This window comes from Fistularia commersonii, chromosome 16, assembly GCF_037954325.1.
Source record: "Fistularia commersonii isolate RoL2024-O1a breed Wild chromosome 16, RoL_Fcom_v1.0, whole genome shotgun sequence".
Lineage (NCBI taxonomy): Eukaryota > Metazoa > Chordata > Actinopteri > Syngnathiformes > Fistulariidae > Fistularia > Fistularia commersonii.
The window spans coordinates 12,518,139-12,585,541 of record NC_141299.1 but is presented as its reverse complement, the minus strand read 5'-3'; the positions used below and the strand labels follow the sequence as shown (position 1 = coordinate 12,585,541).

The following is a 67,403-nucleotide window of genomic DNA, read 5'->3' as shown; positions in this document are numbered from 1 at the left end:
TATTTTTAGATTTCATCAGACTGCATTTCTTTTTAGTTTTTCATTACCGTGATTCTTATGCATTGTCAGACTTTGGGGGAACACAGTTAAATTGAAGGACAATCCGCTGCTCAAGAGATTAAACAGTCTGTTTTCTCTGAAAAAAAGAAACCTGTTGTTTAATGTGATTCCTGGTGATTCAGGTTCAGACACTGATATGATGACCAGATAAGTAAATGCAAAGTATTAAAATCAAAGTATTCAGTCATCAGATGTCTGCATGCAGGTGTTGAACTCTGTTCACTTAAGCAGCATGTCACATTCAAGTTGTGGGATGATCCTTTTCATGCATATATAAAAGTATTTTATCAATTAAAAAAATGCCTGCTCTGGTATTTTATTGTAAAGAGTAATACAAATCTTTGATTTCTTTTTTTTTTTTTTTAGAATCGAATTATTTCCAATCTTAGACCAGGTGAATGGCCAGACACAAAAACACTCTCCAAAAAATATATTGCCAGTCTCTACTTAGGAAGGACACACAATATAGTTCTGATCTGTGGTAAGAAATAAACTGAATAATTACATTAACTGTGTTGAGATAGCACATCTCCCTCCCTCTTCATAATGTCACAAAAAACAAAAAAATGTACACATGTATCTATAACACACACATTCACTTTCACTATTTCAGCATTGGACACTGTTTCAAGTTCCACTTTCCATTCAACGTTGTGATGTCAAAATAACACAGTTGAGATCATAGCAATGCATCATCTTTCCAGACACACGATCATCTCAATATTTTTTTACATTTTGTTATGTTCAATTTAGGTGAATCTCAATGAATTGGTCCAAAATTCTCAGCATATGATGCAGAATCAGATTATATACGTAGACATATTTTTACACTAAGACATAGAGAGCTTAATTTAACTGCTTTGACGATACAATCATACTTGAAGGGCTGGCCACTTCATATTGATTGTGGTAAATTATGGATAATAAAATACAAGTGTCATTTGTTTTGAGTAGCAACAAATGCAAGGAGTCGCAGGAGAAGCCCTTTTGGCAAAATATTATTCTAGTAGTTTTGAAATATTGCAATTCCGTTATTGTGTAACAGTGGTTATAGTTTATGGAAATATAATGCTTTTTCATATTATAGAAAGTTCATGCAAACCACCACTCAAAACAAATATTGGAATATATCATCTCCTAGCCTTTATGTGAATGCATTAATCCCTGAATATTAATTGTTATTTCTGAATTATTATGAAGACCTAAATAGAATTAAATGACATATTTGGTACAGCCACTATAACGGGACTTGGACCAAATACCCACATGACAAATAGTATGAATAAAAAATTAAGATCTTTCTGTCATCAAGCATTTATCAGATTTTAACAAATTAAGCAAAGACGTTTCATTCTGTCTGTCCATCCACATAGAGAATGCACGGCTGTAGCACACAATTCTATGCAAGTGTTCATCAAACAACGTAGAGCGTTCATGTTTACCACATTCACTTTGCTTAAAATAAAACAACAATATCCAATGTATAGAATTCTGCTGAAAATTAAGAATAAGAATAAGAATAAGAACAACTTTATTAATCCTGAAGGAAATTGCAGTGCCAGAGTTACAGAAAATATAACAGTAATAAATAATAAAAGAAAGGCAGAATTAGAAATAAAAATAAACTATAAACTATAAAGTGTCTCAGTGAAACTATAAAGTGTCTTAGTAAGCAGTGATAAAACTATAAGTGTCTTAGTAACAAGTGAGGTAAGGAGTGCACAATAGTATGATAGAAGTGAACATTGTAGTGTAGCTGTTATGAGATGAGATGAAATATTGCACAGTGTAGCTGTTATGAGATGAAATATTGCACAGTTTCTGAATATTGCACAGAAATGAGATATTGCACATTTTTGTTTGTTTTTAGGTTAAAGATAGGTTTTTATGGTTGCTTAAAATTAAATGCATTGCATATTTCTCTTTATGATGCAAACTTCTGCCCTGTTTCTTACAGCTCGAGTCAGTTTTTGTTGAAGCCGAAGTTAGGGGTCAGAGAAAGTGTCAGCGTCTCTTTGCCTCAATTCACGATTGAATGGAAATTGCTGTATAATGTTGAATGCTATTTTTATGGCTGGGCATTGTGTGTTTGCTTTCCTGGTGCAGAGAAAACAAAGACGTTGCTATCAGGCATTGTTTGCTTGAGAGGAGTATGGCCATCACGAAAATCTCCTCTCCACAGTTTGTTTGTAAAAATAATCTGAGTGCTGATGTGGATGTACATATACAGTTAGGCCCAGAAATATTTGGACAGTGACACAAGTTTTGTTATTTTAGCTGTTTACAAAAACATATTCTGGATACAATAATATAATCAATATGGGCTTAAAGTGCAGACTCTCAGCTGTAATTTGAGAGTATTCACATCCAAATTGGAGCAAGGGTTTAGGAATGGCAGCTCTTTAATAAGCAGCCGCCTCTTTTTCAAGGGACCAAAAGTAATTGGACAATTGACTCAGAAGGCTGCACAAAAAAAAAAGAAAACAAGGCTGCATGGGCTCTTCCCTCGGTAACCTGTCATTAATTAAGCAGTTAAAAGGTCTGGAGTTGATTCCAGGTGTGGCGTTTGCATTTGGAAGCTGTTGCTGTGAACGCAACATGCAGTCAAGAGAGCTTTCAATGGAGATGAAACAGACGACCCTGAGGCTGGAAAAAAGAAGAAATCCATCAGAGAGATAGCAGAAATGTTAGCGGTGGCCAAATAAACAGTTTGGTAAATTCTGAGAGAAAGAAAGTGCACTAGTGAGTTTGGGAACTCCAAGGGCCTGGACGTCCACGGAAGACACCAGTGGTGGATGATCGCAGAATCCTTTCAATGGTGAAGAAAAACCCCTTCACAACATCCAATCACGTGAAGAACACTCTCTAGAGAGTAGGCTTATCAGTATCTAAGTCTACCATGAAGAGAAAACTTAATGAGAGTAAATACAAAGGATTCACCACAAGGTGCAAACCATATAATCAGCCTCAAAAATAGAAAGGCCAGAAGTGACTTCTCCAAAAACACCTGAGGCCAATGGTAGGCTGTGTAGAGGCGTGCAGAGGTGTGTCAGCCAGGATAGCCCTGCAATATCCAGAGCCTTGAGGGATCCAGGGCGAACCTCATCCACCCCCTACTGAAGAGCTTTTTGACTGCTTCAGCAACTTCAGCCCCGGAAATAGGTGTTTGCTCCAGAGTCCCCCGGCTCTGCTTCCTCATTGGAAGGCATTTCAATAGAATTGAGGAGGTCCCGGTGGTATTCCTACCATATATCTACAACATCTCTAGTTAGGTTCAGCAGCGCTCCGCTCTCCCTGTATGTTACGTGTCCATCTGCCAGGTCTGACCGGACTCCTCCCACTATCGGAGCCAGGTCACCTGGAGGTGGTGATCAGTTGACAGCTCCGCTCCTCTCTACCCAAGTGTCCAGGACATGCAAGTTAAACTACACAATCACAAGGTCAATCAAAGAACTGCGGCCTAAAGTGCATTGGTGCCAAGTGCATATATGGACACATTTATGCCTGAACATGATAGGCATACATGCTTGTTACATGACCGTAACAAGCACAGAAGTCCAATAACAAAAAAAAAAAGCATTCGGGTTCAGATATGGGGGGGGCATTCCTCCTAATCATGCCCTTTCAAGTCACACTGTCTGGTAGAAACCCCTATTCGATGATCTGGAATGTTAAAAACAAAACAAAAAAATTGTAACAACATTGCTCTATATTTTTGATTCTCAGAGAAAATTAGGAGAATTAGGAGTTTGTGAACATGAATTGTGATGAGCTGATACAAAACTACAAACACAAATGCTTGATGAAATCTCTCAAAATTTTTCCAGACACAATCACGGACGTTTCTACAAAAAAAAAAAAAAAAAAACTTTGACTCTTTCCTCCTTACTGTAAAAGAAATGTCTCCCATTTCTTGCAGAAGAAAACGTATCGATGGAAATACAAATGAGTGGAAATGAGGATCTTCTTCTTCTCCTCCTTACAACTGCTCCCTATTCTCGGCATCCTCTGCTCTCACATCAACTAACCTCATGTTCTCCTTCATTCTTTAAATCTCCTCTTCGGTTTTACTCTTCCTCCCCACATCATCATTCTAACCATATATTCATTATCCCTCCTCTGTACATGTCCAAACCATCTCAGTCTGACTTTGTCTCCGGAACATCCAACATGTGCCACCTCTCTGATGGATTCATTCCTGATCCTATCCATCCTCCTCACTCTTTTCATCCTCCTCAACATCTTCATCTCTGCCACCTCCAGTTCTGCCCCCTGTCTTTTCCTCAATGCCACTGTCTCGAAACCATGAAGAGGAAGAAGCTGGTGATTTAAGTACCGTCCACCTTTACTGCTTGCTGTTTGGAACATTGCTTTTTTTAATTTGTTATTTTAGTTTTTCGGAGCTTACTGCTGACAAAACTGGGCACCATGTTGCCAGATTTGTATAATATAATATAATATAATATAATATAATGTAATGTGAAGTAATGTGATATAATATAATATAATGTAATGTGAAGTCATGTAATGTAATATAATAGAATATGATAGAACATTCCTTTAATCATTCTACAGAGGGGAAATTTCAATTCACACGCAGCAGAAAGTGGATAATGCAGAGGAGGTTGTCAATAATGTGCAACAGTAAGATATATACGCAGAATAAAAGTAAAAATATACAATAATTATTTCCACAATTGTTAGGTTGTAAATGAATAATTTAATTTTTCCTCATATTTTACTATGGACTAAAATTTTCCAGAAAATTGGAAGCACTGTAATTAGATTTAATCCAAAGGCCTCTGTTGAGTATGGAATTTTGCTTTTTTTTCATAAAGTTATGGTCATCTCTGTGCTTTATTTTACTTTTTTTCTGTTCAGAAAATATTTTGCGATTCTCCCTTTTTCTATAGAAAATGCTACAGTCACCATACAAACTCCTTATCTCCTGATTTATAGGGCGGTTCATTAGCAATGAGCTGACAGAATACAAAGAATGACAGAGAAAAAGTTGAAAGAGCGAACAAATTATGTGAAATCACTTGGTATCACTTTGCAGCCCAGCGAACAGACTGACTCCCTCTTGGCTCAGGGGACTCACTGATTAACAGCAAGCCTGATTCTTAGATATGTGGAGTTAATAAGGAGGTATGTTTTCTTTTCTTCACTGAGAATATTTAGAGAAGTGCAGGGTGATTCACCACGGCCTCAGATTTATATTCAGATGAAGGACTACCTATGAGATCACCTGAACAAGACCTAACATGATCCTTCAATGGTTAATTTCCAGTTAGCCATTGTCAACGGTACAGTTAAACATTGATTAGTCGATTAACCCTGAATCACGAGCCGTAAAAAAACAGGATTGAAATTTGCAGCCTGAAATCAGCAACGCGTTTGGTCGAGGCAAATTTTGCTCAGAGGGTTTGGAAAAATAAAAATGGATTAGATTAAATAAGAATGGTGTTCATCAGAAGATACGAGCCAATTCGGTTTATTATTAGCTCCATTAAAACATGCTGTAGAAAAAAGAAAGAAAGCACACACACAGCCCAATGGCCAGTGCTGGATTATCTTAAAAATTCTGCACATCGATTTTTTTTTTTTGTTTGTTTGTTTTTTTTCTTTTTTTTCCAGACTTACCTGGACAATGGATTTTGTTAATCCTGTTTGTAGGGTGAATGAAAGTCCCTCACTCTTTTGTTTTGATTTTCAGAAAACTTAGTGGCCAGTAATTTAAAGATGACGCTGTCTTTGTGATATATATAGATGGAAAACTTTTTAGCATTTCTGATCATGACTATATTACGATCTTCTCAAAATTTAGCAAAAATGAAAGGCAGTAAGCGGTGCTTATTTTTTTCTTGACAAACACTTGAGCTTTGACAGTGCTTGACGCAATATGCAGACGACACATCCACACAGAAAGTGTTCTTTTTAAATATCTGGCCTCTTTTGTTGTTCTTCGATCTTCATTTCAACAGTTTTCTCTGCATAGCATTGGATTCATAATTTATAGTTTTCACATATTCCCTCAGATGTGTGGAGACACAGACATCCAAATCATTTCCAGTGCAAACACTAAATTGTATTTCAGCTCAGCTCCAGACCAACTAAACTAGCAGTATTCATATGCAGAAATATTTATATTTGTTAGTAAATGCTCAATTTTCCCCGTGAATAAAGTAGATCAAGGGGTCTGTAGTGCTTTGATATCACACCCCACTGATTATTATAGTGTTTAGAATGCAAATACAGCTGCCTGGTTTTGCCGCATTCTGTTGTTTGGTTGTCGATAAAAGCAGGTTGTGTTCACAAGCCTGCTCAGCAGAAAGCACCTTCAAACAGTTTTGACCCCTCTGTGTCTCTCCTTTTATCTGTGCTCTTTCCTATTTGTGGCAAGGTCAATTACTGCACCGATAGAGATTATACATACTTTATTAAAAAAATTGCGCGAATGAAGAATTTAAGCTTCCTTCCTCCATGAAAAATTCATCAATCCCTTCTACACAAACAGAATGCGCTACTGAACAACACAGATATGTAGTCTGAAATATTTTCTGTGATTGAAAGCAACGTTTTCATATAATTGATTTAGCCAATAATCTATGCATTTCTATAGGTAAATATTGACTGAAGTAAGACTGAAGGCCCACCTCTGTGTTGTGGCATTTGGGAGGCAGCATCATTAACTCTCATATAAGTGGGAGTCAAGTGTCTAGTGTCCAAATGAAAGATTACTGTTTTGAGCCCTCGCCTGCACTACAAACTTGGCAAAACCCCTTTGAGAATGAAACAAAACCCTAAATTGGCTGCTGTCCATGCTAGTCAAAGACAAGGCCGCATATAGAGACACGTTCACTCTCTCATTCACACATAAATACAATTCAGAATTTTCAATAAAACTACTTTTTGGAGTGTGGGGGGGAAACTGAAACCCGGAAACTTCTTATAGACCGTTTGAGTTGAGGCAGGTGCCTTGATACTACTCCTTGCACATCATATAGACATCATGACCAGTTGCACAAATATCCAACATCATTAGCTTCCTTCTCTTACTATATGTCTCTTCATGGTACATACACAAGATGGGATACAGAGGTGAATATAACCAGAGGAAAGTGAAAACTAGAGTGAAGTCACCTAAAATATCGCTAATAGAGAACTCAAGTATATCAGTTTAGTCTTAGTGCTGGTGTACCTGAGACCGGTATGTGGAAAAATCTAATTCTGGAAAACAACTTGACTTCTTCGTTGCGACTTGTTTTTGCTAATGGACAAAGAAACCAGTCAAGATCGCATTTGTGTTGTCATCACCTCTCATGCGAAATGTCTTAATTAAATGCATCCGATGACTTGACTCATTGGTTACGGTACAACTGTAGCCCCCCTTCTCCCTCCTCAGATATGACAATGGAAAGTTATTACAGGAGAAAGGTGTAACCAGTTTGTCTTAAAGACGGTTTACTATTGTAAGATACTAATCATTAGAAAACATAGATTTCATAGATGCTGAACTCAGTTTATAATTGTAGATTGCAAAATGGTATCTGATTGAAGATGATTCATGTGTAAATAATGTTGATCCATGTAATACTTGAAATTTTACCAACACATTATGATTGGATAATATGTTGTATTCTTGTGGGCAGGCTCATAAGTGACCACAAACGATCAGTGAATGATCTGGTTGATGAAATTGACAGTTGTAAGATGAAATCAAGGCTATGACATGAATCTTCTTTGCTCCGTCATGCTATTTGACTGGCGTATCATAAATCTCTTACAAGAACAAAAGGACTGTCATGATTGCATCCATGATAAGTTGACGTGCTTGAGTGGTGCTGCAGTTTCAGGGATTATTGAACAGGTTGTTGTCTGCACAGATGAGTGTGGACAAGGATGAGTCACCCCTGCATCTGCTCTATTCCTGTCTCTCTCCCCTATATCATTCATTTGCTCCTACTTCCTCAATCAATGACCAAAGTTTCACATAGATTGTAATTGAACATGAATACTTATAATATGTACTGTTACTTGAATTCATAAATCTAATTTGGTAACATCACAAACTGCAGGGTTTCTTGCTAGGCTATGTTATAAAGTAATGTCATTGGTATATCAGATGCAAATGCCAGTCTCTCTGCAGCATTCAAGTTCTCAATCAATCTTTTTTGTAACAGTCTTGTAGAGACGAGTGAGAGTGAATTTGGAAGACTCCAGATAAAAAAAGAAAAACAGGTCACTTGCTAAGGTAAGCACGCAACTGATGCAGCGATGTAATCTGTTTGCGCAGCTACCCGTCACAGCCATTGAGACACTGCTGCTGTGTTTCAGCTCAGCAGTTGTCACCAGGATGGTTGCAACAAAACATTATGATTATTTTAGTTGGAGAACATCATAGTTGAGAAGTGGCAGACAGAAACCATCTTGATTCACAGTCATCGGCTGTTCAACAACAACTTGCCAGGCTGCATCTATCACTCTCCGCTGGACTCCAGAAAACACCTTTAGCACAAACTGCACACACTTATAGACCCAACTAGACCTCCTAATACAGATACACAAAATAAATAATGATGGTTGTGTGTAGTGTACAATCAAGGTTTACTTGCTTCACACAAGACTTAGCTTCTGCGATCCAATGTACTGTACAATGAATTAGAGGGTGAAATTGTTCTTCAGAATGACTCATCTCTCAGTGTGTAAACAAAAAGGGGAATTCAACTTCCAATTGTTAGAGCAATGACAGATTTTCTATGAAGAGAAAGTGTCTTGTAATGACCCTTTGGAATTATAACGTGTGTAAGCTGTCATGTTCCTTTGACCACACAAAAACCCATGCCTGAATCAGGAGAGACAACTTGTTGGATGCAGACAATCTTGTGCAGAAGGCAAAACAGGAATAACATCAAATCAAGAGACTGTTTGGACGTGACCTCAGCTGGCCAGTGTTCAGGATTTATTTAGGAAAAACACATCCCTGTGGAGGTGAATATGAAAACAGCAAAGAAAAAAGAAGGAATGATTTAGTCTAGACATCCCATCTTTATTTGTAATTTTGCCCAACCGTGAAAATGAGATTGACAACCCTGAGTCTTCATATAACAGCATTATCCACCCAACAAATTTCGTTGAGCTAGAATTTCAATCTGAACGCAATTCGAGTAACATCAGTATAAAATGTCACACGGATGTTCTCAGATTTAACCTGAATGACAAAAAAAAGAGGACTGCATTTGCCTCACAAAGGATTAGACATCAATGTCTACTTCTTCTGTAAATCCCATCACAGTTGTCTGAATCCCCGACATGTGATTTGACCGGCACTCTAGCTTTTAGGTAGAAACCAACAGGGTGCAATTTTCTTTCATGCTGCATTTCCTTGATTATAACCCATAACATTCTTGTAACCATTCACCTAAAAGAAGCACAATGAGGTAATTGGCTGGAGTGAAGTAAAATGATGCAAACATCTGGATTAAAAAAAAGTTGCAGGCAAGCTGGGAGTGATATAACATCATTCTCTTTCTCCTCACTAAATTAATCTCTTACACAGATGCACTCCTAGGTTTTAAAAATATAGCACAGATTCATTTAACCTGAATGTGTAATACCAGCATAATCAGAAATACAGAGTTACCCAACATGTTTGTTAGATATCCTATCAGGAATTGCATAAGACATTGTTATGCAACAAGATGGCCATTTATTTAAATCGCTTTCCCAGTTACCTTTTAAAAAAAACAACAAGTGTTAGTGTGTGGGAAAAAAAAAAACAATACGATGCAAAATGGCTAAAAATTAACATAACAGTTTCTGACTGTTTCACTGACATTCCATAAATGATCAATTATACTTAAATTATCATTTGAATTTTTGTAAAATAAGCAGCAAATAATTAAATGATTTCATTCTTATCATTTGCTGTTGGGATAATCAAATAATTTTCAAGATTGTCCGGATAAGGGACTCTACACAGCAGGTGTTGGGTCTCTGGGGGAAGAAAACAAACAAGGTGAATTGTGAAAAATTAAAAGAAATTTAGTGTTTAACCTTCGACTGACTGTTACATTATTGATAGATTCAACAGCTTGGAGAGAAAAAAATTGTGCAAAAGTGGATGAGTGGAGGACCAACACTGACTGTCCATGACCTTACAGTTCCTCAAGTTTTATTTTTCTGACTGATTTTGGAAGCCATCGACATCATCTGATGAAAGAGAAAGAAGTTCACCAAGACATGGTAATAGCAAAAAAATTCAGATAGCCAATTTTGTATAATTACATGGGCTGTTCGAGTGCTAGGGGTGCACAATTGCAATTCATTGAGAGAATATTAAATCAACATCTAGAACCTCTTTCACTTTTAATGCTGCCAATTATTGATATTCATTCTTGGGCCTCAAAACTGAACTATAAAAACTGATTTGTAAGATAACACCTATCAGCCTTAGTTATTGGCCAAGAAGCCAATTTGCACTTCTGTTAAAGCATTATAAATAAGAAAAAGAACATGAAGGTTTTTGTAATAATGTATGCTGCCATAAAGACAATATCTTTTTAGGGTTTCTCTCTTATTCCAGTGAGCGAGTCCTTCATATACTCCTCACATGATTCAACAATGTGGCTTTGCGATTAAAAAAGTGGGGTTACTGTGTCATAAAATCAAAGAAGAATGCATGTCATATATTCCCAAGCGCTCCTTGGATATAAATATACAGTAACCCTGTTTCATCTGTTTTGAATGTTGTGGCAGGCATAAGATATTTAAATGGTGTTAAATATTAGATATTGAACTTTGTCATTTTGAGCATAAAAATTTAATGTTTATTAAAATAACAAATCTTGAGTATTATTTCATTCATTTCTACTGCAATCTTTGTACTGCAGTCAAATGAACACAACTGTGGTGTCCTGGGATCTGGCATGGGATCGGCTAAGGTGTCAGGTATGTAAATGAGGCAAGGAATGGGGCACGTGGGATGTAGATATGTGGAGAGAAGTAGACCAAAGGATAGTTAAAGCTGCAAGAAGCAGGTTTACCAGGCGGTGGAGGTTGTTCAGTTTTGTTCTTTGTTATGTTGTAATTGTGTTGTCTGATTTTAGTTATTGCCAAAGCCACGAGTGAAGTGAGGGACAGTTAAATTGACCTTGGTTGGTGTCCAGCAATCGCATTTCTTAAAATGTGGAGTTCACTGAGCAAAATTTCTGACCTGAAAATGAGCACTCCAAATAAAACACTTAGGTTAAGCTACAAGAATAGACTTTTGATCAGTGAATATTAACACCTGAGAAGAATTTCTCCAAGTTTATATGTCACTATATTCGCTGGTTTATGCATTCACTCTTAGAAAACATGGAAATAGTAGTCATAGGCAGGACTACCGATTTGTAAGATATCTCTAACAGCTACAGAATATGTAAATGCACAAAACATCATATAAATCTTTACAACTGGCTCAGAAGGTCCTCAACAGGGATCACCCGTATCTGTGGCTTCTTTCCCTCATTATCAAGTGACATTTAGCAACTGCGTGAAGCTTAGCTATTTCATTTGTTGTTGATTTTGAAATGAAAAGAAAAGGCAATTGGTGGTGACATCTGTACTAATTCTATGTTATCAACTGCAAACTTTGAAAGTGGCACACTCAGAGGGCATCGGGATGTTCTCTGCCAGGTATTGTTTACCAAGAGTTGCCAAGCTGTGGGGAAAACAAAGGTCGCCAGTGCATTTCAGCACAGCCCTTGCATGTACTCTATATTGTTCTTATATTCAAATATGGCATAATAATATGTTATAGATTGATGTATTAATTAGTGACACAATTTAACAATTGTTTATACATCACCAATGCTTTATCAAGCTAAATATGTGATATTCATTCATTCATTCATTCATACATACATTCATCATGCTGCTGAAGCTGATCCCAGCTGTCATTTGGAGATATAAACGATACAAATGATCAAAACATTACGTTGTAGAATCAAATTTTTTCAAAATATGACATGCAATATAATACCTCAGCCGCAAATAAGTCTTGTTTGTTTAGTAAAAAGTGTATATACTGTACATTCACATATTGTCTACCTATCTCTTTGTTGACTTCAGTTGAGACAGAAAGTTTTGGTTAAATGCTTGAACTTTGTGTTTGAAGGAAAACTGTGGGTCAATACATGTTTTCTTTGCAATATCCACTGTGTCTGCAGTGGTTCAAAATAAGCCATGGCATACATTACCTCTGGAATAAAAGACATGATATGCTGCAAAAACTATTTAAATTTCAACCACTGCTTCAGAAAAAAAAACCTGATGATTACAATTATTCTGGCGATTATGAATCTCTGCCTATTGCACATCAAACTGCCAAAACTAAGCACCAGACTTGGAAATATTCAGAGTCAGTGTAGCAGAATGACAACTTTCCAGTCATTTTTGGGACAAGAAATAAACTTCACATCAAGGTTCATTATTGTGATGAACCTGTTTCGCTTCTTTGATTTTTAATGGCGCAGCAGTCACAGACACAACAGCCAGGTAAAGTTGATGCAATCAAGACAATAAAATACACTCTTACTGAAACATGACTCCCTAAGTTTAAGTATAGTTCTGCACAGTCTATGATAGTAGTAGAGATTAGAGATACTTTATTAATCCCGAAGGAAATGAAGGTGTCTTGACACATAATACACAATGCACATATCAAACAAATTGCACACATCTGCATACATACAACCAGTCACTTAGCGGGAAAAATATACATAATACTAATTATCCAATGAGGTAGAAAAAGTGTTCTGATAACGTGCCTTGCAGTAATCCAAGTTGGGGGGGGGGGGGGGTCGAGTCCAGTCCATTATGCTCAACTCCTTCTGTCTCACATTGAATAACTGTCCTTTGGCCCAGAGGACAAAGGACCTCTGCAGCCTGTCTGTCTTGCAGGAAAGGGACCGCAGTCTGTAGCTGAGCAAACTCCTCTGATAGGTGAAGATGGTGTGCAGGGGGGGGACTGTTGTTGTCTTGTATAGAAAGCAGCATGCTTTGGGTCCTCCCCTTGGCTGTTGTAGTGAGAGTCACCAGCTCCATGCCCACCACAGACCCTGCCTTCCTCCCCAGTCTGTCCAGACGCCCAGTGTCTCTCTTCGTTGTGCTACCACCCTGGCATACCAGCATAGAGGAGCACACTGGCCGTAACACACTGATAGAACATCAGCAGGAGTTTGTTGCAGACATTGAAGGATCTCAGCCTCCAGAGGGGGTAAAGCCTGCTCTGCACTTTCTTGTAGAGTGCATCGGAATTAGCAGACCAGTCCAGCTTATTGTCAAGGTGAAAACCCAAGTACTTGTAGGCGCAGACTGACTCTGCTTTCTCCCCATCAATGATGACGGGCAACAGCGGCAGTGTGGTTCTCCGGAAGTCCACCACAATTGGTCGCAGCAAGATACAACATATGTGTCTGGAACAGTGAGGACACAAGGAGTGGAGATAAAGAAGGTGGAGGATTTCAAGTACCTAGGGTCAACAGTCCAGAGCAATGGAAAGTGTGGAGAAGAGGTGAAGAAATAGGTTCAAGCAGGTTTGAACGGGTGGAGAAAAGTGTCAGAGGTGGTATGTGATAGAAGAACGGAAGGAAAGGTGTACAAGACCAGCGACGCTCTATGGCTTCGGACCATTGGAATTGATAGACATGAAGCAGAGCTGGAAGTAGCAGAGATGAAGATGGTGAGATTCTCTTTGGGAGAGATGAGGATTGATAGGATCAGGAATCAGGTGGGACAGCACATGGTAGATGTTTTGGAGATAGGGTTAGAGAAGCTAGACTGAGATTAGTTTGATCATGTGCAGAGGAGGAATGGTGAATATATTGGTGGAAGGAGCTAGCAGGTAAGAGGTCTGGAGGAAGACCAAAGAGAAGATTTATGGACCCAGTCAAAAAGGACATGAATTTAGTTGGTGGGACAGAAATGGATACAGATGGAGGAGGTTAGTTTGCGGTAGTGACCATTGGAAGGAAAAGTCAAAAGGAAAAGGGCATATGTAGATTTACTACCAAGGGAACCAAATGTATTATCTTTAAGTTTAACCTTTTCATGAAATACAATAGAGAACGTTGCATTGCTGTATTGTTCGCCAAAGATTGCAATTTATAAACTTCATACACAAGTATGTATTCCATTATGTATGAGACCCGTGATGTCTGGTTTCAATTTTTTTTAATTATTTACAGCATTACATAAAAAGTATTTAACAGTCTATTTAACAGCCGGCAGAATGCCTGAGCAAATGGACGCAAGCTGTTCCGGGAAAAACTATACTGGTTTTTATGCCCTTGAATTAATTTTTCAAGTGGCGAAGCACACTGAGATAATACGCAGCTCTGGAAAACAAGCCTACTTTAGTTTTTTCTCAGTAGTTTGGCAATTCAGCACAATGCATCAAAGTGTGGTTGAGAGTACAACTAGTGGTATCTTCGGATGTCTGTTTTTTTGTTTTCAGAAAAAGGACAACAAATGTTATAAGTTCTATCGAAAGAAAAACATCCTACATTCATTTGATTTAAAATGGCTTTTATTAGTGTATTTGAGAATCACATTCATCCTGTTTTGACTGCATTTCTTGCCACATGGCCAACATTACCTACTGTATAATTACCCCACGCTATTTTATTTGAGGGACAGTTTTTTTTTATACACTAATCTGAATTGAATTTGAAAGACGGAGCTCACACAAGCCACTACACTGATGAACTTGTGTCTTTAGGGATTATAAGCATTACTTCTGCTCACAGTTTGGGAGGGGTGCAGGAGATTAAATGAACATTATGCAACTATTTTCTTTGAACTGCTCAGTCATTTTGACGGTACACTTTCTACACTGACCTTGCCAAGAAAAAAAAAAATGGCTGCTCTTTCACTGCAGCTCTGTGCTTTACTCTGTGAAACTGACACAAATCAGAGATTAAGGCTAAATTAACTAAGATGTTTGCCAGGAGATGAGAAAAGTCATGGCTTTTTTTCCAGAAAAAAAAAAGTGCAATCATTGCCTTATGTAAGACATTTAAATTTGCTGTCTTACTCCAAGAACAGTTCATGGCTCTCCACTCAACATTCTGAGCAATTCTCCTGTTTGAGTTCGAGCCACATCAAATGTCAATCTAAATCTATCTATCGATCAACTGATCCATGGGTCGATCCAGCTCTTGAAATATTGATCTGTCTATGGTATGTATTTACTTTCCTCTACCAGAAAACTTCAGTTTTCATTCGTCTTTAACGAAAACAGCGTTGATGTGATTTTTGCCCTAAAACACCCAGTGTCTTACACTGTGGTCCCGAGTTGTAATTAACATGTAATAAACCACCCCAAGCATGTAGGATAATGATACAGTATCTTATTGGTGCATGTTTTTAACTAACAAGGACACCACTGACCTTCATCATTTACATGTTCCCTTTGTGGAAATTCAAGCAGGCCACTCAATATTAGTAGGTTTCACCTTGCAGCCACTTAACTGGAGTGCCCAAAGGTGTTAATGAATTTCTTTTTCAATTTCCTCGCTCCTTACTGGAAAGAAACCTTAAGCACCTCTGAAGTGCAGGTTGAAGTTGCAATGTAATTGTCTCAAAAATCATTGTGACCGGAAAAGACTCGGTGAACTGTGTTCTGCATGAGTGGACATGGGCAGGAGGCACAGTGGGGCACAGTGGACCTGCAGGAGGTGCAGGAGATGGGTATTAAAAATTGGAAAATTCAAATTTGATTTTAACCATTTGTTATGACTGTTTGGTATTTTGTTCAGCAGCACAAAAGACTTTTGTTATTCTTGCCAATCCTCAGATGATAAAATGCTGTGGTTTAATATTAATCATTTTTGGTAATTAGTCTTACTTTTTGGAAATAACTTATCATTTATTAAAAATACAATCTAAATTTAATATGAAGGAGGAGAAGAAGAAATTGCATAGATTCCATTTAAGCCAAGTGACCAAAACAGAAACATGAAGAACTGTTCTTATTTTTCACCTTAAATTTTAAAGCTATTGCTGTTTATGATGAGAACATGAGTAAATTCATAACTTTGATGATTAATCGTCATGTTGTTTTAATGTTTTGTTTAAGGCTCAGTTTTTTAGCTGTGTTGCATTAACAGTCACCCAGTTCTGAAAGCATCATTTGGCATTGAAAAATGATGAAGACGTGTTGAAAAATAATGAGGAAGTGTTGAAAAATGATGAAGAAGTGTTGATCTAATGGAGAATGTCTTGCCTTGGACTCCAGAATGTTGAATTTTGATTGAGGAAGAGTTTATGGCTCCGGTGAGACAAACAAACATTGTATGAAATGTGGCAGGTTCAGGTAAGTTGAAGACTATTGTGAGATTTAAGAGAGAGGAAACACACACACACACACACACACACACACACACACACACACACACACACACACACACACACACAAAACAGCCAAATGCAATCCTTCATGCATTTATCATCACACCCAGATATCCTACCAGGCCATTGGAGGACCAGACAAAAATTAAAATCTGTCAAGGGGCAACAAACAAACAAACAAACAAAAAAAACAAAAGGAAAAATAAAAATAAAAATTTAGCCATTTCTGAGTATCATGCAAAAAATTATAGTGTGAAATATTAGAAAATGCCAAAGCAAGAGATATCAAAGAAATTTCAAAAAAGGAAAATTACAGAGATAAATAAAATGCATAACTAAAGGCACAACTTATTGAGACACACAAATAAAAATATGCAAAGAGTGTAAAAAAAAGAGCACATGTCATTATATTTCAAGGTACGAAAGATGTGAATTGGCTCCCATCTCCTGCTGGGGTGATATTTCTGACACCTTTCCAGAGCGTGACACTTTGTCAGCAGTGCCAAAAAAAACCCCAGTTTTTTTAATCTACCTTGTTTTAAAGATGATTTGGGTAGAATTACTGTTTATCAATGTCCAATTCTCAAGGCAGTCTCATGTATCTGTGGTGTCCAAATGCAGTGTCTGGTGACAAGAGAGAGACAGAGAGAGCTAAAACCCCTGGGCTTCCATATCTATGGTGGAAAAAGAAGGATCCGAGCAAGGATTCTCAAATAAGTTTTCAAATCTAGATCTTGCCAGTGTGCATTGAGGGGGTTGGCAGAATCATGAGAAAAACATGCACTCTTAGGCTATTATATTTACTGAAACAATACATAGGTGCAGTAACCTTTTTAGGAAATACAAACTCTATCATTCCTCCAGATGACTGAACATGTTTCTGGCCTTTCGATGTGGAGTTTGCACGTTCTCCCACCGTTTGCATGAATTTCCTCTGGGTCCTCTGGTTTCCTCTCACAGTTCAAAAACATGCGGTAGGTTCAATGGAAACCCTAAATTGTCTGGATGTGTGTATGTGTCTGTGTCTATATGATATGTGAATGAATGTTTGTCTCTATACGTGGCTCTGTGATTAACCGGCGCCCAGTCCAGGGTGTAACCATCCTCTTTAAAATGCCAGTCGGGATTGGCTCCAGCCCCCCTGAGTACTGGATAAGTGGTATGGATAATAAATGAATGAATGAGTTAATAAATTATATGAAATTGTTTTTCCATCTTTTCGCATCATTGGAGGGACCTAATCTTACCCACAAAACCAATCTAAATAAAGTTTCATAGACTAGCGACAGCCAATCCTGCTACTTTTAAACATCTTGACAAAACCCCAAAATGAACGAAGAAATTAGAGCTCCCCAAAAGGGGAAATTCATTTGGAGGATTATGTGCTTGCCGGCAACTAAATCCAGGCAGTTGTTTTCATGGATTCTTAATCAGTGTTAGTTATCTGGAAACATTTTGTTTGCTTGCATTCATTTTTTCTGTCATCCTTGATACCAGAAAGCCTTATTTACATTTATATTACCACCTAATGTTCACAGACGCACGCTGGGAGGTCAACTCGGAGAACGCCGTGACACCACGGACGGGCCAACTCTGCTGACATGTTTACAAATATTCAATTAAGCTGAATGTCGGTGTGAAAAAAGGTCAGGCACCGGGTGTGTATGCGGATGTGTGTGTGTGTGTGTGTGTGTGTGTGTTTGTGGTAAGCTCTAGAGGTGTGCTTTCATGTTCAATTAGTTTGTGCTCCCATGGCTTGTTTAAATTTCTGCATGGTTAACTCTTCTACCGTCCAGACTCAAATAGTGATAGTCAAGTAGCATATTGAGATTACATCATTTTAAAATACCCATTATCTCAGCAAGATAGGAATTATTTATGGCACATTTGTCCTCAGCCTGAGTTGTTAAAAATCTCATTTTGATTAATGAATGAACATCAAAGTGTAATGAGAAACCAACCTCTATCCAAACAGTCTGATGTTAAAAAGATTTTTTTTGCAACAAATAACCATCTACTTTAATAATAGAGTGGCACATCCAGCAAACCCAAAGGTATCAGATTGGGGTTTCATGATTTCTTATGCTTTTATTGATTTAAGGAACAGGGTGTCTATTTCAAATTAGGTTTTAAACTCCGTAATATTAATAGTGTTCCTAAACACTAAATCCCAAACAAATTTTGAGAAATCCCAGTTTCAGCCTGTCCAAATGCCTGTAAAATTATACAAAACAGAATCTATAGACGTCTTTTTGCCCTATAATTCGATTATTGTTCTTTTTGAAATGAAGTAAGTCCAAGTACTTGGACTGCAGAATGTAGCATACTGATACGTTGACAGCTATTTCGACTATATATGTATGTGTGTGTGTGTGTGTGTGTCTGTGTGTGTGTGTGTGTGTGTGTGTATAGTGTATAGTTTATCATATAATACAAAGTTCACTAATTTCACAATCATAAAGGCAAAGAATCTATAGCGAGAGAGGCAAAAAATGCTTACCTGACTTAACAGACTTCAACTACAAAAATTTATATTCACAGAGATAAGATGTAGACCACTTATATTTGAAAATGAAATAATTAATAGTGGGATCAGAGCTGTTTAATCTGTGAAACACTGTCAAATTTCAAACTAAGTCTGCACATTGGAAACAGCTTGGAAAATTAGAAGCGGGTCAGGCATTTTTCTTGGACTGAGTGCCAGTTTAGCAAGACCTTGGTGCCCCTGATGGTCAGCCTGAACGTGCTGTCCAGTGGAGGCTCCATGCTGGTGTCCAAATTACTTTCTTGTCACAATAACAGAGGCACAGTAAACTGCATGATGAAAATGAGGATTCTTCTCTTTGTCTTTGCAAGGCATGAGAGAGATGCATCTAGTGATAAAACAACTTGCTTTATGTACCTTGCTTTCTCTTTAATTGATTACTCTTATATCTTTCCAGATTAAATCACACATATGGGCTGATGCTTAATCATCTACTCATTATTTACAACTGTAAAGCTTTTGCAGTATAACAACATAACAACAGTTGGTAGAACGAACAAATGAAATATCCATCATTCAGACTCAGATGGCACTTTGCAGTTTCCACTCAGGTGTAACAACAATGAGTCTGTAGTGATCCTACAGGGCTAAATGAAGGTTAGCCTGCTGGCTAACTGACACATTAACATTGGGTTCAACTATGATTGATAATTATTTTCTGCAATATGTGAAAAAAAAAAACAGAGGTACTTAACATCCACAGAATAACGGCAAACGTGATAGAGGCCTTTTGCACAGATTACTGAATCACTGTGACACATAAGATTAAGAAGCCATTTATATGGAAGTTATAAATTTTCTTACATACATCTTAAAAACTATACTGGAACAGTGAAAACACTAAACTTAAAGGCTTGAATTATCAAACTGGGAGTGAGCTTTCTATGAACTTGAGGGTACTCAAGTGGACAAAGTACTACTCTGTATTTATGTTTGACATCAAAATATAATATAACTGTTTCCTGTTTTTATTTATTTTACTTTTTCTTTTATTCATTTATTTACATATTTATTTATCTTAATGAATATCTAAGATGTTCTTTGAGAAAGCAAAAGTGCCACAACAAATATTAACAATAATAATGCAAAGACAAACTTCTGACTCATTCTCGCTGTTTTCTATTTTAACATGACGTGTCAGCATTTCATAAGCAATAGAGCTACAAAAGAAAACAGAGGTTCACACACTTCGGCATAGTAACACAACTGGAATCCACATGGAGTTCCCATGTTGGATCTGAAGGTTACAGCCTTGCAATACTTTTATATCAAAATGATTTTACAGCATTTTTATGGCATTATCATTGTTTCAGTGAATACCTTGTGTTAAGCTAGTCGAGGGCAAAATATCTATAGGTCACTCTGAAAAGCACTGTACACTGAAGTTAATACTAATTAAATCCAAACCTTTACTCAGTTTTGACCCACAGTGAAGTCCTGTGGGGGTGAAAGAATTGAGGAAAAAGAACTGCCCTATTTGCAAATGGCCAATTAGGAGCCGAATGGCTCGCCCATGAATCTCGATATTGAATGGCAAAGTGTTCTCTTGTGTCCTGTATGCTGCTTAATGCCATCATCAACTGCCTGTACAGCGAAGGTGAAACATCTCATTAAGACAATGACACTATTATATCTGCAGGGTTTTAGCATTACCCTGTCGTTCAAAAAAAAAAAAAACCCCAAATATCTGAGAACTTCTCTGTATGTCCTCACTCAGATTGACATTTAGAGAATCCATCCTTGATCTCCCCTCTCTATCTCTCTCTCCCTATCTGTTAGTATTTCCCCAGAGCGTCGTCGGGGAAAACCTCTCACTGTTAGCCTTCAACTGTCAAAGAATGTCCTTATTTGATGATGGTTTGGTACTCTGAGGCCATTTTCTTCAGAATAGTTAAAGGTACTCTCAAAAAGTGTTTTGTTACAGAAGCAAGGTTCTACCTTTATGCTTCAGGAGAGAAAATTCATTGTGATTTGGCAAACATTTGAATTGGAATGGATAAGACAGCTAGATCAAAATTCAGATTTGTACCTGAAGGGTCAAAAAAGTCAAAACTTTAAAAAATCCAATTGAAATCAATAAATAGTGGTTTTAGATGAGGTGTTTTTTATTTTGGCTTTTTTGGCTTTTGTTTTTTCATTTTATTGGTGCAACACATATTTTCTGACAAATTTGTTGTGAAGAAAACAATTTGGCTGTTTCAATACTGCAATTAATCTTAATGTAAATTAAGCCTCCTTGAGGAGATGGCTGAAGACTGCTTTGTCCACCAGCAAGCGTACTATAATTAGAAATGAAAAAGAGGACACGGTAAAAATAGGACCTTCCTTTAAACTGGGCTATTTCTGTCCCATTTCATCATACGAATCATTATTTGAGGTCATTATTTCTTCTTTTTTGACAGTTAGGTACCTGGCATTGTAATTCAAAGCACTACAATTTATCAGCTCATCACTACAGCATTCTACTTGGAATACATTTTGTCTGGAGAACAAGAAAATGCACTGTTATTGCAATTATAGCTGATGGTCGTGCAAAATATAAATGAGTGTTCAGGCTCATAATTTCTTTGACAGGCAGCATTTCCTTATGCATGGAGTTTGGAATTACACAACGCAATTATGCATTTAGCAAAATGTTTGCATGATATTTTGCTGAAACAGTTGTGGGATATAAACAAGCAGATACTTGGAGAGTCTTTAGATATTGTGAGGCTGTATCTGCAATATTAATCCAAACACCTGCCCCATTAACTGGCAACTCTGAGTACTTTTTGTAATGAAACCGGACCTTAAATCAGCATCAGGCTGTATTAACTGACATGTACACATCTCTTTCACAATGTAGTCACACCCTGATGAGGGTATTTTTAGACTGTCGGAAGCAGAACATACTCTTTAGTTTTGACATTTCAATTGTTATACATACTGACTCCATACTGGAACTACAGCTGTTTATCAATAATTGACAAGTCTAAAATTTAAACATAAGCAAAAATGGTTTAAAAACACTATGTATTTTAAAGCAATGAAAAGGTGATTCTGCCCCACAACATGAAGGCCCCTGGTTTAATTCTCACAGGGGGCTTCTCTGTGTGGGGGTTTGCATGCTCTCCACATGTCTGTGTGGATTTCTCAGGTTTCCACCCACAGTCCAAAAACATGCAGTATGTTTATGAGAAGAAATTGGAAAAGTTGCCCAGATGTGTGAATATGAGAGTGGACGGTTGTTTGTCTCTATATGTGGCAGTGCGATCAACTGGCCACAGGTGGGGTGCACCCTGCCCCTCGCCCACTGACTGCTGGGATAGACTCCAGCATCCGTGCAACCTACTGTAGAATAAACTGTAGAAAATAAGTGGATGGATGAAGGGGTGGGATGAAAATGTATGAAAACATCATGTAATTGTATGCTTTTCTGGGTTCTATAAATGACTGGGGGCTTCAGGAGTTTCCTCAGTGGGCTTCCTTTTCAGTGAATATGTTATGAAGATAATTTATGACCTTATTGTTGCCAGATGGTTACATGATCCTTTGTTGAGCCTTGATTGTTAAAAGAAAAGTTTACTTCGAACAACAGCATTTTTCCAAGACATGACAATTTTCACTCTTATTCAAGCTTTCACACTCTATCACATACTGGCTTTTTTTCTGCCTCCAGGGAATATCTCAGTTCAGTGTTTACTCAAAACCATTTTGACACAGAGGAGTGCAATACAGGTTGTTGACACTTTTCTAGTTTTCATCAGGTTAGACATAGTTGCAGTCAGGAGATTGCAGTTTTAAATGCAAAAAAGTGGAAAAAAAATGTGTTTTTATGTAAAAAGCCTGACTTTTCATTAAGAGAGATCATGACAGAGAGATTATTTTGTCTTTCATCATTCTCTCTACAGTAAACTACAATCAGCTAATAAGTCTGGCAGGGCTTACATGATTGGTTGACATAAACACATAGGTCCACATTCAACAAAAATTATTTTTGTTAAAAATGTATGGTTTAGTCAAGATTGATGAACAGCCTTCAACATTACATTTTACCCTCTCTGTTGATGGTGGTATTTCTATTAATTTAAAAGACAGGAGTCTACGCTAACTAACACGGTTGTGTCAGTGAGGATTGATAGAGACGCACGTTGCACATTAACACTTCATTTGCACTTATGTGAAATGTACAGATGCTGGTCTTCATCGAAATCAGTTTTTTGAAAATATAGCCAAATGGCCTCTTGCTGCCATTTTCAATCGCCAGATGTGTATACATGTCAAAGGTGAGCAAGAGAACAGTGAGCTGCCGGCAAATTATCATCTATCATCTACAGACCGGTCTGGGCAATCTACTGCATGGAATCTCAGTAGACTGTTGCTCAACAGTAGATTTCGCAGCAAGGCACTTGCAGTTATAACTTCACAATGTTGCGAGTTAATGGTAATACTAATGTTTAGTGCATGCCAGCCACAAAAACATTTCTCACTATTTGACAGTTTCCATTTTTAGCAGCGAGTGAGAAGGTGTCATGGTGACCCTAGCTCTATGTTGCTGGAGCCTGCCTGGAGGGATGCAGCTGGCAGGCAGAGATTGGACTCAGCTGGCACTGCTGGAGACTCCTCGGGTGGGAGGTGAGTCTGAGGAGCGTGGGCGCGAGACATGAGAGGCAGAATGGCTGGGTTTTTACAGCATCGAAGGCCCGTTCTGCCCCTCAGACTGCCTGTTTTTGTGGAACTGTTCGTGTTCTACGCTTGGTAGAATCATGTTGCCTTAAGAATTATCATTGGATCATAAAACTAATTATGAGGAGCAAAGAAGAAAAAGAAAAGTCCCCTTGTTCAATAGACATTAATGATACACAATCCAACTGAATTTTTTTTTTGTTGTGTGTCTATATATAAAAATGTCAATATATAGAATATAAAGAATTTAAGAAATTACAATTATAAATATGTCAATCTATTTATTTATTTTATGTACATTTTGAATTTTCAGGAATTGAAATATAATGTGTGCCTTTACATTAGCCAAAAGCACATTTCCGGAAGAAAACCTGGTGGAGTCTGGTGGGCAGCTGTTGAACTTCATAAACTCAGTAAAAGAGGCCATCTGCACTGGCTTCTGCCATCCTATGTGTTAGACAAGAGCTGCTTGGAGTGATAATAGATTAAATAGCTGTTTGTTTTACCTCAGGGGGGTGAGCACTGAAATGAGCTATCTTATATCAAAGTGCATATTGCATATTAGTATTCTAGGGTTAGATGGAGAAAGTTGACTCGCTGTGGCGACCCCTGACGGTAAAAGCCGAAAGAAGAAGATATTGCATATTAGTATTCACTGAATTTTTTTAAGTCGTGTTTTCATTAATATGTGCATGTAAAGAAATCTGGTGAGCTAAAATGTTTTACCCAACATTTGCCACTAGGAATGATGATTGGACGCACAATACAGAGGCATATATTGTAAAATACATATATTATTCCATTCAAATTATTTCCCAATAATTCTAGATGAACATTTCTTCTCGAACCAGGAAAAGACTATAAAGTAATATGGCCAAGAATCAGTCAGCCGTATCTCAATCGTATGTTTCACATATTCTGTTTAATAGGCCACTGTTGGTCATTAACCCCTCATAATCAACAGCCATAACCCGCATGAAAATCTTCCTGCTTGGTGCAAACTATTTTCCAGTTGAAATCTCTTAGTTTGGCTGTAATGGGTTCCTCCTCACTTTACGGCCTCTTATGTTCTTCAGCACATTGCCCTTTTCACACGCAATTACATCCTTAGCTCTGTTTCAGTCTCATTGGCCAGGCAGACCCATCCTTTCCTAAAAGCTGAGGCTTCAAGGGATATGACAAATTTCCTTTATGCTCTTGTAGCTCGTCTAAAATTGTAGAAATTTAAGACCATTACATTTTAGCATGTGAAGATACAGTGTGCTGAGCTGCTGTTTTCTTATGATAAACCTTGATTGCGTTAGTAAGATATATTTTGGAGTTATTTCATGAACAGCTGTGCTCTCTATTTTAACATTGCAAATTGAGAAAACAGTCACAGGGGTAAAACTGAGTCACCAAACAGCAGAAATTACAAATAGGCTCCTGCAAGGCAAGGTCAGCCATTGAGGTCAGAGCTTTAATATAAAAAGAAATAGTTTAATAAATAACTCCCTTGTTTTAGTGAAGAAGACAAGAAAAATATAAGAACTTTTCCTCTTGGTGAGTTGAAGGGATGAAGCTTTAAATTAGGGATAGAACGCAGTTTAGTTTTAGACAGAGGATTCAAAACAAGGATTTGTTTGAGAAGCTATGCCATGATTTGAGAAATTATACTTCCAGTTAGTTTTAGTTTCCTTTCTTTGTATTTCATAACAGTTTAGTTGTGACCTTATAGATTTAGAAATCCCATCTGAACAGACTGATCCATGGCTTCTCTATGTGTTTCAATTTTCTGATATTGCCAGAGATGAAGACATTGGTTTAGACTTGCTGAGGTTTCTCCTGAAGCTGGCTCTTTAGTGAAACCTAAATCATGTGGAGTTGTTGTTTCTGAGTTACATATTTATTTAAATCTGAAATGAAATGTCCAAATGTTGCAAGTAGCCTAGAACTATTAAAGAGTCTCAAAATTGTCTAAATGTTCTCAACAACAGGAGCTACAAAATTGAGATGCTCTATATAGAGTTGGACTGTTGATTTGTCTGTTTGTTTTTGTTTTGCCTCTTTCATGAACCAGCCTAAAGTCCGCGTACTGCACCTACTTTATCCGGTATCAGTTATCACAAAAAAGTATCTGAAGAGTGGTCTAAAAGACACTCCGATTGGGATGACTAATAAAGAGGACACACTTTTTACTTCATAAGAGACAAGAATAGTTGCAGCGTCACAGGAAAGGATTTACCAAAAGCTAAATGCATATTATTCAATTAAATATTATATTATTTAATTAATATGTTATATATCTATACATATATATATATATATATAAAAATATATATGTATATATGTATATATATATATATATATATATATATATATGTGTGTGTGTGTGTGTGTATTCAAAATATTATTTGATATTTAACACAACCAGGGATTTTCCTCGTCTTGAATTTGGACTCTGCTGCATGTTGGTCCCTTCAACGGCAGAAACTGTCTGTTGACTATTCACTGCAAGTGGATGGAAGTTAGTCAAGGAATTAACAAATGCAATTTACTTCACTTTTTTATGTCCATCATGATCTAGCTATTTGTCCTCATGTAGTGACCACTCACTAGTGACCACTCACTATTCATTAAATTTGGTCCATATATCTCTCTTATTCACATGTTTGTGAATTCTCATGTGTGCAAGCAGACTGGGTTAATGAATCTGGCCTACCGTTCTCTTCCAGCCTCACTGTCTGATTAAGGATGAAATTAATGGCTTTAACCTTTGGTGCTCAAACATACCACCATCACAAATACAAATCCTACATCCAGGTTCTGGATCTTTGTTTTTCCAGGGACATTTCCTTCCCGTTCAATCCACTTGTATTTCTTTTAGTATAAAAACACAATATTGACAATATTGAAATGATGAAAGCAACAAATTTCATTATAAATAAAAACACATGTCTACTAAACATAGTTTTTCCAAAGGAAATAAGAACAAAAATATACAACTTTTTTTTTCAAACTACTGGAGTCCCCGTGTTGAGAGTCTTATGGATCTCTGGCTCCATCTGCCGTTACAAATGCTGCAGTTCATCATGACAACAAAGATCTTTCAGACTCGTCTGTGTGTGTGTGTGTGTGTGTGTGTGTGTGTGTGTGTGTGTGTGTGTGTGTGTGTGTGTGTGTGTGACATTTGTTGTTTTTGCTTTTTTATATCAAGCCTAAAAGAGGCACTTTAAATTCCCAAGTGGTTCCCCAGTCAAATTGTGATCTCAATTTCCCCTGTCGTATTTTTGTCAATGAATATTACCAATAATCAGTGAGATTCATTGCTCAGAGGCAGTCCTCATAAATACAGCAAATAATTATTATTCATAATTAATTCCAGACTTGCATTCAACAGTTTTATCGGCTTTGCTTCAAAATGATACATGCAGGGTTTTCTTTTTTCCATGCTAATGATTAACACTGTGTATTCATTCATTCATTATATGTTCTTAAAGACAAAGTATCCACACCCAGATGTCCCCAATGGGGATTCACAAAGTATTATCCAGTCTTTTTATCTTATCTTGAACTGTGGATTTGTTACCAGCTGAATACGGAATATCCCTCTGGAGCTGCAATGAAAACAAAAACTCCAAGGAAAGACATTTCAATTCTGTAATTGCCAAATATTTAGAGATAATTAGAGATATTGAACACAAGTTTACAGAAAAAAAAGGATTTAAGTCAATGGTTTGTTGTCAGTTATCTAACAGAAATACAATCAGGTACAATCAGGTATTCCATATGTCATGATGTCCAACTAGATTTTCAATATTGTTGCGTTTTAGACGGGAAAACACCTGGTTGACGGTTAAACAACTGTTTAATAAGCAATAGCTGTTGCTGGTCACAGGCATGCCACACAAGGCTCAATACAACTAACTGTTCCTGCTCAATTCTAGGTAAAAAAAAAAAAAAAACAGAATTCCTTGCACCCTAAACCACAACCACAAAATAACCAGCAACCCCAAAATCACACAGAAAGAAGCCTCAACATGAACCCCAACATTTGTGACTCGCTACAATGCATTGCAATATAAAACATCCCTCAATAAAAATCAGTTTCAGGATTCTTTGAAGGGACTCGTGGCTGAACGACAGTGATGAACAACCTCCTCGTGATCAGTTAAAATTGCTCAAAGCTCTTTCGTGTCTGCATCATGTAGAGGCCTCAGGATAACTTCCCTTCTGATTGCGAAGGCAGTTAGTTTAATCCTGTGGTGTATCCTCTCCTTGTGCTGCAGCAGACGGTAAATACTCAGGGTTTTCTTGGCCAGTACCAGCGTAAAGATGATCTGCACTGCCAGCAAAGAGGTGTGGAATACTGCCTGAGATTTGCACTGTTCAGCTATATATTTGTCCTGATGTGTGAAGGATTGTGGCGACTCAGTGAAGGCTGGCATCATTAGACAAGTGAAGGTCTGTGGAGAGGTGGGTAAAGGGGTGGTTGCCTTGGTTGTCAAGAGCACGATGCTTGTGGTGGAATCTGTGATCTGTGTCGAATGTGTGGCTAGCAGTGTTGTGGTCACAGTGCTTTGTATTGGTCTTGTGGTGGGGAATGTAGTAATTGGTGGGGTTGTTGTCATGAGAGATGTTGTGGTAATTTTTAAAGTTGTAGTTGTTGTTGTAGGGAGGACGGTTGTAGTGGGGATGGTGGTGGTGGTTGGTTGCGTGGTTGGAAGAGTTGTCGGACATGTCGTCGTCAGAGGTGTTGTGGTGGTTTTCAAAGTAGTTGTTGGTGTTGTGGGGAGGAGGGTTGTAGTGGGGATGGTGGTTGTGGGTGGCGTAGTCGGGAGAGTTGTCGGACATGTCGTCATCAGAGGTGTTGTGGTAGTTTTCAAAGTTGTGGTTGGTGTTGTAGGGAGGAGGGTTGTAGGGAGGACGGTTGTAGTGGGGATGGTGGTGGTGGTTGGTTGCGTGGTTGGAAGAGTTGTCGGACATGTCGTCGTCAGAGGTGTTGTGGTGGTTTTCAAAGTAGTTGTTGGTGTTGTGGGGAGGAGGGTTGTAGTGGGGATGGTGGTTGTGGGTGGCGTAGTCGGGAGAGTTGTCGGACATGTCGTCATCAGAGGTGTTGTGGTAGTTTTCAAAGTTGTGGTTGGTGTTGTAGGGAGGAGGGTTGTAGGGAGGACGGTTGTAGTGGGGATGGTGGTGGTGGTTGGTTGCGTGGTTGGAAGAGTTGTCGGACATGTCGTCGTCAGAGGTGTTGTGGTGGTTTTCAAAGTAGTTGTTGGTGTTGTGGGGAGGAGGGTTGTAGTGGGGATGGTGGTTGTGGGTTGTGTGGTTGGTAGAGTTGTCGGACGTGTCGTCGTCAGCGGTGTTGTGGTGGTTTTCAAAGTTGTAGTTGGTGTTGTAGGGAGGAGGGTTGTTGTGGGGATGGTGGTGGTGGTGGGTTGCGTGGTTGGGAGAGTAGTGGGAGATGTTGTCGTGGGCACAAGTGTGGTTATATAGGGAATTGTGGGGCAAATAAAGTAATCTTCTGTTAAGGAGTTTATGTGCTGTCCTTTAAGATGCTCTGGATTCTCACAGACCGCAGCAGGCAAAACAATTTTTGAGTTTTCCATGATCCAGCGATGAAGGTATATAAGATTGCAATCACAGCGCCAGGGATTGTCACTGAGGTCAATTTTTTTAAGCCCTGTTAATGGCTTGAAAATATCCTCAGGAACTGTCTCAAGGTTGTTGTTATTTAGCTGGAGTGTGGTCAGAGACTGTAAATTTTCAAAAGTGTTCGAATCCAGTGATTTTATGTTGTTGTCCATGAGTTTCAACTCCCTCAGCGCCGCCACATTTTCGAAGTCGTCAGCAGATAAAGACTGAAAGCGATTTTTAGACAGATCTAACTTGTTAAGTTTCTTCAAAGGGCTGAATAGTCCTTTGGGTAACATTGTAAGATTGTTTTGACTGAGGTTCAAATCAGTAACTTTATTTTCCCCTCCAAAAAGCACTGGTGGCAGGCTGGTTAATTGATTATTATGTAACGATATGGTTTTCAGCTGAGTGAAGCCAACAAAAAATTCTGGAGGCAAAGAAGTCATAGGATTATTTTCCAAAGTAAGCTTTGTCATTTTCTTTTTAAATGGAAATAAAGTAGGTGTCAACTGTGTTATTTTGTTGTTCTGGATGTTAAATTCCTTCAGCTGCGGAAAATTGTCAAAAATTCCCTCTGGAAATGTCGCAAGTTGATTATCCTCCAGTCGAAGGCTGACCAATTTTTTTAGTTTCGAGAACAAGCCACTTGATAGAGAAGAAAGATTGTTTTTGGCCAAATCGAGACGCATAAGGGACTCAAGGTCATCAAAAGTCCCATCTTCAATGTCAGTAATCTCATTTCCTTTTAACTGAAGATCTCTCACTTTTTTAAGGCCATCAAATAAGCCTTTTTCCAGCTTCTGGATCTTGTTTGTCTTGAGTATAATTGTCTCCAAGTTTCCTAGGTCCTCAAAGACCCCCACCGGCACTGCCCTTAATTGTGTGCTCGAAATCTCAATTTGCTTGACGTCGGCGAGACCCTCAAAAGCTCCGGGTTCAATCGTCTCAGTGGTAGTCTCCATGAATGTCACTTTTTCCAGTAGTGGAGCTCCAAGAAAGGCAGCTTTGGGGATTGTATTGATTTTACTATGTACAAAGACAATCGCAGTCAAACCTGATTGCAAAGTCGATGGGATTTTTGTTACGGTTGCGCCGAGGACCAGCTTTTTGCAGTCAGGACCATTCTCACATTGACTGGCCTGCATCTCTGAGGACTCAAACCATGAAAGCAGAAACAAAGTGATGATTTCTCTTCTCCCCATGCTATTCGAAAATGTAAAACAACAAATGGTTACAAAATATATATAGGACCGAGCAGATTAGATACTAACAATCATAAAACCTTATAGTTGTGAGAAATAAAGTGCAGTCACTTTGGAATTTGACAAAGGCAAGTAGCCTATATACTGTTTTTATAAAACAAGATACTTTTTCCCTACCTGGTTATTTCTTCTTGTGGGAGAAAACAGGTTTTTGTAACACCAAAGCAGACATGCAAATATAGGCAGTTTCACAACCATTGATATCAGCTTCAGCCAGCAGACTTACAGAACGCGGTTTCAAACCTGAGGCGGGGTGTAACACTCGTCTGTCACTCAAGATAAAGATAGGACAGAAAGTTTTAAGTGTGTCCGAAAGCTCCACCCTGCAATATAGCTCTACAACAACAAGACTGATATTTTTGTCTATTTTCCTTTATTACTATATATGATCAAACAGCATTTTTATTTATTCTTTTTTTACTTTAAATCAAGCACATCAATATGACAGCTGATTTTTCATTTTGGGTTTCATTTGTGGTCCTGTGATCATCTGGCCACAGCAGGTCCAAGTTAAACTTTGGCTCTTGCTCAATATCAGCTGGGATTGAATCCAGCACCCATGTGACTCAGTCTGCAGCAGAAGTGGTAGATATCATGAATTAATATTTCGGGCAACTTCCATAAGATGGCAGTCTTTTGCAAAGAAATATTTTGAGCAGGGGCAAAAGTGGCATAGCTGTTTGTAAGAAAACTAATTGATTTTATGTTACTACAAAATGTAACTGAGAACACCGATTGATGCATATATGAAGCACTGAACACGACCCAAAATGTATTCCACCTTTGCAAGTGATGCCAATGGCATCCATGGGCTCCAGGGAATTCTTCATTGCTTAATGATTAGAACCTCACATTTATTACATCCATTTATCCACTACTGTTTTGTTGATATGAATTTTCACCTGTTCTCCGGCCTTACTTTTTTTTCTTTAATCATCATTTGAAGTCCATTAAATGTATACATAGCTCTGATCGATACGTGAGTAAATTATAACTCAGAAGCTGTTTAAAGAGATATGGGGTTGTTACACCATTGCTTTGCAGACAGAAATAAATTATTAAGATATGATTGCTTTCACATAAAAGTGGTACATTTATTCAGTGTATTGCTGTGAAATGTCAAAACCTTTAGATAAAGTGTGTTACAGTGAGGTCAAAATAACACCACAATAAATTTTTCCAAATAAACAAAACAGCCTCTGTATTGTTAGCGCAAAAGGTCATCATCAAACTGTTTTAGATCAGGCTAGATGAAACAAAAAAATGAATGAAATGCTGAGCTGAGAGATGTAAATTATGTACCTACAGTAGTTTGGTGTTTATGTTTACAGCATGTTGGCAGAAGAACCGTGGTTGATAATACACGTGGAAACCAAAGGAAAGAGAAAGCAAATCTATAAACTTGCTTGAGCTAGTTGGCAAATGTGCTGGTGTGGTTATTTCTGATGCCTTTATACATTTAGATAATATCACAACTCCATGTTTTTCAGAGAAACCACAATTATGAGTGGGCTGTTTCTCTTGGCTTTAAGTTCTCAACTTGCCAGATTGCAGTTCCTTCTACGATGCGGCATTCTTATTCCTGCGGCCTATATTTCCCCTTCCTCTCTTATTCCTTCTCCAGCAAACACAGCTGATGCTGATGATGACAGTGGCAACTATTGCAATCGCAATGAGGAAGACAGATGCATCATTTGAAACCAGTCCTTCTCCTCCCTGTCCTCCACTGGTTACTTCCTCAAGCTCTGAGGTGGGTGTGGTCTTGACAGGAGGTGAAGAAGTGCTCCTCCTGGCCGGCGGAGTGTTGGGCTTCCTCCTTTTCTCCGTTGACGTAAAAGCAGGCTGCTCAGTCGAACCCAACAGGTTTCCATCATTCAGCAAGGCAACGAGCTCCCCGTTCAGACTCGTAGGCACATCGCATACTATCAGGGACTGGTTTGTCTTGAGGGGATGCTGTACGAGCCAGTCCCGAAGTGGCTGAATATCTTTGTCACACCTCCAAGGATTCTGCTGAAGAAGTATCTCATCTACCACAGAAAAGGCGTCAAGAGTTTCCTGTGGCAGGTTGGGAAGGGAGTTATTGCGTAGGTCTATCTGGCCCAGGTGACTTACTCCTTGAAGAATACCAGCAGGGAGAGAGTTGATGAAATTGTGCTCTAGTGAAATGTTAACCAGGCTGGGGAGACCTTGAAAGGTTCCAGGGTGCAGGGTTGTGAGAAAATTGGTGTGGAGTGAGACTTCTCCCAGCTTTTCCAACCCTCTAAAAGCCCCGGCAGATACATACTGAATCTGGTTTCGACTGAGCACAAGCAAACGCAGCTCAGTAAGATTCCTGAACACATCATCCTCCACGCGACTCAGCTTGTTGTCATACAGCCACAACTCCTGCAGGGCCATGGGTCCAAACACACCGGGACCAAGACTGTCCAGCTTGTTTTTATACAGGGAGATCTTGGAAAGGAGGGGCAGATGCAGGAAGATCCCTTGGGGAATCGAAGTGAGCCTGTTGTTAGAGAGGAAGAGATTTTGGAGTTTTGTGGTCTTGGAGAACAAGTCATGGTTGAAAAATGTGATCAGGTTGTCTTGAAGAGAAAGTTCCTCCAGATTTACAAGGTAATCAAAACATCCAGAAGGGATTTCCCCTAGTGAATTCCTGTTAAGTCTCAATACTTTTAGCTCAGAAAGACCCTTGAAGGTGTCTCTAGATAATTTACTTATTTTGTTTCCGCCAAGGAAAAGATATAGCAGCTCAGTGAGGGGGTGAAATGTTTCCTCAGGTATGGAAGTGAACAGGTTGTTCGTAAGGTCAAGAGATTTCAATCCCGTGATTGTAGAAAACCAGCTTGGACGAAGTACCAGGAGCTTGTTGTTAACCAGGTGGAGGCGTTCAAGCTTCTGGAGATTATTGAATACATCCTCCGGGAGATCTTCCAATTCTGTGCCATTGAAAAATAACAGTCCTAAGTTCAAAAAGGAATTGATTGTCCCGGGAAGCACTTCCTTCAATGGAGTGTCACTAATTACTAAGAAATCGAGAGCGTTTGAGACATCAGTCACGTCCTCTGGTTTTAGAGAGTAGATGCCACAGTTTTGCAATATTAAACTGTTGGTGGGTGAGGGTACAGCTGTGGGAAAGTTTGAGAGGCCAGTGCAAGAGACTTTGTTGACTACGCAAAGACAACCATCTGGGCACGCCCAAACAGCAGCATGGAAAAAACTGAGAAGTGAAAGCAGATGTAGGGTCCGTCCATATTGCAGGTCCATTGTTAACCTAAAAGTAGAAAAAGCCTTGTTACTGGAGCAATGGTTTTGAGAATAATTATCATATTGTGGAAAGTGGATGGTAAATGAACATATCTCCTAGAAGTTTGGCCCGTAACACATGATAGAATTCTCTCAGCATTTGCAAATGCAGAATTTTATTATTAACAGACGCATGCTGCAATATGCCCTTTTCTGACCGATAAGGATATTTATTTATTGTTCCTGCTCAAAGAGCCATGAGTAACAAGCCATGCCATTTATAATGCAACTATAAGGAGCTAATCATGCTAAAGGCAACTTTGAATTATTATTTACATGGACTTTGCCCCTTGCATTTTTAGCTGAACCAAAATGTGGACATTTAAAGGAATTTTTCTGGTCCAATGTACTGCTGCCATACTTCCACCAGGACAGACCGCATTGCAGACTAACGTTCAAACCTTTGAATTAAAGTTATGCATTTTGAGTCAGTGTTCTACAGCCATATTTGCAGTTTTGGTTTTGTTTTTTTTTCTCTAGAAAAGGTGTCAACATCTACAAACAAATCTGCCAAGTGCATGATCATTGCAGCAGAAGGCCTTGTTCATTTTGTCAGGGAAAATCAAATGATTGCTGTATTTTGGCTTCTTTTTCTATTTTGAAAGATTCCCAGAACAGCCTCTTTCTTTCTTTCTTTCTTTCTTTCTTTCTTTCTTTCTTTCTTTCTTTCTTTCTCAGCAGCCACCATTTTCATTACTTGTTCTCAGGCCAGCTGGGTTACTGTCCACAGAAATAAGTGTTATCTTTTAAAAAAAAAAAAAAATTGTATCTATTTTCCTTCCTGTGTGCTGCCCATGTATTCTCAACATCCAGTGCATGTAACAGTGCTTGTTACTTGCAGAGTTTTGGGAAACCTCCTTTTACACACTTCCCTTTACATCACTTCTGTAAGTTATCACATACAGAGGTCACATTTCAGTCACTGTTGTACATATTTAACAGCAACAGGCATTTTATATCATATGAGTAATGTACAATTCAAGTAGAGTCAAGAAGAAATACCTTTTCACATTCAGTTATACGTAGAGCACAACATCAGCAAAATTTGACCACTGCATTTAACCCATCATGGAACCATGCACCATGAGCAGAAGTCAGCTAAGGAACAGCAGCAGGGGAGCAGTTGGAGGGTCAGTGTCTTGCTGAACATCACTTTGACAGGCTAGGCGGAACCGGGAATGTTAAGATGACTGTCTTAACCCCTGAGCCACGCTGCACCAATTACAATTACTCATTGAAGCACATCGGGAAGGGTTGTTGTTTTACTACATCTGACGCACTGTAGCGTTTGGCCTGTTTTAATGATCCACATTATGAGAGATCTTCGTGCTTCGAGACAAAATGACGTAAAGCAACAATTCCTATCTGGTTTCTATTATACAGTCCCACTCTGACCAAAACCGCTGTCTGTTCTGTACTGGGACAGCCTAGAACAGTCTGCAGTACAATATAATGGCTTAAGCATTTCCATTTGGCCATTAATTGCTCTCATTTCCTTCACTTTTCTTTCTCCGTTACCATGACTGAGGGAGGGGTACTTTGTCTGTTATGACACAAACTAGTGAATGGAATTACACAAGAACAAACTGTTCCTTCATGATGCAGAGCCTAGTCAATAAATCCACTGAAGATAATTCATATTAAGATAAGATAATACAATAAAATTATATTGATCTCCATCTGTGAAATTCAAGAAATTACATTAGTGTTATAAGCTTTGTGATAATGTAACGGCATATAACATATACAGATTCCTTTCCTCAATTAAGAAACACATCAATACACTCCGCCTGCTGTGCAGAATCATCAACGTATTTAGATACACATAACCTTGTCAAAATATAGGTTTAAATCATCTGCATATCATCATTAAAAAAAAAATTACTTAAGGTTGTGTTTCATTCAAAATGATATTTTGTAGTTTTGCAGAACTTACTTTCAGGGGTGGCTGACGACCGAGTGAACAGAGGCAGGGGTCGGTGCGGTTATCTCTTATGTGAGTCCTCCCTTTCTCCCCACCTTCACAAAACCTCTGATGAAATTTCCCAGCGCTGTTTGTCCATCACATTTTCCTGATGACTTTCCTTCGTCATCACCTCATTCCCTGCATCAGTCAGCTTTTGCTTGTAAAACCTACAGGTCTTTTATAAAAGTTTCACTGTAACCGTTCCCTCTCTCCACTGTGCCCCTGCCCACTCAGGCTCTTACACATGCTCACATTTTTGTGAAATGTGGTGGTGGGAATGGGGGGGTTGGGGGCTTTATGTAAGGGGGAGCCCCTCCTCCTGGTGTCAGGCAGCGTCTGGTATGGACTTTATATATGCTTTTGCATTTTAGACCGATGAGAATATCTTTGGGGAAAACGAAAAAATATGCATGTTTTCTGTTGTTCTTTCATGAAAGCTATGTTACACAAGAGAATTTGGATTGTTTCAAAACAATGCACTACATAGGTTTGTTTTTGAGTTTGTGTGCTTTTAATATTACGTACTGTAGAACTTTGACATCTGCAGGATATGAACCTTTGTGTTTTCCTTTTGTTGTTAATTACTCTCTCTGTAGTTAAACCCCTCATCTCAGAGTCACTCCTCGCCCATTGGGTTTTCTCCAAACCTTAGCCAGTTTCTTACTGAATGGTCAAAGGTGGATACCATTATGTTCCATGTCAATGGCAGAGTAAAAAGATTTGTGACCCTTTGGAGCTTTCCTGACAGACCTTCATGCCTGTTTGTCAGACATGATTAAAGTTTAATCCCCCTGTGATGAACTTGTCTTAATTCTGTTATTTCCTTTCTGATAAAATTCAACAAATGAATCAATGAGAGGAAAGCAGGGAAAATCCAGCCGGTGTTATGAACTTCCCTTTGTTGCTGATAGAAGATAAGATAAACTTTATTGATCCCCGTAGGGGATTTTTTTCTTTTTTAATCACAGCAGCAAAAACAGTTCTAATGTCAGAGATACTGTAAATATGAATGTAAATATAAATAGAGAGTCAGTTAGAAGACAGAAGATAAAAAAGACATCCACTAATAAATAGACAGCAGGGAGACAGCAACAACATCAGGGATAAGAATGGACAACAGACTGGAACAGTAGGGGTGAAAAAAAGACAACTAAAACTAAACGACATATAAACAGAGTGACAATAGCGATGAACAAAATAAAATGAATAAACAAAAATAGGCAGGATGCATGCGGGCTGGGAGCAGCAAGGATAAAAAAGACAGCAGACATGTGAATGGGTGAAGTAGTGACGTTGTGGTAGCACAGATCGACATCCAGACTGCTGTAATACAGTCTGATGGCCGTGGGCACAAAGGCACGTTGAAAGCGTTCAGTTCTGCACCGGGGTGGGAAGAAAGATCCCCCCATCAGCCATAGTTCGTTGTGCAGGGGGTGGGAAGTGTTGTCCAGGATAGCTCCTGGTTAGTCCTTCACCCTCCCAACTGCCACTGATTGAAGATGGTCCCGGTTCAGTCCCATCACCAAGCTGGCTTTCCTCACTATCTTGTTGAGCCTGTTGACCTGTAGAATGCATCAGCTTTGTGTGACCTGTCCAGTTTATTGATAATGTGGACCCCAAGGTACTTGTAGGAGTCCACTATCTCCACCTCTTCACCCTGTTACCTGTCTCCCCCGATTCTTCTGGAAGTCCACAACCACCTCCTTGGTCTTGGAGATGTTGAGTTGGAGGTTGTTCTGGTTGCTCTACTCAACAAAACTGGCGATCAGACCTCTTCACTCCTCCTCCTCATCATCCTTGATGCAACGATACCGGAGAACTTCTGGAGGTGGCAGGAACCGGAGTTGTACTGAAAGTCAGAGGGGAAGAGGGTGAAGAATGGAGACAGGACAGTACCTCGGGGGACTCCGGTGCTGCACGCCACGGCCTCGGAAACACAGCCATCCACCATGACATACTGCGGCCGTCCTGTGGGGTACTCCAGGATCCAGGCAGGGGATGTATGTTGGTATGGCGTAGGCACTGTGTGTATGTCTGTGTCACATATTTCTCCTTTCTCATAATCATTTCATCCTGCAATCTGCCTCTGCAACTTCAGCCCTTCTCATCTATCTACCTCGTCTTTCCACGTTTTCAGACACCTATTGTGTCTCTCTATTTCCTCTTTCTTCTTTTGTCTCTTTTTTACTTAACTTATCCTTTTTATCTGGTTCATACTAGATGATCCGTTTGTGGGGAATCCACACTCTGTTACCCAGCATTCCAAAAATTCATTGTTATTCTGATCCTTTGATTTTTTAGCCATTATCCTTGCACATCCCTCCATCCACGGCGTTGTGTTACTTCTACTGCTACACGTCTTTTTGAGTTTGCTGGATTCCTGCAGGGACGATCGCAGATCAGGGACGAGACGGTCCTCCCTTCTCTCAGTGTTTGAGGTTGGAGACTGGACTGTTGTCCAGAATGATCAGTCCCCGGTCGCTCTCGTCCAAACAGTCCACTGAAGAATCCTGATTGTGACACAAAGTTTTTCATGGAAATTTCATATAGGCTGGAAATTCTTAGAAACAGAAGAGTCAGGACACCCAGCTTAACATAAGGCAAATTTAATCTTGTGCACAGGAGGTGAGAGGCATAATACAGAGTCTCAAGGCATCTGTATCCTTGTCCCAGGATGTCTCTGAGTCGGGTGATACATGAAGAAGTTCTTTTTCAACCATGTATGGTGCGGTTTACTATCTTCTGTAAAGTCTGTCTTGTGACCGAAAGCATGGAAAGGAACCGATGATGTAGTTCCTGTTCTTCTCATGACCAGTGGCCTTTTTATTTTTCAGGGCGTTGTCCCATTATCTTGTCCGCACCTCTCAGTGACTCCTTATTTTTCAGGATTGACCGCACTCATGGCATACAGCACCGTAATTTTCCATTACAAAACGAATTCCATCAAAGTGCTGTGCAAGCGAAAAAAGGATTTCAAAGGTTGAAGTTTATAACTTGTTTATTTGTCAACACTTCCCACAAATCACACTAATAATGAATACAAATGATAGTGAACTGTAATATAATTGTAGCTGTGAACCATATGTACATTTTTATCAAATACTTGAAGAAAATGGAAAAGTTACAACGCGACAAACAATTTACTTCCATGCATTACATTGTAGAAAAGACAAATAATTACAAATTCTGTTCGTTCATAAAGAAAATAAAATACTGAATAGAAAATGTAATCAACCAATGTTTGGAAAAGTAGGTATCTAAAACTTAGAACATTAAATTGTAAAAACACATTTATATTTATTATGTTTATATATAAAATCACCCCACTGACTCTTCAAGATCTTTGCAGAGAATGACATGTGGAGTCAAACAAGTTACTCATGTTCAAAAGATGGGGAAAGCAGCCATAAAAATTAGAAGATAACATTTTGCTAATAAGTAATTAATGAATACATGAAGAGCCAACAATCAAGCAGATTAATTGTAAAAATACAGAAACTTAAACTCAAAAAATTACAAAGCAATCACAAAAGTCAAAAATGCCCCAACCGTAAACCATAGGAAAGCATGTCTATATGGGTTACCATACATACTGAAAAAAAAAAAAACACTCAAAAGCTATGTTAAAACAGTACATATTGTAGTAAGTCACAAATGTTGGGGTTTATGTTGATGCTTGTTTTCTGTGTGATTTTGGGGTTGCTGGGAATTTTGTGGGTGTGATTAGGGGTGCAAGGAATTCTGGATTTTTTACCTGGAATTGGGCGGGAACACTTAGTTGTATTACAGGCTTGTTTAGTGTGGCTGTGGCCAATAACACCTAATGCTTATTAAACTGACGTTTTACCGTCACCCGGGTGTTTTGCCAGACTAAAACGCCACAATAGATATATATATATATCTATATATCTATATAGATAGATAGATAGATAGATAGATTTATATAAATATATATATAGAGATATGTGTGCGTGTGTATATGTATATATATATGTGTGTGTGTGTGTGTGTGTGTGTGTGTGTGTATATATATATATATATATATATATATATATATATATGTGTGTGTGTGTATATGTATCCATATATATATATATATATCCTAAATCCTAAATCGATATTGATTTAGATTTAGGATTAGTTCGACTTTTGGTAATATAGCTGAAGTTATGCATTAATCTAAAAACTTATCAAATAGTTTTTGCTGTGGCAAAATTTTCCTTGTGACCCCCTGCAATTCAAGGTTTTCACTCACTGCGTGAGAAAGGATTGTTGTTGCTCACTGTTGTGTGAACTCAGCCTACTGGAAAAGCCCAATCATTGGTTGTCATAGCAATGAACTTGGGCAGTGTTCAGCTATCTACCCTCTATTGTTTGTTTTTTGTTTTTTAGTCCAATCACTTTCCATGGAATTTGTGGCACTCACTGTCATTTGGCAAAGGTTTAAATCTTTTGAAAGTATTTTGACAAGCATTCCTTAAAATTTTTTTTAATCACACACACACTCACTTATTTTTGCACTTATATATCTATATATCTTAAATCCACATCTTACAATACACTGTATACGGTATAAAGTTTTTTGATTAAAACAAATAAAAGAAATGTTCAACTCTTTCAAAGCACTTTGAATCAGAATGGAATGTCTACCAAATTACCGGTACAAACTAGTTGTTTTGCAAAAGTATCAGCAGTTCCCTGTTTTTTTTGGAAAATGGCTCAATTTCGGAACCCACCGCTTATTGTTTTCCCATGGGCAGGTCAATCGCTGATAAGAGAAATCAGAAAGCGAGTGCCCAACTCTACCAAGAGTACAAATAACATTACAAGAAATAAATATAAATGCACTTGTCAAAATTGGAAAACATAATAGAAAGCTGCAAACTTTAAATACATGTTTAAATGCAAACTACTTAACCCTCATAATTAGACATAGATGTGAGAATGTATGCATATATTTTGGAGAAAGCACCAGTAACACCGCAAAATATATACCCAGCCATGTGTTTCCTTCATACACAGAGTAAAACCAAGCTTGACAATTGTGACAGTTAGCTGGTTGGGCTGCAAGAAATATCTGTCTTCTTGTAAGAGGGCAGCTTATCTTTTTCTCTTGGCCGCCGGACTTGCTAACATGTTATGTTTCCTTGAGATGTGTGCAAACTCAGCATCGAGCATCTCTCACCTTTCACAGAATACAACACATACATGGCAGCGATAATGAGAAACAAGCCTATTGCCAAAAGCAGGATATGAGAAAACAGGAAGAACCCAGCCAAGGTTGGATTCAAGGGAACAAACCATACGTACACCTGACCCCTTTGTAAGTTGTGATGAACAAACTCCGATTCCTGTTCCTGCACAAATTCAGAATAGAGAGGGGAAGAGCTACGAATCACCGAAGTGTCCGAAGGAAAAACAGTCGTTTCACCAAACACTGTGCTGGTCTGAGGCGGGGAGGACGGCGGGGCAGAAGAACTACAAAATTTGAAGTCGTTGTCATTTAGAAAGGTAAGAGGGCGAAGCAGCTGGTGCAGTGGACGCTGGCATTGTACTTTGTCGGAAAACACAATATCGTTGTAGCGTAGCCATGTCGCAAGACCTCTGATATCACAATCGCATACCCAGGGGTTGTCACTCAAACTAAGAGTAGTTAAATTTTTATTTGACAAGAAAATATCACCCGAAAGAGTGTTGATGTGGTTGTTACTCAAATCAAGTGTGGAAAGTTTCCCGAGCTCCAGAAAAATGTCTTTGTCTAGATTCTTCAGTTTGTTGTGATGGAGAAGCAACGTCTTAAGATTGCCAAGTTTGGAGAAGAGACCAGGTTGCAGGTGTTGGATGTTGTTAGATCTCAGTGAGAGTTTGTCAAGGTTGGGAAGGCAACAAAACAAGTGTGCAGGCAACTCCTTTAGGTCGTTATTCAAATGTAGATTTAACTCCGACAGCCCAGACATGTTGGCGAATAAATTTTCTGGAACAGTTGTGAGATTGGTTTCGTACAGGTAGAATACCTTCATGTCAGGCATGTGTCCCATCAGCTTGTCGGGTAGAGATATCAGGGGGTTATTGTAAAGGGTAAGCTTGGTCAGCTTGGGCATGTGGTAGAAGGTTTTTTCAGGAACTGTCTGAAGCAGATTAGAAGACAAGGTGAGGCAGGTCAATTTCCTCAGTGACCAGAACACCTGGGCTGGCAGACTGGTAATGTAATTGAAGTGGATTTTCAGCTCCTGCAGCTCGAGAAGGTTATCAAAGATGCCAAGTTGAAGCTCATCTATCTCATTGTTATAAAGCATGAGCCAATTTAGTTGGGTCAAGGAGTCAAAGATGTTAGGGGGGAGTTTTTTTATAGAATTCCAGCCAATGTTCAAAAACGTCAGATTGATCAAGCCATGAAAAACCTCAGGGGGGAAACGTTCCAGTTTGTTATGGCTCAGATCGAGCTCCACCAGCCTGATCAGTCCCTCAAAACTATCCGGGAAAAGGATCGCTAATTGGTTTTCATCTAAATAGAGCTGCTCCAGCCTTGTGAGGGGACTAAAAATTTTAGGAGGAATGGTGGACAAATCATTGTTAGACAGCTTCATGGACTTGAGGCCAGGAACTGGGTGGAAAGCCCGGGGATGAATAGTGTGTAAATGACTGTGAGTAAAAATGAAGCGCGACAAAAATGGTATGTTTGTCATACTGCGCTCATTGATGACATTCATGTTTGTGCAATTGAGCTGAAGCATGGATGTTTCTACAGACATGGTCTCTGGTATGTCTGTGAACTGGTCGCCAATGCAAAGGACGGCACCTGTACCCGAGCACAAACAGCTGCTGGGACAGGATGTGCTGGAGGCAACGTATGGTAGCATTATGAGGATGACTATCATCTGCAACATGCCTGCACATTAAAAGATAAGAATTACTTTAATGTATATCTACTTTTTATGTATATTTCCTCAGAACAGCTGTTAAAGAAGGCAATGAATAGAAATTTGAATTGTAGATAATCTACTCACCTCTCGAATAAGAACCCATGGCTGTCCCTTTGGTGTAATGATTATATTGCTGAACGACTTTCCAAGCTATTCTTTCTCATCCCCGCCCCCCTTCATGGGAGCCCGCCATAAAGCCACAAGCGGAAAAGGAGATGCTGCCTCATTTCCTGCTAACTTATCTAAAATTAAAAAATAATGCCCAGAAGTTCAGAACTGTTCAGTTTGCCAGTAGTATGCCAAACGAATTTGTGACTTTGCAGCACATGTGCAGGCTGACAGTGTTTTCATAGTGTTTGGGTTACAGTTACAGTTTGACTGGGTCCTGGGCCCTTGATGACAGTAAGTTCTAACACTCACAGGCCCAAAATGATGGTTCAGTCATAACAGCTGCTGAAAATCTTCGACTTTATGTTCGCTTTCCATTTGGCGTTAGAGCTGTAAAAGCCAATATATTATGGCAAAGCTGTTAGCAGGCAGCCAAGAGGCTAATCCTGTCTCAAAGCACCTGTTCTGGGGCTTGTCCCTGGGTAGGAATTTAGCCTCCTATCTACTCCCCAAACATGCCTGGCAGGAACTGAAAATATCAACCACAGAGTTGAAGAGAACCAGGGACTAAATCCGTAAACTGTGGCACTTTAACATCTATTTAAATTATGTTCTTGCAAAATGTAAACACACATTTTTGATTACATCTGAAAAAACTGGGACTACATTGAGTCTGTCTTCCTTTTTGACGGTGTTGATTTAAACGGCTGAATTACTAAGGTGGTTACAATAAGTTCCCAATATCCTTAAAATACATCTACTATACCCTGTTCAGATTCTTTTTTTATGTATAAACAGATACTGTACATTGCGTATCAATTGCGGTAATAATATCATACCCCTTTCTGCCACAAGAGGGCGACAAACACAAAAAGCCAGGCGAACCATAGGCACGGGTAGCAATCTCGTTATCAAGATTGTTCAAATTCAAAAAGTCCCACAACAAAATTCTTTTTCAGGCGTTCATGAAATCACATAGAGCAGATTAAATGGACATTTTTAATAATGAAATCAGCTATGTTACAACTCTGTTACTGGAGTAGATACATTGATTTACAGGTTTGATTCTTAAGGCTGTGTTTGGTTTTGCAGCAAGATCTCACAGTGACCAACATCCTCTTGCATCCATCTCCTCTCTCACACACAATACTTCCAGAAACAAGCTGCAAACAGGGAGACATTAAGTTACAGGGTTTACACACACATATACATACATAAAACATATAGAGGATTTAAAATAATATATCCACTATATGTATATTAATGTAGATGTAGCTTAACATTGCCATCAATATAAAAATCAGTAAAGGAAAAAAACATTTTGTGATCTTTTTGTGTCTAAATTCTATAGAGTCTGGACATAAAAATGTATTTAATGCAACTTACGTTCACCCCTTTTCCTTGTTATCGGTTTATCTTGCACCAGATTGGTCGTGATCTCCCTCTCCAGTTCCAGGTCCTGCCGCAGAGCCTCCAACTACAGGTGAAGATTGTGTTACATGGTGCACGTATCTCCAGAGCTATTATCATCTTGTTGGTTGCATAATTGATCCCGGTTCTGTGAATTTTGCCCATGCTGAAGGATTTGACATTCATGTGACATCATGCGTCTCCACAACCCGTCATAATACATGCAGATTGGTCAATATCAACAAGATTTTCTGCCTGCTCAGCATTTATTTCAAACTTGATTTGAGTTTAATTGACTTACCCCTTCCAATTCCACCAATTTGTTTGCCAGTTCAAGAACTGAGAAAGTGAAGAAAGCCAGCAAAAGAAGACCAGTGATCATCCATGCAAAAAATAATCTGTATCTTTCCAGATGAACCCGAGTCTCAAACTTGTAAATCTCTTACCTAACGGGTCATTCCTCTCAACGGGGACTAAGGTTCTGTGCAGAAGCAGTGACAGAAACTTGCTCTGGACATTGGCATCTCCTTTAGGATTTAAAACGCGGTTCTCTGCAAAACCAAAACAAGCACAAAGAAAAATGAGCCACCACAAATGAGGAAAAACGTCAAGATTAACATCCATGCAACTTCCAGTATCACATCTTGAGCTGTTGAATTCTGACATCAAACCAGCAGTTGCGGAAGAACAAATCTAATTCTGTGCAGAACCATCACAAACCTTCAAATAATGTCAAATAATGAATTCTCTCACCACTGTTAAACACGTTCCTTCCCTCTACATTAAGCATTCCTGAAAAAAGTAACAAACCCAGGAATCCTAAGCAATAGTTGACAATTACAACCCTATACATGGCTTTCAACATGTGTTCCCAAGAGCAGCACAATGAGTCGTCCTTCAGGCAATGCAAGCAATCCACTCCCTTGGGTCCTTTTCGTTGATTTATTTATTCTTTTGGTGGATGGGCGGGGCCAGTCAGGTCCTCGTGTGCTAAATCAATATCATGCCATTTAGGGTTTTGTCAATACTCCAACTTTTTTTTCTGGGACCATGAACCATCTGAATGAAATGTGGTGATCTGACGAAAGCCCAGACAGTCATCCCTCTGACACAAATCAATCCACCCAAGAGAGGATGAAATCCATCAACTTCAGAATCACAGGCCTAAATCAGATATTATTAATGGCTCTTGCAAGGCCTTTAGTTTTCATTGTTTCTTCAAAGAGGAACACAGGCTGGTATGAGGAGCTAAGAAAATTAATTCTGTCCCAAGTGCATCAGGGCAATACAGTAGATGAGATCCTTACTCTTGGCCCCAGAGCTGATTCAGAGCTGGATGAACATTTATCACAACAGGTAAGCTGAAAACTCAGAACATATTGAGTTACTATCTTGTGCATCAAGTTAATCGTTTATCATACCCCTTATGAAGAGTGTGTGTGTGTGTGTGTGTGTGTGTGTGTGTGTGTGTGTCTTATTAAAACTACTGCATGTCGCCCTTAGACTTGATGTAGGAGCCTATTGACAGCTCGCTTCTCCCATTCATGTACTGTTTTCAAATCCATTATTTCATTCCATCATTCAGCTGAAGAATCAAACTAGATGATTTAACAACTATAAGCCTTGATGATGAACAGGACACAAACTACATTTAATTAATCAAACTAAAACAACTACATTAAACTGCTATCTGTCTATGTTATGAGGTATTCTTTCCTTTGGGCCCCTAGCTAAAAAGTCTTGATGTATTTTGGGACTTTTGGTTCTTTACTAAGGTTGTGAGTTGTATTTAAGATGGTGTTACATGTTATACACTTTGTGACCCCTGGGAAAAATGTTATGATTCAATTTTGTGAATCCACAGAATTTGTGACTAAATGACTGATTAATAAGAACACAACACATTTACTGTATTCCAGAAAACGATGCAGGCCTGAACATTCAAGCTGGTTCTGAGTTTGGTAGATGAAGGAAACATGTAAAATTCAAGGTTAAGTCACAAAACATTACCCAAATTCTACTTCTTTATAATATTTCATTTTATAACACACGAGTGGAAAGGCAGTTGGTTCTGATGAGTTACTTGTGGAGGTACGGAAGTGTCTAGCAGAGGCAGGAGTAGAGTTTCTGGCTAGATTATTCAACAAGATCTTAGAGAGTGAGAAGATGCCAGGGGAATAGAGAAATGTGATGGCGGCCATTTTTAAAAATAAGGGGGATGTGCAGAATTGCGGTAACTATAGAGGGATAAAGTAAATGAACCATACAATTAAGTTATGGGAAAGAGTAATGGAAATGTCAACATTTGTGTACAGCAGTATGGCTTCATGTTTAGAAAGAGTATTGCAGATGCAGTATATGCTTTAAGAATGCTAATAGAGATGTAAAGAGAAGGTCAGAGGGAGCTGCGTTGTGGTTTTGTAGACCTAGAAAAAGCATATGACAGGGTGCCTAGAGAGGAACTCTAGTATTGTGTTAGGAAGTCTGGAGTATCAAAGAAGTATGTTAGACTGGTCCAGGACATGTATGCTGGCTGTGAGATAGTGGTTAGGTGTCCTGTTGGTATCAAAGAGAAGTTCAAGGTGGAGGTGGGACTCCATTAGAGATCAGCTCTGAGCCCCTTCTTGCTTGCAGTGATGATGGACAGGCTAACAGATGAGGTTAGATAGGAATCTCCAGGGCGATGATGTTTGCAGATGACATTGTGATCTATAGTGAGAGCAGAGAACAGGTTGAGGAAAATCTTGGGAAGTGGAGGTATGCTCTGAATAGGAGAGGAATGAAGGTTAGTCGCAGCAACAAAATGCATGTGTGCTAAAGTTTCAGGGGTACTATGCGATGGAATCAGCTAGAATGAGCAGAAAGGTGTATAAGACAGTGGTGAGATCAGCAATGCTGTATGGCAGGGGTCGGCAACCTTTAACACCCAAAGAGCCATTTGGACCCGGTTTCCATGGAAAAGAAAACACTGGGAGCCGCAGTTACTTTCTCACATCCAAAATAAAAGGTACCGCTGTACATATTGTTTTTTCATATTTTGCCTACCTGTGGTTGAAAGTCTTGACAAAGTGATGGTGTCTTGGCAGGTATACCGGCTTCTGCGAGTGTGACGTATATTTTGAGCGTCGAAAAATAATAATTATAATTTTATTTTAATATTTCAAGATCACAACAATCTTCCAATTTAGAACTAAAATTTTAAAAAAAGCAACTAACACAAATAAAATACACTTTTAATGAAATACTTTTAATTTAAATACTTATAATTTCTTTTCCCAAGCCACTCTGAGCCACAGTGTAAGTACGAAAGAGCCCCATACAGCTCCGGAGCCACGGGTTGCCGACCCCTGCTGTAAGGTCTAGAAACAGCGACACTGACAACAAGGTCAGTGTCACTGAGAGAAGGTCAGAGAAGCCAGACTGAGATGGTTTCGTTCATGTACAGAGGAGGGATGGTGAATATATTGGTAGATGGATGCTGGAATTGGAGCTGCCAGGCAGGAGGTCTAGATGAAGACCAAAGAGAAGATTTATGGATGCAGTGAGAGAAGGTATGAAGTAAGCTGGTGTGAGAAAGGAGGATATAGAGAATAGGGTTGGATGGAGAAGGTCGATTTGCCGTGGCTACCCCTGAAGGGAAAAGCCGAAAGGAAAAAGAAGACCTGCATGTGTAACAAGATCGGTATTACATCGACCTAATTATCAAAATTAATTTGAAGTAATTTCAATGCCCCACCTATTGTTACTGATTGTCGTGTTAATGTTTTTTTATGGTTTTAGACTCCAACGTGCGGTATTCAAGAAACACACCTGTACTTTAAAGTGATGGCCACTAGAGGAAGCAGTTACACTTGCATATCCGCAGTATATCAATTGCTGTCAACTCATGTTCGTATGCTTTGGACACATGTTAATCCGACATACTAGTCGTTATATTAGGTCTACTCTTGAAAAACAATAAAACACCATCAATCTTCTGAACCCAATTATTGAACCAGGGAGATGTGTTTCCCCGAGGCTCATGATGGTGAGACGTTACAACAGCTGAAACTGCTCACAGTCGCTGAACCGCCAAAGGGAGCTTTGTCAAGATAAAGATATTTTGCTTGGGTTAGAGAGGAAGTAGATGCATGTATCCTTCAAAATTGAAATCACAAATTGAATGCTTGACGAGAGCTTTTCTTTTGAAAGGGGCACCATAGGATAACCACAGTAAAGTGTCCAAGATTTGACCTCCAGAATTTCCAAATAATGACTCCTATTATGTCTATTTGTTCTTTGTTTTTAAGTTAACAAAAGTCAACTATGTCTGTCTCGTCTAAATTCGGGAGAAGGTAAAATGCTGTTATCTTGCTGCAGCCCTTAAACCTCACAGCAAGAGATTTGTTTCCGACATGGGGCCGTTTTGTCTGAAGATGTATTTGTGTCTGCATGGGTGTCCTCCTGGTTCCCCTGTTTCCTCCCGCGGTCGAAAACGATGTAGTGGGTTTATTGGAGACCCTAAACTGCTTCTATGTGTGACAGAGTGAATGGCTGCATGTCTCTTTATAATGTGTAAATGAGAGAGGGAACAATTGTATGTCTCTGCATGAAACCCGCCTCATGCCCAATGACAGTTGGAATGGGACCTAGTGTTTTTTTTCAGGTTGTATTTCTGGCTCGAGTTTTAGACATTTTTTTACAAACTATTGTAGTGGTTTAGTTAGGGAAACACTCATGTGGCACAACAATTTCCTTCGGGATAAATAAAGTTGTTCTTATTCTTATGTGATGGTGAAACATTTGTTCAATTAGCAATAGCTATTCTTGGCCACACCACAAAAGTTTGCAACGCAGCAAATTATTCCCGCTCAATTAAAGGTAAAAAAAAAAAAAAAAAATTAGTTGCACCCAAACCACACCCACAAAATTCCCAGCAACCCCCAAAAAATCACACAAAAAACAAGCATCAACATAAACCCCAATATTCGTGACTTGTTACGCTATTTTCAAATATCTTGTTTCAGTATTTTTAAATTCCTGTTATTTTCGTTGATGTTTTTTCTTTTGCTAACCATGTCAAACAAATGAACTTGAAGCTGGGGCCCAAAGGGCCACCGACATTGTTGGTCACAATGTGTGTATGATATTGACGGTTGAACCTGACTGACCAGTAAGAACGTAACAAAGTCTCTCCTGCCGAAACGGTGATCCTTTTCATTTGAAGATTATTTACTTCTTTATTTTGAACACCCACGGTCCTGGCACGCTACCCCTTTAAAAGATAGGGTCACAATATGTTCACATTGTAGGCAGGAAGTCAATCAATACAAAAATGTCGTTGACTTTTTTCCTGCCTGCTCGCATGGCAGCTTACAGTCTTTTAATTTGACAGGTATAAGCGGATGTGTGTATTAACGTCGTCTAGCTTAGTTAACTGGTTGTCCAGGGAGGCGTAGAAGGAGGAGGAGGAGGAGGAGGAGGAGGGATGGTCGTGGAAAAAAAAGCTGACACGTTAGCTCCGTCAGACTAGCTGCCGTCAGGAGGGCAGACACCGAAACCAATCAAAAGAGCCGTCCAGCACCTGAACCATCAATTGGGTTTATGAGTGGAGGTGATCAATCAGCTGGCAGCCAATCTCCGGAGACACGCGGGAGTGTAATTCACAGTCATCGGCTCACTACGGGTGACAACATGGCTGAATGTGACGTTAGCATCGACCAGAAAAAACTACCTGGAGTGAAAGAGGGTAACGTCTCAAACATTATCCGACCGTTACGACGCAACTCGGGGTTGCGGGGCGCTGGTGGGACCTGACTGGGGAAGGACCTGGTGTTTCTGGCCGCTAGGATTGACGCTAATGGACGGGCTTCATGATGGATGCTAGCGCGGTCGTCTCCGTCCCGGGGTCTTGTTCATTCGAGCCCTCACAGGTGTCGAGATTTGACGGGCGTGTCCGGCAACGGTTCGCTGACACTGCTTGTGTTTTTGAAATACACCTTTGTGTCATGGCTGTGCGTGTTTCCGGCCGGACGGGCTGGCTGCCGAGGACACGGTCCATCCTGGCGAAAAGAGCGGGGCCAACTGTTTGCTAGTGTCGGTTAGCTAGTAATCTGAGGATTAGCTGGTTTGAGTTGAAGAGCAGAATAGTGTAATTACGCCCCCCCCCTTCGCCCACCCGCATTTTATTAATGTATATATATTTTTTTATTTTCTTAAATATGTCAATTCGATATCTTTTTTTTAAACTAACACACACACACACCTTTCGGCCTCTTTCACCTGTTCGCAAACACGCACAGGTGATCTCGAATTTACGTCACAATAGATCACAGAAAGGGTCTGTTCGATGTATAGGTATGACAGGGAAATGGCAATAGCTAGGTTAGAGCTGGGAAGAAAATTTCTACGTTTCATTCTTTATCTTTCTCCATATCCCAGTCGACTGAAACTTGGTCTGGGTTCAGATGCCACTCATCCAGCCTTCTATGGATGCAGAGCTCACTGCTTGTCTTCATGTCATTTCCAAACCGAACAATACTGTTGGAAAATGGCACATAGCTTTTGTGAATAAACCTGAAAACCACAGTCGTGAGGAACTTTTCAGTTACTGGAGCCATAGCTGGCGGTGCTCGCAGCCAGAATAAACCTCTTGTTTTTTCTAAGGGGTTACACATTAAGTGTTGGCCAGTGTATACTCCAGGCATCTGTTTATCCTGGCTTTTCATAATGTCTTAAAATCCAGTCTGAATTGCAGTCACAGTAATACACCACGACCATTTTTTTCTAACCCTTTATACATCAGCAGATCCTAACGCCTTGTGCTAGTCCGAGGCAATTGTTAGGATGTTATGTGGATGAAGTCACCTTTTTGAGAGTGAATGATCGGCTCTGTCTGATCAGTGAATTGTGTTAAGTGACAAAGTCTCACATGATTAAAATACAGAGGAAGTCGCCTGGATGCAGGATGCGTAAAACATTAGCAGGTCAAGGTGAAACCGTTGTACACTTACGGTTTTCTACAAACTACTGATGTGTGGCGTCTTCTAGACAGACTTCCTGTTTGAATATCATCATTTCCATTAAAATTCTTTGCTTGCAAGTCCGTGCTGTAATGCGAGCAGATGGCAGTTAAAGTAAAGCCGACCAATAGCATAAAGCCAATTGCGGATATTTAATGTGACAATATGCCAAACTCATTTTTTCTGAATTGACCAGCTTTGCTGCATTTTTCTATTTGGAGGTGGTTTATTGTACTTAAATAGCAAGGTTTGACTCACCAATTTGAAAACCTATACAGGATTTTTCAGCCACAAATTTCTGATTTCCCCCTGTGGTTGGGTTCAAACCATGATGCAGAGGCTCATGTCTTTACACAGAGTAGGTTTCATTTACCAGAGCTTTGTCATCTCAGACACATTCTTGATGATCCTTGCAAATTAAGTAAGCCTGAGGTTGAACAATGGTTCCTTATTTAGAATTTCACTTCAGTGTTTTTTACATACAGAAATGCTCAAGCCCAACATTTGCTTCTGTGCAAATATTTAAAAGAAAATTTGGTATGAATGCCTCATGAATGTAACACAACAGACGCACAGGTGTATGGAAGGTGGACAGATGGTAATTGTTGATTTAAAAACAATCACAAAGTCATCTTTTAAGAGTAATAAATAAAGGTGTTCACATTTTGTAAAAAGATCATGAAATGGTTTTCTGGTTCATCACATAATTTTGGTCGTCTCGTTATGTCCTACATACTTATATTTGTGCTTGCGTGATTGCACATAATGTAAAAATTGCTTATTTTGCCACTTTGTACTGAAAACAAGAGGTTTTCCTTTTCCAAACATCCTCTTAATGTCCTCTTTCTTTTATTTATAGTGTGCCGTGATTTCGCTGTGCTAGAGGACCATTGCCTGGCCTACAATCTCCAGGAACAAGAGAGTAAGAAAACTGAATAAATTGGGATTTATTTTTCCCCCCCCTGCGAAATGTATTTAAGGAGGCTGAAAATCACTGCTGTGATCTATTTTCTCTTCATATTTTGGAAATGGTTTTCCTTGTGCCTGGCTTTATTTATTGTGGCCTTCTCCACAATGGATCCATTAGAGCTTTGTGCAGCTACATAGCTGCTCCACTGCTTTCTTTGTCCATCTAATGTTTACATATAAAAGAAAGAAACGAAAGGTTAGCGTGATCGTGTGGCAGTGAGAAAAAATGAACCAATCTCCTCGCTCAACTTGTTTCCTGAAAACGCGTGAAGTGGAACAGACTATCTTAAAATGAGTCACTTGTTGCATGAAGACTTTTTCTTTTTCTTTTTTTAAAAAAACTATCATGGACAGTTCCATTGTTATGCACATTTGTTTGGATCCTGCATCACAAAAACACCAAGCTGCTCAATTCTGGATAGAAGTCAGAAGCTATGATCAGCTCAGATAGGCTTTTTCTATGGAGCAGACAGGGACATCAGTTCTATATCTCTTGACAAAGCTTACAACAGAAGACACTTATTGCTGTTAATCCTCTTTTAAGGTAACTTCATTTTGCTGTTTTGTCGAGCAGAAAGCCTTCATAGGATTGCTGGCTCTCCTTCAAGGATGTGATCTGCCAAGGGACATTGACCCAGACATAACAAGACCTTCTTGTCACACAAAAAGAATATTGTGGTTGGTCTTTGGCCTCCACCTGCACTCATCATAGGGATACAACAAGAGCCAACAAAAGTGGTGCTGTTTTCGATAGCGTTGGATGTTAGATCAGTAATTTCTGCTTCGATATCTTTGGGTCAAAGGAATAGTCTACGTGTTTGAAACGTAATTGCTGTTAGTTTTCTCAACTGGACGGAACTGTTTCACTGTGGCTCCATGGATATATTGTCCTGTATCACAACGTAAAAAGATTTATTCTCGAGGTCCTTGAAGACCGCTCGGAAAGCCATATGTCACCCAGTAGCCAGAGTGAGGATTAGGCTCTGTCTTTAGCTGTGATTAATTTGGTTTGGCTGGCATGACAATGTCGAGTCATTAACCCTTTGTAAGGCATTAGTGATCCATGACTAAGGTTCGTCTCAGACGAAGTGATCTGGTGCGCGCCTAATTTGTTTGCTTCACCTTTTGAGCTCTAAAGACCAAAGAGAATGATCCTGCAACCAAGTGGTGCCTTTATTTTTTGAAAGCCCATCAACAGATGATTGCTGTATAGTACTTTTCAGCTAAATGTGGTGCCACCCCCGTGTATTTCAAATCTAGATTTTCGAGCATGTGAAAAACCTTGAAATGTAGGCCAAATGTGACACAGAAACACACAAGTGGCGATCAAGTGCCTGGTAATATCCAGTATTTTGTGCTTTCAGTTCAGCAGTTTATTCTCCCATGTTTGATCTCTTCCAAGTTTAGGGGTTAGAATGGAAGAATTTCAAAATGTCCTGACTTGGTTCATTTTGCTCTTTAGTGATGACTCAATTTTACAACTAATAAATATGACAAAGGCCAAATGGCAGCCACTTTTTCTTGGGCTGTGACATCACATCTGCCTCCAAATATTTCTTTTACAAGGTGCTATAAATTTTACAATTGATCAGTTATCAAAAAAGGGGAGTCAGAAACAAACAAAAAAAATCAATATAAGCCCTTTGACTTTTTATCAATTTGCCATATCTTTGACTCACAGGCTCCTCATTTCATCTTCCCAGTCACGGCAGAAACTTTATGGACCCTCGCTCCGGGTAAATTGCCAGATATAATTTGGTCCTTTTCACATGAACATTGGGACCAGATTGATAGCCAGGTGAAGCAGGGCTGACTGTGTGAATGATGGGGTTCATGCTTACCAAGTGTCATCAGTGCGTCAGCAAGCAGCATTTATCATCTGTTGCAGCCTGCCATCACCCAACCTTGGAATGGCACCATATTTGTGAACACTCATTTCTCAGGGACCAAGAGAGCACCCAGTTTATCACCATAGACTGAAGAGTGCATCTTTGATATTTATCTTGTTTTCTACAGGCTGTCCACACAAGGTTCATCAGAGGGTGGAAAATATCTGGGGGGGAAAGTGTATCTGTAACAACAAGCTAAAATGATTCAGGATGACCTTCTGTGCTTTTGTTTATTTAAAGTCTAAGAGCGGTGCCTCTGTATCTGTTTTCTACAGTTGAGAGCCACTTAGCGTCCAATGTCCATAAGAGTCGTCTGGTGCAGCATGACTTGCAGGTGGCTAAGAAGCTGCAGGAGGAGGAGGACCAGAGGGCCAAGCTCAAGACCAAAAATCAGAGTTGTGACATGTAGGTGTCTCATGTAAATTCATACCCTTTAATATGTAGGGCCCTTATTCCTTTAGAAGGTTATTAGATCATTGGTGCAGCTCATTAACTGAAAAAATTCTCAAAAATTGCATTTAATTTGACTTTGATAAATGCATTCTTTCCCTCAAGCATCACATTGTAGGTACATGTTATCTGCTTTGGTTTTTTCAGGTCATCAGTGAAAGGTTGGGTAACAATCTTTTTACCAAGGACTGATTCAAAAATCTCCAACAGTGTGACCAGATCATCTTTATGGTGATGAGGTCCTTATGTTTTATTCATTAGATAAGAAGTTGACAGAAAGAGTGGAGATCTTGTCTCTCAATTAATTTCTGATAAAGACTGGAATTTCTCCCATCAAGAGAAACCCAACGGATAGTAAACTAGAAACTCTCGCACAAAAGGATATAGAGAGCACATTGAAAGTTTTCCCTTCGCTAGCAGCAGCAAACAGCATGGTAACAATTTTAATGGGCATAGCAGAACCTCAGGTGGACCCAACACTGTTACACAAATCAGTTTAGAATTTTTGAGCTTGAATTTCAGGGGCTTCATGCTGAAACCTAACTCTGCTAGAGCTTCAAGGCTCTTGCTTATCTTTCTTTAAATTGAGGTGAACTTGTGATGCTGCAGCTCAGTGAGACAGATATTTGCATTACAAACACGCATCTTCTCAATATCCATCAACACAGGCTGGCCGGCACAATACTATTTTGAATAACTGGATTATGATTGTTTTTGGTCTTTGATAATATTGTTTGAAAAACTTTACATGCATTTCAGCAATGTAACTCATGGCTCTTTGATATAGGACCTTTTAAATTATTTGAAAAAGAAGTACTAAAATCATTGTTATGGGATTTTTTTCAGCATGATTTCTAGAAAGTTTTCATTCGAATGCAGAATTTTTATAGCTGACCAGTACCACTTGTCTAATACATTTTAATATAGTTTGACTCACTAAAAATTCGGAACTGCCACAGCTCTTGTAAATGTGCCTTCAACAGCTGAAATGCAGTGGTAGATTTAAAACTGCTTTTTTTTTTCCCCCTCCTCCTTTCTCTTATGGCCCCCATGGTTCACAGTACTGTCCACCAATTTACTTCTACACCTCTTCTCACTGTGCAAAATTGATAGACATAAGGCCCGGTCTCTGACGAAGTTCACTACTGCAACTATAGAACTTCTGTACGGTTTTGTCCCACCCCATCACGGAGGCGGGTGTCATAGGCAGTGCCGATGATTTAATGTCTACATGGAGTTGTGTATGAACAATCTTAAGCCGTTTGATTGGACTCATGAAAAGATGCTCATTCCCAATAGCATCAGTTTATCAACTCTTGTTTTTGCAGCTCCTATAAAAGGGATCATTTATGAGAGGCTAGGATTACAGTTTTTGACAGATGCAGGATTTCCTTTTTTTCTGGAATACACACACAAACAGGTCCCCCTGTAGAATCTTTTCCCCTTAGATGTCAGCAAATCAGACACTAGTTGTTTCAACCTTTACAATGTTTCTCAATCAGCTTTTTTTTTTTTCAAATGCCTGTCATTTTCAACACAATGACAATACCTTAAAAAAAGAACAAGAACAAAAGCAGTAGTTTGGAAAAAGAAAGAAAACAAACATGGTCTTGTCCTACCTTCATCTGTCCTTCTGTAACCCTGAACTCATTTATTTTTCACCAAATAGCCCACCTGTCAACCCAAAAAAACAGGAAAAAAAATTTGTCAGGTATGGCAACTGAAACATTTTCATGTACAAAGTGTACATCTGAAATCTTCTGAATGTTTTTGGTGGGTTTGTCCTACTGCAGCTTTATAAAAAAACAGTGGAGTGAGTTGCTCAGGTACCAAGTAACCATGGAAACTCAGAATGAAATTGCGCATGAGCTGATTTGATATGGCTAATTATGAACCATATGAATTTTGTGTGGAAGCACCAACAAGCAGGTATATTGTTTTTCTCCCCATATGTACATTAAATCATTGGAACCTCCAGTGAGCGTCAGGACACTGAATTCGCCCAGGAAATTCAGGATGAACTGGTCCGACAGGCAGAGCAACAACGACAACAGGAGGAGAAGGATGCGGTAAGAGAAACATGCACAGAAATGTTTGACAATCTGAAGAACAATATACTCATCAGTGATGTAATTGGATTTGAGGTATCAGTGGTACGCTGTAATAGGCGTGCCTTCCGTTTAGGGGAGAACTTTACGTTTAGCTCAATTGTCTCAGTGGCTCTTAACATTTTTTTTTCCGATGCTTGACTGCATGTAAATATATTTAGGTGAACAAAGTTTTAGAGAGGCTTAGAGAACTGGATGAAAGAATGATCCTTAATGATTCTCTTTGGATCTTTGATTACTGTTTTGATATCAATTCGGATATGGGTATTACTCTAGAGTTGACAAATTCTTGAACCTATATGTGCAAATACATTTTTATCTTTGATATATTTTATATGTATGACTGCATTATTTTCATCACATTTGATGCTCATTGCTTTCTTCAGTTAATCGTAGTGGCTGATATAATTACAAGAGAGCTTACATTACGAGACATACTTGTAGACAGATTCAAACAGGATTTTGGGCATCAGGGTCGTGGTTTTGATATGTTTTTTCTTCCTTTTAGGCTATAGCTCGAAAGCTCCAGGAGAAAGAGATGAAAGAGGAGAGGAGAAGACAGAAGCAGCTGGAGACTAACTTTGAGGAGGAATACTTTGAGGATCAAGGAGGTGGGAAGAAAGACACAGTCTCATATTAATGGGTGGCTGTTTGTGTTTGCGCAGGATAGTTTTGAATGAGGTAATTTAAGGTAATGGATGAATTAGACGTTTACTGGCTTTAGACTATTTGGCAAGTGGATGTTTGAGGCTGAGCTGATCATGCCACACGTCTCTAGAGATGGTTGCTTACTTCAGGTGCTGAATTGGAATTTCTAGGCACATTACACCTTGAAGAGAGGCATTATTAAACTAGACTGACTGACTAGGCAGACTCGTAGAGGGGATAGAATTTGTCAAATTGTTATCAGACTGGCTTGTTGTAAGTTATAAATTCTCTTGCCCAGGTGTTCTTGAGTGGCAGGGTGCAGTTTCTGTGAGTGAGCAGAAAGAAGAACATAGAAACTCTTTTACCCAGCATATAATGCTGAGATTGGAATGCTGTTACTGTGTAACCAGAGTTGGTTTCTGTGCATCTTGATGTTTTGAAAGATCAAGAATCACCACTCATTCAGTGGTATGTAAAATTAATTTTATCTTATAACTTATGACATTTTTATTTTGTTAGTCTTTATAGTTTTCTCGTACATACACGTTGGTGACTTCGCTTAATCTCAAGCTACCAATTACAGCTAATCTGTTGGATAAATAACACCCCAGTCAGTTTATGGTCAGATCTTTCAAGTGGCTATTTAAAAGACATGATCGAGGAAAGCACACAGAGTCAGCACAAATTTGCTTTCTAGCTCTGTCACTCCTAGCATGTACCAGCTTTCCTTTGTACCTGCCTCTTTTTTCAACATTTGAAAGTCAGCAGTTGTTGATCAGATGTTAGATAGCTCGAATTCCATTTAGCTGACTCAGTATAGAGAGTTCTAGCCTCTGCAATAGGCTTCCTCAGTGTATTTTTTTTCTGCTCACTTGTTTCCATTCAAACTTTTGTCTCTCACAGACTAGCCCCCACCCCATGTTTATTTTGAATAGGACTCAAATGTTCTTAAATGCCAAGTCAATTGTTTTTTTCTCTATCATGTCGAAGTTCTTCATTGCTGTTTATCACCACAGCACTGACTAACACAGAGCTCTCTAACCACCTAAGATAATGTAATTCCAGTCTGTTTATTTCTCACACCATACTCTTCGTCCACCATCATCATTCTCTTACTGTCACCCTCCTCCCACCTTCTGTCCCACTCTTTATACCACTCAGCTGCCAGAAGGCCACTTGACTTGGATAAACCTGCACGTCACACATCCAGTTCCCCCGGCTACAGTAGCATTCATGCTCCAGTGAGCTCACAACACGATTTCTCCCCAGATAGTGAAATAGAACCAAATGGGAACAGTTACCCAAAACACAGCCCAACATCATCCGGCAGCCACTTCAGGTATTCAGAGCACAGTGCAATTGCAGAGAGAGGGCGAGGAAGGCATGCAGATCCATACTCAGATCAAGTGCTGCCTCCCAGAGGCAAGCGGGAGGACAGATATCCGGATTATGAAGCCAGACAGACTGGCAGAGCCAAGGGCTTGTATGCGGATGAACCAGAGAGAGTGGTTAGAAGAAAGGAGGGCCCGGTCAGACCTCCTCCCCCACAGAGTCCCAAAGAAAGAGACCTGGTCTGGGACAGAGAGAGGGGCAAGAAACATGAAAGAGATCCGGGCAGAGACCTGGAATGGGGCCAGTATATGAAAAAAGAATCAAGAAAGGAAAGGGATCAAGACCCAAGGCTGGGTAGGACTGGAAAGACAGACAAGGAAAGAAGCAGAGAAAGAGTACAGAGTGGGGACAGCCATGAACCGAGGGACAGGCAGAGGCAGAAGGGTAAAGATGGACAAAAGACAAGAACAAGAAGCAGGGAGAGAAGGTTCAACGGAGATTTCATGTCCAGGGAGGGCAAGGTGTCCTGGGAGGAGGAAGAACAAGACGTGGAAAGGGAGAGAAGGGGTGGAGGCCGACATCATATCCCCTCAGGCCCTGAAGAGGTTTTTGAGGAGTACAGGAGCAACGAGGGGAGAGGGATCACCAGAGAGATCGGAGAGGGTTTCGTCAAGGATCACAGTCATATTCAATCCAACGGAGAGCCAGGTACCACCATGAGCCTTCCTCTTGGCTCCATGGAGGTGTGTGTGTGGTGCTTTGTGCTTCAGCAAACTCAGGTGGTGGGTTGATCTAACACTGAAATCACTAATCAAGAGACTCATTTCCTCTGTCCCTCTCATAGAGCCAATCTCTCAACTTTTTCACCGTGGTCTAGTGATTGATTTTTTTTTTTTTTTTTTTGTGCTGTGGTGTTTGTAAGATTTTTTGTTCAGTGCTGGGCAGTTAGCACAGGAGAGAACATCCACTGTGCTGAGACTTGAGTGTCCGCCATGATACTCCAGTCATGCTATGAATTTGTTAAATTTTCAGAGAACCCTAGGGATGTACTGATTGAATGTGATGTCACTGTCTATATTTAACAGAATCAAAAGCGTAATCACCAGTGGCCATACATTGCAGCCATGTTGGGTGTGTTATCATCCTGTCACAGCTGCAGGTGAATCTATGATCAGAGAAATTAACAATTCACCTACAGGAAGTTGTTCTGGTTATTTATATCATCAAGACAATCTTGCTCAAACTCTATAGTTCATGGATTCAGCACATTGCATATAATTAGATGATCGCACTGACCAAATAATATAATGCCACATCCCTGGGCTCCCGATAATTTTACTCAAGCCTCTCTCTGTCTTTGAGACTAAGATTAATCAAGCAAAGAAATAAGCAGAATTTTCAGTTATGCTAATAAACAATTTCTCTTGTTCATTGAAAACCCATCTCTTGACATTCACAGGTCGAATTGTGCACAAAACTAGCGGAGCGGTTGTAGCAGAGACGGAGTACGGGCTGAACAACGCCACTAAGGGGTTAATTGAGCTGGATCTCCGTGAGCAGGAACTGAAGGACATGGAGGTCGCCAGAAGACTGCAAGAAGAGGAGGTCAAGGTTGGATATAAAGCGTGAAATTGATTTTCTTTCTCAGCATGTGAGAGAATAGCAGTTTTCTGCAGAATATAAAATAATCAAAACATCCTCAGCTATGCAAATTTGATAACTTCAACAATCACCAGACAACAGAAAGTTTGGAAATAAACACATTTTGTTCATGGTGTGCTCTAGATGAAACTCATTTGCTCCTTAACTTAATCTAATAACCAGCCTGGGTTACGGAGTTAACATGCTTTTTGGCATAAAAGCTCTAGATTAAAAGCCCATTTTTGTTACAAGGTTGGAGAGGTAAATTACTTATTTTAGTTTTTCTCAAACAGATCATCCTACTATTCAGAAACGTCCAATGCATTTATATTTGAAATGGTGGAAGAGCTTGGAGGCCAATCAGCATGCCAGTGCAGACAGTACAATGGAATGAACTCTCATTTTTCATAGATCACTTGATATAAAGAACTTACGTTTAGGTCAAATGACATAACTGTCAGTTTGTTTTGTTGGACACCTAATGGTTTAGAAATTTACTTTCTTTTTTTTTAATCTCCATGTATGACCTTATGTACAAGTAAAGAGTGAGGCACTTATTTCATGTGTAGTGTGTTCTACATATGGGCTCATATGACATTTTTGTGTCTTGTTGGTGGGTTTCAGGCCAGTAAGAGTCATGTACGCGCTGCCCAAGTTGCTCAGGATGAGGTGAGGTGGCATGAAGTCTGAAAACTTTCTGTACCATCTGTGTTTTTTGCATATTCTGTCATTTCCTGTGTTCCAACGCCAGTCACTTACACTGTCATTTAACTCTAAGTACTAGCTTAATCAGATAATGTTTGAACAAACAACTTATTTTTGGAAAAGGCATTCACGTTCTTTTTAAATACACAGGAAAGATTCCATTAATTAAAATGTGTCACACATCATCTATATACATATTAAACCGCTCACTCATTCATCTCCTTATCAAACATATTTTGGTAATTATGTGTCTGCGGCAGGAAATAGCCAGACTGCTTATGGAACAAGAGAAAAAGGAGTACAAGAAGCAAAGGGAGCGGGAGAAGGAGAGGGAGAAGGACAAAGAACGGGAGAGGGAGAGGATAGCAATGCAAAGGAGACGGCCAGAAGGAGATCACAGGGTAATGTTCTGCAAGCCTGTCATTCATCCAAACAAATCTTAGTGGAATTATTAAGCGTGACGAAAAGATTAATTTCAATTTCGCTGTTTTCTAGCCAAACTCGGAGGAAGTTGTCCGACCCCGAGCCCGAGACGATTACGAATACCAGAGGCAGAGGAACCAAAACAAGCCAACTAGGTAAAAATAAGCAAATTATTTCCAGTCAGGCATAGAGTATACAAATGCATCATTTGATAATGTTCATTCATCGTCACAGGCCCCCTCAGCCACGGCCCCATGACTACGTGAATGTTACCCCTGGCTACAGCTATTCTGACCACCCAGTTCCCCAACGTGCACCCGCCAGACCTGAGGCTGTGCACAAAGGTATACCATTCATGTATAAGCTGCAAGGGCTACCCTGTAGTCTGTGACATTTCTCAATAGCTGTCTTACAAACACAGGACTTAAAAGTCTGTACTGGTGGAGTTGTATCATTATTACTTATCAGGGTTTTTGTCATTTCCATTTTTTTTAATTGTTAGAGGAAGGATCGAGACAGAAGAAATGAGTCCAGAAAAAGAAGGGGAAAAAAAAGGATGGAAGGAAAAAAAATGGTGTCCGGAAAGGATAGTGCAGATGTGATCGGAGCTAAATCATAGGCTGCCGCATCAAACCCCTGATGGATGTCTCTGTCTCCTATCTCTTCTAGGTGCCTATTACAAACGGTGACTCAGGCTCTCTACTATGTCCAGACATCATGCTGTCAGTCCTCTTGTGTCTCTACTTTTATTTATATTCTATTTTTGTTATCACACATAACATTCTGCTGACCAAAAGCATTGGGACAATCTAATAAGTTGGCAGTGGGATTTTTTTTTTTTTTTAAGCTGCAAAATTGCTCCAGCTTCAACAACACAATTGCTCTGATTGCTGGAATGACATTTATTTTTCCTTTTTTAAAGTGTTAAATTATGATTGTTTCTTTTAAACTGACATCAAGACAAGTTAAAAGAGCATCTTTATTCAAGCTGTCGAAATAGAGGGGCTAGCTCCTTTCTTACTCCATGGGCTGATGTTGGTCCCATATGTAGTTTGTGCCATCACAAGGGCTAAGGGCCTCTGCTGGTTGCCGTCTCATCCCTCATGACCATTTTTTAATGAGACGTGCCTGTTCGGTCCATCACGACTGCTACAGTGTCTTAGTCACAAACATGGCAGCTCTTTTCTACACCCTGCTGCAGCTGTATTGTCATGCTTTACAACAAGGATGCACAAGCTTTTCTATGTGCCACTCGGCATCCATGATTCCAGAGGCTTACTTTCCTCTTGCTGTGTCCAGATAAAACATCAACAGGCCTTTATCAAATACTGGTGGTTATGGCTTTGGTAGAATACTATCAATTTCCAATGCAGAGATGGAGTGGTTGGGTTACCCATGGACCTCTTTACGCCGGCTGTTCTGCTTGTTTGAGGCACTTTTTATCCCCGTTTCCTCGGAAGTGGATAGATGATATTCTGTGTATTACTCACTGTTTCTATGTGCATGCTTACTGAAGGTTTACTGTGTACATGCATTTCAGCTCTTCATCAAATTATCTGTCTCCCTCTTAATCAATGAAGGCTAAAGCCACTAAACAGTCTCTTTGTGAACAAAGAAAATATCTGTGGCTAAAATGCTGCTGATCAATATATCTACGCGTGTTACATTGTCATTACAAAAGCAGTGGTTCCGGTCGATTATTTATCAACAATCCGGATGGAAATGAAATCCATGTACACTGCTCGTCCTTGTCAACTTGCATTCAGCAGTATGGACATTGAGATTGAATATTTGATCTTGTTTAATTTAAATGTTTCGTTTTTTGTGTGTGTGTGTGTGTGTTCCCAAATTATATTGACCATCCTTAAACAGAACTGTCTCAAGCCCTCATGCTTTGTGTTTCAGTCGTTATGTTTGGTTAAAAAGAGGGCGAGCTGAAACTTTATTTTTATATCCTTCTTTGTTGATCTTTCCTCAAATTGTTTTGTTAATTTCCTGTTCTAAGCTTTTTTAACTGTCTGTTCGAGTCCTTGCTTTTTGTGTAAAATGTAGACACCACATCCTGCTGGCAGAATAAGCAAACATTCCCATAATACAAGCACATCTGGAAGGAGGGAAATTCAATTAAAAGGATCCACAGGGAACCGTACTTAACTACGTTTCAAAGGGACCTCTCTGTGTTTTACGCCTCAGTGTGTTCGATTGTGTGCATATTTTGTAAGGAAGATATGAAGACAGTTTTACTCACTGAGCTGTTTGTCAGCTGTTTCAGTGGATTTAAACATCAGTGCTACTTCCAAGTCCTCATGTCCTTAAGAAATGATGCCCGCCCTGTTCTTCATCCAAGTGTGTTATGTCCATGTAGCAAAGGCACACGTGCAGGTGATGTTGAATTTTACTGTGTTCTAGAATGGAATTTGTGCCATATGTTTTTTTTTTTTGTTTTTTGCAGGGACTTGATAAACGGGAAAAAGCATAAAAGTTGTAAACATGTTGTTGTCACAACTTAGATTAATTGTGCAGTGACAGCACCCCCTTGTGGAAAGGTGCACACTACTTAATCTGACAGGATGTGTCCTGGATTTGTACCTGTGGACGTTGTCCTCAGCCATTAGTTTTTGTTTTTTTTTGAGGGCAGGGGTTCATGTGCTGAGTACATTAAACATTGAGTGTTTTATTTTTAAATACAGGGCTTGTATGCAATCAATTATAAATCAACACATTTGTGTTGGAACATGCTGTAACAACTTTTTTTTTTAAGTAAAGAGAGCAAGTTGCTTTTACTTATTGCACCTCAAGAAAAATAAATTGTATCAACAGTTCTTGCTTGAGACTATTTTGTTGTTGTTGTTTTCTCGTTAACACTATCTAACTGTATTTAACATGGATTAATTTTTTTTTTCTCCTCCTGGCCAGAATGTCTCTTTGTTTTACCAGAGCACAGGATCTAAGCCTCCTGAGAGTGGGGGAAAAAAAACAAAGCTAGTTTGAAAATAGGTGTTTTCCCACCCACCGTCATCCCCTTCAAAATGTTGTCACTAGTACATGGCCTGTGTTATAGCAGATGTTAATTTTGCTTACTTGATCATATATGCTCCAAACCCAGCGATGCAAAATGGATGAAACCCGTTTGATTTAAAAGAAAAAAAAAAACCTGTTTGTCATACGTGAAGACCTTCAGCTGTTTGGTTACACAAATTCAAAGGAAGTAACTTTTTAAACAAACGTCAGTGACCAGCGCAGGAAAGAGTTTATTTGAAAAGTGAGAGACACACAAGCATGCATATGACAGACACCTTGAAAGGCAGTGGAGTATCCAAGAAACGCTTGGATATTGTTGACTTTAAATACTCTTAGAAGTAAAGATCCTAAATTTAAAATAAGTAAAGTAATACCCAAAAACGACCAGCCTGACAAAATTAGAAGTATCAGAAGTATTCATGCTTTTTCTTTTTTTTTTTTTTCAAATTTATCATTAACTAATGCACCTAAAAGCTTTTATATAACAAATATGTATATTAAACTGTTTTATAGCACCTGTCAAAATTGAGTGGAAAACGGAATTAAAAGAAATTAAACCAAAATGCATAAAATATTAATATAAAATAATCTGATCGTTTTATCAATGAATGTCATTGAGCATAATGCATGACAATTCCCCCGAAAGATTAGAAAGAACTTGAAAAATATCTTGTATTACCGATGCTACATGAGGAAATGTACTACAACTAGGTATAGTTTTTCTTTTCAATTAAGAATAATGCAATACTGGATTTGTTCTTTATCCGCTCTCTGTTCTCAAGGCTACAGCTATCACTTATTTTTTAGCCTAAGCAATTTGTGATGTGTGGATTAAATGTGGTGGTTCCTTGATGGAAACAGTTTACAATCAGGAGTAAATTTGTTTTTCGGAAGCATTTTTCATAAATCATGCAACTTATAACAACACAGGACGACACCCATTGCTACTAAGTTGAGCTGGTTCCCCAACATACCTGAAATTCTGATGGTTAGCCTGCAAGTGGCAACACCACCTCCATGCCCTCAGTTGAATGTGTCACAACCTAACTGCTCGAAGACAGACTTCCAAATCCAAAATGCGGCATCCATTTGGAGATCAAAGTTTTGTATTAAAGCAGGATCAGGTTCTTCGGGACTGACAAGTACTTTCTGATTTTTTTTTTTTTTTTTGCACGAGACCTTACTTTTCAGTCACTTATGTTGACCAAAGAAGGCTTCAGTTACTTTTGCTGCACTGCTGGCCTGTCTTTTCCATTTCCATTTGTTACTGTTGCAATGGATATTCAAGAAGTGTTTTCCAGTCCGGGTCAGTTGAGCTCGACATTTTGAGAAGGCTTTTAATGCGCAATGCTTTAAATATGAAATTGTGTTTGAACTGCATGCACGCCATGTTAAGTGGCATTTTACAATGCTAAGTTATCTCCCTGCAGATTCGGTTCAGTTCAACTTTCACTTTGCATCATAACAAAAATAATCTCATTGATCTGGTTAATGCCATCCCCATTTTGGATTATATGCATATTACACACACTACCAGAAACAATGACTGAAATTTTGAAACAAAAAATTCCCAGGCAAAGTTTCCAGCTGCGTGGGCAACAGAAATGCCGCAGCATTTTCCTGTGGAGACAGAGATAGTTAGTGTGTAGGATCAGTTTATTGGTCTGTCCATATGGATTATCCCTGATGTATCACACAATAGAAATATTCCATACAATTACTCAGCTAATACATATTCATGTTTAAGCTAAAGCTTGATCTTGCAGTTGTTCACATCCTCACTGTTTGCCAGGAGTGTCTCAGCAGGCAGCGGCAGGCCGGCCGCAGCAGGTGTTTAGTCCTGCGGCCTTTCAAAGCTGTTAGATCAGGAAAAAACAATCAAATTCAACTCACCTGTTCTAGTCATCTTGTCATTCAAGGAGTCCCGACTGGCGAGACGAACACACTGCCGCATTTTGTCAGCAAGTTGGATGAATTTTCTGGACTGGAGGTTTGTTCCGTGTCTCACCTGGTGAGTAAAAGGTGAGAGTATATGTCTATTAAGCACTGCATGCCGTGTTGAGACACGAAGACACACCTACTTATGAAAGAGGTGGGCAGGGAGAGAGAGTCACTTCTGATCCATAAGTGTCTTTCATCCGAGGCTTAACTCAATATGTTGGTCGATAAAATAGGAAAAATAAAATCTTGATCCGTCCGTACCCTGACCCGATTGTCACAAAACATTATTTATCATTTATAATCCCATGCGTCCTTTTTTTATTTTTTTGTTTTACTTTCTTTTTCCCTCCCCCTTTTTTTACACTGCCTCAGAGTGCCTGGGGTACATCTTCAGGAAAAACCGGTAAGTAGTCAGAGAAGTATTTTGTCAGAGTGATCCAACTTTCAACAGGCAAAATCCAACTTCCTTCTCTGTGTGGGAGAGAATCATGAGCGGCTGTTACCGCTTCAAATATGAGGTTTTAATTAAAAACAATTATTCCAATTTTGCCAAACAATATAGTTATTTTATCAGTGCATCATTATGATTGTATCTTAGGTTTTTGAACTCCACTGTAAAAACTGGACACACTTTGTGAACCAAACTTTTCTAAGATTGCTGTGTTATAACTAGTCAGTATAACCTGATCTTATAAAAACATTCTTGTTTTTTTATTTATAGGTAAGGGCAACAAAGACAATGGACAAATAAGAATCTCTCATAGCATAAGGTACAAACATCTTGTAAATATAATTATTTTTTGTTCTTCTTTTCCATCGGATCTTCAAATGCTCTTTATTGTCTACACGAGCATATCAGGTTGTCATTCTTAAGGGTTTACGTGCACCTGATGAGGTGGTTGTCTCATTGCTAGAATGACGACAAGAAGCTTCTTCTTCTTCTTTTACTTTCAGCTTTTACTTTCAGGGTTCGCCACACCAAATCACCCACGTCTATTCAACTCTATTCCATCCTCTTCTCTCAC

At 39.2% G+C, this 67,403-nt stretch overlaps 4 protein-coding genes across 5 annotated transcripts; 1 reads left to right on the top strand and 3 right to left on the bottom strand.

Annotated features, from left to right (window-relative positions):
- Positions 1 to 27,290: 27,290 nt before the first annotated feature.
- Positions 27,291 to 36,058, bottom strand: LOC147225982 (uncharacterized). The gene is made up of 3 exons (XM_086162237.1): positions 35,780 to 36,058; positions 32,104 to 33,811; positions 27,291 to 30,513 (listed from the first exon to the last, which is right to left on the bottom strand). Exons 2-3 carry the CDS (start codon positions 33,802 to 33,804, stop codon positions 27,826 to 27,828), a joined length of 4,389 nt encoding a protein of 1,462 aa, XP_086018363.1. The 5' UTR covers positions 33,805 to 33,811; positions 35,780 to 36,058; the 3' UTR covers positions 27,291 to 27,825.
- Positions 36,059 to 38,431: 2,373 nt separating this feature from the next.
- LOC147225981 (uncharacterized) lies at positions 38,432 to 42,834 on the bottom strand. Its single transcript, XM_086161840.1, has 2 exons — positions 42,817 to 42,834; positions 38,432 to 42,698 (listed from the first exon to the last, which is right to left on the bottom strand). The coding sequence occupies exon 2, from the start codon at positions 42,694 to 42,696 to the stop codon at positions 40,939 to 40,941; it is 1,758 nt and encodes a 585-aa protein (XP_086017966.1). The 5' UTR covers positions 42,697 to 42,698; positions 42,817 to 42,834; the 3' UTR covers positions 38,432 to 40,938.
- A 1,019-nt stretch (positions 42,835 to 43,853) lies between these two features.
- Positions 43,854 to 45,140, bottom strand: uts2d (urotensin 2 domain containing). The gene is made up of 5 exons (XM_086162294.1): positions 45,004 to 45,140; positions 44,697 to 44,801; positions 44,552 to 44,589; positions 44,227 to 44,317; positions 43,854 to 44,003 (listed from the first exon to the last, which is right to left on the bottom strand). Exons 1-5 carry the CDS (start codon positions 45,113 to 45,115, stop codon positions 43,978 to 43,980), a joined length of 372 nt encoding a protein of 123 aa, XP_086018420.1. The 5' UTR covers positions 45,116 to 45,140; the 3' UTR covers positions 43,854 to 43,977.
- Positions 45,141 to 49,691: 4,551 nt separating this feature from the next.
- ccdc50a (coiled-coil domain containing 50a) lies at positions 49,692 to 64,238 on the top strand. Of its 2 annotated transcripts, none has more exons than XM_086161329.1 (12): positions 49,692 to 49,978; positions 52,111 to 52,173; positions 54,385 to 54,514; positions 56,538 to 56,628; positions 57,176 to 57,278; positions 58,477 to 59,355; positions 60,107 to 60,258; positions 60,913 to 60,957; positions 61,254 to 61,394; positions 61,489 to 61,571; positions 61,651 to 61,760; positions 62,086 to 64,238. In XM_086161329.1, exons 1-12 carry the CDS (start codon positions 49,834 to 49,836, stop codon positions 62,103 to 62,105), a joined length of 1,962 nt encoding a protein of 653 aa, XP_086017455.1. In that variant the 5' UTR covers positions 49,692 to 49,833; the 3' UTR covers positions 62,106 to 64,238. The 2 variants fall into 2 exon arrangements, with proteins under 2 accessions (XP_086017455.1, XP_086017453.1); XM_086161327.1 differs by having other exon boundaries at positions 61,919 to 64,238.
- The last annotated feature ends 3,165 nt before the right edge of the window (positions 64,239 to 67,403 follow it).

Excerpts from the sequence above, each read along its gene's own strand:
- LOC147225982 (XM_086162237.1), bottom strand. The coding sequence starts at position 33,804 with ATGGACCTGCAATATGGACGGACCCTACATCTGCTTTCACTTCTCAGT. Across the intron at positions 30,514-32,103 it reads GGAATAAGAATGCCGCATCG|GTAACCATTTGTTGTTTTAC; the intron begins TAGAAGGAACTG and ends TATATATATTTT.
- LOC147225981 (XM_086161840.1), bottom strand. The coding sequence starts at position 42,696 with ATGTTGCAGATGATAGTCATCCTCATAATGCTACCATACGTTGCCTCC.
- uts2d (XM_086162294.1), bottom strand. The coding sequence starts at position 45,115 with ATGTTGAAAGCCATGTATAGGGTTGTAATTGTCAACTATTGCTTAGGA. Across the intron at positions 44,318-44,551 it reads AATTGGTGGAATTGGAAGGG|TTGGAGGCTCTGCGGCAGGA; the intron begins GTAAGTCAATTA and ends CTTCACCTGTAG. Across the intron at positions 44,004-44,226 it reads AACAAGGAAAAGGGGTGAAC|CTTGTTTCTGGAAGTATTGT; the intron begins GTAAGTTGCATT and ends CCCTGTTTGCAG.
- ccdc50a (XM_086161327.1), top strand. The coding sequence starts at position 49,834 with ATGAGTGGAGGTGATCAATCAGCTGGCAGCCAATCTCCGGAGACACGC. Across the intron at positions 56,629-57,175 it reads AACAGGAGGAGAAGGATGCG|GCTATAGCTCGAAAGCTCCA; the intron begins GTAAGAGAAACA and ends TCTTCCTTTTAG. Across the intron at positions 59,356-60,106 it reads TCAATCCAACGGAGAGCCAG|GTCGAATTGTGCACAAAACT; the intron begins GTACCACCATGA and ends TGACATTCACAG.